This window comes from Oryctolagus cuniculus, chromosome 19 (assembly GCF_964237555.1).
Source record: "Oryctolagus cuniculus chromosome 19, mOryCun1.1, whole genome shotgun sequence".
NCBI classification, from domain to species: domain Eukaryota; kingdom Metazoa; phylum Chordata; class Mammalia; order Lagomorpha; family Leporidae; genus Oryctolagus; species Oryctolagus cuniculus.
The window spans coordinates 4,247,895-4,319,983 of record NC_091450.1 but is presented as its reverse complement, the minus strand read 5'-3'; the positions used below and the strand labels follow the sequence as shown (position 1 = coordinate 4,319,983).

At 42.9% G+C, this 72,089-nt stretch overlaps 1 protein-coding gene across 6 annotated transcripts; it reads left to right on the top strand.

Moving 5' to 3' along the window:
- The first annotated feature begins 16,074 nt into the window (after nt 1-16,074).
- On the top strand, nt 16,075-57,646 carry AKR1E2 (aldo-keto reductase family 1 member E2). 6 transcript variants are annotated; one of them, XM_051834956.2, is made up of 13 exons: nt 16,082-16,334; nt 22,616-22,689; nt 27,030-27,197; nt 29,878-29,994; nt 32,119-32,196; nt 34,357-34,479; nt 37,555-37,652; nt 39,922-39,994; nt 40,895-40,978; nt 45,036-45,118; nt 46,017-46,123; nt 50,775-50,815; nt 57,397-57,646. In XM_051834956.2, exons 1-11 carry the CDS (start codon nt 16,286-16,288, stop codon nt 46,057-46,059), a joined length of 990 nt encoding a protein of 329 aa, XP_051690916.1. In that variant the 5' UTR covers nt 16,082-16,285; the 3' UTR covers nt 46,060-46,123; nt 50,775-50,815; nt 57,397-57,646. The 6 variants fall into 6 exon arrangements, with proteins under 6 accessions (XP_051690923.2, XP_051690920.2, XP_051690916.1 ...); XM_051834955.2 differs by having other exon boundaries at nt 16,083-16,334; nt 50,646-50,815; XM_051834960.2 differs by lacking the exon at nt 29,878-29,994 and having other exon boundaries at nt 16,076-16,334; nt 50,646-50,815.
- Nucleotides 57,647-72,089: the final 14,443 nt, after the last annotated feature.

The window sequence follows — 72,089 nt, the reverse complement described above, 5'->3', positions numbered from 1 at the left end:
TCACAGGTAATGGCAGCCATTTGGGAGTGAACCAGCAAAATGAAGACATCTCGCCAACTCTCCCACTCTCTGTCTGTAACTCTTTTTCAAATAAACAAAAATAAATGTTTCAAAATAAAGAAATAGCAGGTATGAAATGCATTATTTCATAAAGAAGCTTTTTTTTCCCCATTCACTCTTCATTGCAGAAGGTCAGAGTTCATGCATTGTGATGGTGCAGCCTGTAAGAACTGAAAAAACTGAGAAAGCTCTCCAGGCATAAAATTCTCCCTGCAGCAAATGAGATTTTTCTGGAATTAACTTTACAAGGAGAAAGGTGTGGGTGGCCACATGGCCCAACCACCAGTGTCAAGCTCCACCCCCTTCCTAATGGGATTCCTGTTCCTACTTCCCTGCCTGCCCCTGGGCAAAGTTTTAAAAGGACCTGTTCCTGAACATGTCTCTCTCATTTCTGGCCAGGGTTTTAACCAGCTGAGCCACTGCACCAAGCCTGCACCCAATATGTGTTTTTTTTTTTTTTTTTTTTTACAGGTAGAGTTAGACAGTGAGAGAGAGACAGAGAAAAAGGTCTTCCTTTAACATTGGTTCACCCCCCAAATGGCCGCTATGACCAGCACGATGGGGCCGGCGTGCTACGCTGATCTGTAGCCAGGAGCCTGGTTCTTCCTCCTGGTCTCCCATGCAGGTGCAGAGCCCAAGCCTTTGGGCCATCCTCCACTGCCTTACCAGACCACAGAGGAGAGCTGGACTGGAAGAGGCGCAATGTGAAGGACCTGGAGCCCCAACTGGTACTAGAACCCGGGCTGCCAGCCCTGCAGGCGGAGGATTAGCCAAGTGAGCTAAGGCGCCTGCCCTGATGGATTTAAACAACTGTAACCATATCTTGAGGGGAATAAATATCCTTTAGAGAACACAAGATTAGAGAGCAGTGGCCTTACAAACAAAAACAAACAAACAACAACAAAAAAACACAGAAGCGTTTTTACATTTTACAGACTTAAATGTAGTCTCCATCAAAACTCATCATTATTCCCACTCTGGCCATAAGCTGGCTAGACATACATGAAACTGTGAAGTAATTTTACTAAACACTCAGAGAGCTGAGAAATGTATCTCAGTACAAATATATTAAACCACGTAACTGTTAAGGTGTAATAGCTGCCAGACTTAAGGACTGACAAAATTGAAAAGCAAAAATTTCCCTATTTGGCATCAGTAAAGTGCCCTCACATGTGTTTTTCCTGATAAGACTTATGAATGTCTAACGGGTATCTGAAAAGGGATTAACATCACTCATCTTCTGGGAGAGGCAAATTAGAACTATAGACAGTGTTTGTCACACTTCTTAAAATGGATGCCTCTTTGTTTATTTTTAAAAAGACAGATTAGTTTATTGAAGAGTCGGAGAGAGAGAGAGAGCGAGAGCGAGAGCGAGAGAGAGAGAGAGAGAAACAGAGCAGGCAGAATGAGCAAGTTAGAAAGAGACAGATGGAAGTCTTCCACATAATCACTCATTCCGCCAAGTTCCTGCCCCAGCTGTGGCTGGGTTGAGCAGAAGTGGGAGCCAGGGATTCTTCAGGGATGCATGCATGGCAGGGATCCAGGATTTGACCAGCGTCAGCTGCCTTGCAGATGCATTCCCAGGAAGCTTGATTGGAAGGGGAGTGTCCGGGACTCCAACAGGCCCACTCAGTGGATTGGGGCATCACAAGCCACAGCCTCACCTGCTGCATCATGAATCCCACCGGAGGTGTTATTTTAAAATGCCAAAGACTGCTATAAATCGCCATCTTTGCATTGTTGTGGGGTCCAGCTCCCCACTCATCCACTGCCTCAGCTGCCGTGGAATCCCGCAGCTTTGGCCCCAGTCTCTGCACTCTCGCCATGTCAAACCAGACCAGCCTGCCCTAAATCCGCTCCCAGATCACCACCAATGACTTACAGAGAATAAGGACGTCCTGGACGAGGCTGGCGACTGAAGAGACGGCCCTGCCAAATGGGAGCGCTCATGAGGACAAGGGGGAGTAGGAGGCACACAAGGAGGTAGAGGAAGAAGGTGGAGAGGAGGAGGATGTGGAGGAAGAGGGCCATGGAGAGGAAGAGGATGGAGACGAAGAGGAGGAGGCCGAGGCAGCCCCAGGAAACGGGCACCTGAAGATGATGAAGATGACTCGACAGCAGAAAAGGAAAAATAAAACATAAAAAAATAAGTAAATAAAAGGCAGCAGTGACGTAGTCCTCTTCCACTTCTGGTCTAAGAATCTCAAGGTGATCACTTTGGCACAGAGGCCGCCGCCCGCGGCAGCGCCCCCTGCCGACGACGCGCTCTCTGCACCTCCCAACCAAGATCAAGTGTGTTTGCAACAGGGTAGGGAAAAAAAAATCAGCTCTGCTTTTATCTGAAAAGTACTTCAGGAGGAAAGTTCCTTTGTATTTTTCCCTTTTTCACGATTTGTATTTGTGTACATATTGGTAGAGAGCATGCATTTTTAATGATCTTGGGATAAAAAACCAGCCTGCAGGGTGTTCTCTGTATGCTTCTGACTGTACTTGTGTGGTGACCTTGTTCATTTACATCTCAGAGGAGAAAAAAACTGTAAAAGAGCAAAATCAACAACAACAGAAAATCTTGCATCAAGCGTTCCTCTAACTTTTTTTTTTTGTTTGTACTTAGCTGTACCGTAAGTTTTTGGTTTGTTTGGTAGAGTGGGCTAAGCATCTGCTTGTGGTGCCAGAATCCCATCTGCACGCTAGGTTCGAGTCCCACATACCCCTCTTCTAAGCCAGCTCTCTGCTACGGCCTGGGAAAGCATTAGAAAGGGGCCCCAAAGCTCAGACCCTTGCACCTGCATGGGAGAGATGGGAGAAACTCCTGGCTCTCAGCTACAGCTCTTTAGGCCATTTCCAGAAGAACCAGCAGAATGAAGACCTTTCTCTCTGTCTCTCCCTCTGTCTGTAACTCTCTCTCTCTCAAATAAAAAAAAAATTCCCCCACTATAAGGCAAAGGATTTTTCTTTTTTTGTCTATGAAGTTTCTGTTTACTTTTTGCTTTTGGTCTTTGATGTACTTGTGAAACATGTTATCCAACAAGAAACCAGAATTTTATTTTCTTGTGTTGTTCTAAAAAGAAAACATAATCTCCAAAATGGAATACAGGTGTCCCAAGCAGTGGCGTACCCTGCTTTGCCAGAATGCCCACCCTCATTCTGTAGGTTTTTGAAGTGTATTTTGCAGTTCTGAATTTAGGTGTATACACAAATTTGCTAGGTTTTAAAGCAATGGCTGCCTAATCATTAAGTAATCTTCCTGTTTGTCTCTGATAATTTTCCTTGTTCTGAATTCCATTTATCTGAAATTAGTGTAGTACCTCCAGCTTTCTTTCTATTAGTTTTAACATATCTTTTGCTATTGCTTTATTTGAACTTGTCTGAATCAGTATATTTAGTGAATGTCCAAAAGACAAGAGGTAGCCGAATATTGTTATTATACTCACTTTGTCAATCTTTATCATTTAATGAATATATTTAAACTATTCACATTTAAGCCTTTAAATAAGAAGATGGTTTTCATCCTATTTCACAATGGTTACTGTTCCTCTTCCCTGTCATAGCTAATAAATGATGTTTCTAAAGCAAAAAAAAAAAAAAAAGAAAACATAAGACATGTAGACAAGGATGTGGGTAGAAGAGGACACTTATCCAGTGTTGCTGGAATATATGTTACTACATCCATTATGGAAAACAATGGAGAGGTTTTATCAAAAATAAAAATTTAGCTTTCCTCAGAATAGTATAACAAATAACTATCAAAGGAATAAAGCCATTTTAAATTAAAACTGCTATAGATCTGCAATCCCTATCCTGGGTATAAATCCAAATGAATGAAATCTCTGTGTAGAGAGAGAAGGTGCCCCATGAATAATTGTACAGCAATGCTGACTCATAGTGCCAATGTATGGAAACAGTGTAAGTACCCATAGGCAGACAGATGAGTGAGTATGTGCTATCCATATGAAATATTATATTTCTAGGTTGCTATGTGGCCATGAGACTTCCTCATATGTTTATGGAAAAAGAAGATTTACACAAATTAATTTCATATATAGAATTTCATTTATCTATTTATTTTTTGACACATAGTGATGAGAAGAAAGGAAGAGAGAGAGAGAGAGGGAGAGAGAGAAAATCTTTCATCTGCTGGTTCCCTTCCAAGTGGCTGAATGGCTGGGGCTTGTCAAGGCAGAAGTCAGGAGCCTGGAATTCCATGGAGGGCGATTACATGATTAATACGGGCACATGAACTTGGATCATCATCTGATGCTTTGGCAGGCATAGTAGAAGGGAGCTGAATCAGAAGCAGAGCAGCCAGAACTTGAATGCACATCCCTTTATTCAATGATGCTGTTCCAAAATGGGGCTTAAATCACAGTGCTGCCACGTGGCCTGCCCAGTTACAATTTTTGAATCTATGCAGATATTTTCCACAATTCATGTGTTCCACAGTCTCGTTTTAACCCTCACTAATTAACTAATTTAGAGACCAAGGGAGAGAGAGCGTTGTGAGAAAGCAAGGGATTCACACAGAGACAGAGGGACAGAGAGGTCATATCTGCTGGTTCATTTTCTTAAGCCTCTTCAGTTAGAGTTGGGACATTGACTCCAGGAGCTGAAATCTCAATCTAGGTTTCTCTTGAGCGTGGCAGGGTTTCCACTACCTGAGTGTTCATTTCTTTGAAGAATTATTTATTTTATTTGAAAGGCAGAGTTGCAGAGAGACAAAGGCAGAATTAGAGAGAGACAAGAGAGAGAGACAGAGAGAGAGAGAGAGATGGAGGGAGATCAACCATCAGCTGGCTCACTCCGCATCTGGCTATAATGACCATAGCTTGACTGATCTGAAGCCAGGAGACAGGAGCTTCTTCTGCGTCTCCCATGAGGGTTCAGAGGCCCAAGTCCTTGGGCCATCCTCTGCTACTTTCCCAGGTGAACAAGCAGGGAGCTGGTTCAGAAGTGGAGCAGCTGGGACTCAGGCAGTGGCTATACCTGCTGTGCCTCAGCACTGAAATGGAGTTGACACTTTTGTATGCCAGGACATGCATCAGCAGGAAGTTATATTCAGGGGTCTGATTGGACTAGAAACCAGGCACCCTGAAATGAGCTGTACGTTTCTAATCTCCTGGTTCAACTTCTAGGTGAGATATCAGCCCCATAAAGGCGTTGAAGTTCCTTGAGTTTACAGATACACACACACAGGAAAACACAGGAGGAAGTCACAGAGCAATAAGGTGAGATCATGGCCCAGGTTTCCTCCTCAGCCAGACTGTGGGTGCTGAGCCCCACTGCAGAGCATCGGGGGCTCCCAGGGTGAATGGGGAGAGTAAGTCTGGGGTTAGATACCCTTCCCATACAGCTGGACATTCTGCTGCCCAGGTGCCCAGGAATTAATGGCCAACAAGATATTTTTTTCCCTTTAGGGATTTCTTTAATATTTGCAACTCAGAGTTACACAGAGAGAGGAGAGGCAGAGAGAGAGAGAGACAGAAGAGAGAGAGAGGTCTTCTATCCAATGGTTTACTCCCCAATTGGCCACATGGCCCATATATGGGACTATCTGAAGCCAGGAGCCAGGAGTTTCTTCTGGGTCTCCCACATAGGTATAGGGGTGTAAGGACTTTGGGCATCTTCTGTTGCTTTCCCAAGTCACAGCAGAGAGCTGGATAAGAATTGGAGCAGCCAGGTATTGAAACAGTGCCCAAATGGGATGCTGGCGTTTCTGGCCAGGGTTTTAACCAGCTGAGCCACTGCACCAAGCCTGCACCCAATAGGTGTTTTTTTTTTTTTTTACAGGTAGAGTTAGACAGTGAGAGAGAGACAGAGAAAAAGGTCTTCCTTTAACATTGGTTCACCCCCCAAATGGCCGCTGTGACCAGCACAATGGGGCCGGCGTGCTACGCTGATCTGAAGCCAGGAGCCTGGTTCTTCCTCCTGGTCTCCCATGCAGGTGCAGAGCCCAAGTCTTTGGGCCATCCTCCACTGCCTTACCTGACCACAGAGGAGAGCTGGACTGGAAGAGGTGCAATGGGAAGGACCTGGAGCCCCAACTGGTACTAGAACCCGGGCTGCCAGCCCTGCAGGCGGAGGATTAGCCAAGTGAGCTAAGGCGCCTGCCCTGATGGATTTAAACAACTGTAACCATATCTTGAGGGGAATAAATATCCTTTAGAGAACACAAGATTAGAGAGCAGTGGCCTTACAAACAAAAACAAACAAACAACAACAAAAAAACACAGAAGCGTTTTTACATTTTACAGACTTAAATGTAGTCTCCATCAAAACTCATCAAAATAAGCTGGCTAGACATACATGAAACTGTGAAGTAATTTTACTAAACACTCAGGGAGCTGAGAAATGTATCTCAGTACAAATATATTAAACCACGTAACTGTTAAGGAGTAATAGCTGCCAGACTTAAGGACTGACAAAATTCAAAAGCAAAAATTTCCCTATTTGGCATCAGTAAAGTGCCCTCACATGTGTTTTTCCCGATAAGACTTATGAATGTCTAACCGGTATCTGCTATCCATATGAAATATTACATTTCTAGGTTGCTATGTGACCATGAGGCTTCCTCATAAGTTTATGGAAAAACAAGTTACACAAATTAATTTCATATATGGAATTTCATTTATTTATTTAATTTATGGACACATATCTTGGGAGAAAGAGAGAGACAGAGAGGGAGAGAGAGAGAGAGAAACAGAGAGAGACAGACTTTTCCATATGCTGGTTTCCCTCCCAAATGGCTGAATGGCAGGAGCTTGTCAAAACAAAAGTCAGGAGCCTGGAATTCCATGGAGGGCGATTACATGATTAATACGGGCACATGAACTTGGATCATCATCTGATGCTTGGCAGGCATAGTAGAAGGGAGCTGAATCAGAAGCAGAGCAGCCAGAACTTGAATGCACATCCCTGTATTCAATGATGCTGTTCCAAAAGGGGCTTTAATCACAATGCCGCAATGTGGCCTGCCCAGTTACAATTTTTGAATCTATGCAGATATTTTCCAGAATCCATGTGTTCCACAGACTCATTTTAACTCAAATTTATTAACTAATATAGAGATGGGGGAGAGAGAGAAAAGGAGAGGGAGATCAAAAGATACACACAGAGGCAGAGGGATGGATAGGTCACATCTGCTGGTTCATTGTCTTAAGCCTCTTCAGTTAGAGTTGGGACATTGACTCCAGGAGCTGAAATCTCAATCTAGGTTTCTCTTGAGCGTGGCAGGGTTTCAACTACCTGAGTGTTCATTTCTTTGAAGAATTATTTATTTTATTTGAATGGCAGAGCTACAGAGAGACAAAGGCAGAAACAGAGAGAGAGAGAGAGAGAGAGAGAGATCAACCATCAGCTGGCTCACTCCCCAAATGGCCATAATTGCCACAGCTTGGCTGCTCCAAAGCTGGGAGACAGGAGCTTCTTCTGCATCTCCCATGAGGGTTCAGAGGCCCAAGTCCTTGGGCCATCCTCTGGTACTTTCCCAAGTGAACAAGCAGGGAGCTTGTTCAGAAGTGGAGCAGGTGGGACTCAAGCAGTGGCTATACATGCTGTACCTCAGTGCTGAAATAGAGTTGATACTTTTGTAACCCAGGACATGCATTAGCAGGAAGTTATAATCAGGGTTCTGATTGGACTAGAAACCAGGCACCCTGAAATGAGCTGCAGGTTTCTAATCTCCTGGTTCAACTTCTAGGTGAGATATCAGCCCCATAAAGGCGTTGAAGTTCCATTGATTTAACAGATACACACACTGGAAGGACACAGTAGGAAGTCACAGAGCAATAAGGTGAGATCATGGCCCAGGTTTCCTCCTCAGCCAGACTGTGGGTGCTGAGCCCCACTGCAGAGCATCATGGGCTCCCAGGGTGACTGGGGAGAGCAAGTGTGTGGTTATCTACCCATCTTATCCATGTGGATATTCTGCTGCCCAGGTGCCCAGGAATTAATGGTCAACAAGGCATTTTTTTCCCTTTAGGGATTTCTTTAATATTTGCAAGTCAGAGTTACACAGAGAGAGGAGAGGCAGAGAGTTAGAGAGGCCTTCCATCCAATAGTTTATGCCTCAATTGGCCTTAAGGGCTGGAGCTGGGCCTGTTGGAATCCAGAGGTCGGGAGATTCTTCTGGGTCTCCCACGAGGGTACAGGGGACCAAGGACTTGTGCCATCTTCTGCTGCATTCCCAGGTCACAGCAGAGAGCTGGATAAGAATTGGAGCATCCAGGTCTCAAACCAGCACCCAAATGGGATGCTGGACCTTCAGGTCAGGGTTTTAACCGCTGAGCCACAGTGCCAGGCCTGCAATGATTAGGGTTTTTTTTTTTTTTTTTTGACAGGCAGAGTTAGACAGTGAGAGACAGAGAGCCAGAGCGAAAGGTCTTCCTTTTCCATTGGTTCACCCCCTAAATGGCCGCTATGCCAGCGTGCTGGGGTCAGACCCTGAGCTGATCCAGAGCAAAGAGATTCCTCCTGCTCTCCCATGAAGGTGCAGAGCCCCAGGACTTGGGTCATCCTCCACTGCCTTCCCAGTCCACAGCAGTTAGCTGGACTGGAAGAGGGGCAACCAGGTCAAAATCCAGTGCCCCAACTGGGACTAGAACTCAGGATGTTGGTGCCACAGGCTAAGGATTAGCCAAGTGAGCCAGGGCTCCAGCCCTAATTAGCTTTTAAAAAACACCTTCAGGTCTGGTGCTATGGCTCACTAGGCTAATCCTCTGCCTTGAGGCACAGGCACACAGGGTTCTAGTCCTGGTCCAGGCGCCAGATTCTGTCCTGGTTGCCACTCTTCCAGGCCAGCTCTCTGCTGTGGTCAGGGAGTGCAGTGGAGGATGGCCCAAGTCCTTGGGCCATGCACCCCATGGGAGACCAGGATAAGTACCTGGCCCCTGCCATTGGATCAGCGCGGTGCGCAGGCCGAAATGCGCTGGCCACGGCGGCCATTGTAGAGTGAACCAATGGCAAAAGGAAGACTTTTCTCTCTGTCTCTCTCTCTCACTGTCCACTCTGCCTACCAAAAAAAAATCTTCCTGTGGTGACTGATGAGATTGTAACTAGACATTGTAACTAATGAGTGAATGTGCTATACATAAGAAATATTATATTTCCAGGAGTAAGGAGATTCTTCCAGGTCTCCCACATGGGTGCAGGGCACAAGACTTGGGATATTTTCTAGCTTTCCCAGGTAACAGCAGAGAGCTGGAAAAGTATTGGAGCAGCCAAGTTTCAACCAGCACGCATATGGGATGCTGGTGCTTCAGGCCAGGGTGTTAACATGCTGAGCCACAGTGCCAGGCCTAGACTGATAAGGTGTGAAACAAACACCTTCAGGCAGTGACTGATGAGATTGTAACAGACACTCTCAGGTGATCTCACTTAATCTAATTTGGCACAATGGAATGCCTTTTTTCACTTTTCACATACCTTTGAATATTAACATTTATGTTGTGAACCTGACACAATTGATTATTTTGATATTGTCATTGCTGAACAGCTAGGATGTCTTAACACGTGTCTATAAAATTTAATCCTATTGATTATTCTCTTCATATGGAAAACATTTCCTTTTATCTCTTTCTTACTTTTACTGATTTCTTTACTCATTTGAAAGGCAAACTTACGTGGAGGCGGAGGCAGATGCAGAGAAAGTTCTTGCATCTGATGGTGCACTCCCCATATGGCTACAATGGCAGGAGCTGAGCCAATCCGAAGCCAGGAGCCAGGAGCCTCCTCCTGGTCTCACACTTGGGTGCAGGGGCCCAAGAATCTCGGACATCCTCCACTTCTCTGCCAGACCACAGCAGAGAGCTGGATAGGAAGTGGAGTAGCTGGGACAGGAACCGGCATCCATATGGCATGCCAGCACTTCAGGTGGCAGCTTTACTGGCTATGCCACAGCACCGGATCCAAGTGGGAAACTGTTCTAGAAATGTCAACATGCAGCTTGTTTGATTCTGCAGCTGGAAATCTAGGCAGGGTCTTATTGACACATTTGGGTGGTAATTGGGCTGGAAGAGATGGGGTCCAGTCCCCTGACTTTTGTCCCAGTGTCCTCTCACACTGTATTTCTGCATTGGACACTAAAACGGACCTTACATCCGTGTCACACCACCACCACCACCACAGGTGAAAACTGATGCTTGCACTGGTGATTGACAGGAGAAAGGAATTCCTCCCTCCAATAGGCATGAGCCCCGCCCTCCGGAGGGGCTTTAAAAGGCAGATGGAGCAGGGCTATCCTCCCTCTCTGCACACTTGAGCCTGGAACCTTGAACTTCAGGATGGCACAGGAAAGTGCAGACCAGGGAGCTCTTGGGCTCTCAGTTGAGCTGCCCTCTTCCCCACAAAGGTCTTTTAAAGATGGGGGCACAGATGAAGAGGAGCAACCACCACAAGGACAAGGTGAGACACTGTTTTCTGATTTCCCTGAGAGCTGCCTGCAAAGGCAAGGTAGGTCCTTGGGATGTCAGGGTGAGTGCGGAAGGTGGTTTGGAACCTGGCAACTGGTCTGTGTGTGTGATGCAGGGTTTCATTTCAAAGTGTGAAATGGGAAATAGCTGGTAGCTCCAGGGGCCTATTGAGAAATGTGGCAGCAATGAACCTATGGAACTCTAATGCGCTCATTTTCCTTTGATCCTGGCTTAACTGGCTCAGCCAACAGGATGACAGAAACTTGAAATCTGAGACAAAACGGGGGCCCGGGGGATCAAATGCATACATGGTATTAGTTTTTCATTCTCACGACAAATATCTGAGACATGTAACTAAAGAAGGAATATTTCTTTCAAATCACATTTTGGAAATTCACAAGAAAAGTCTTCATGCCCCTAATAGTTCATGACCCGAATGCTCTGACATTTTATGAGGGTAGGGGAGGATTCAGAAGGAGTATGGAGCAAAACTCACATGACAATCCAATCTGTCAGGGAGCTTGCTGTGCAAGTGTTCTCTCCTTATTCACATACCATATTCCAACAGCCGGGCTCCTCCTTCCCAACATCACCCAGTCTAAACATTGTCCACGTCTCAGGTTATTCCCCACCCTTGATCCATTTCTATTTTCATTAGTTTCCACCTTAATGCTTGTTCTTAAAGAGATTTATTCATTTATCTGAAAGAGGTACACAGAAGAAGAAGGAGAAGCAGAGTTTGAGAGAGATCTTCCACCTGCTGGTTCACTCCCACTTGGCAACAACAGCCAAAGCTGCATTGGTCTGTAACCAAGAGCCAGGAGCTTATTCAACATCTCCTTCAAGGGTGCAGGAGCTTAAGAACTCGAGCTATCTTCCACTGCTTTCCCAGGCCATAGCAGAGAGCTGGATTGGAAGTGGAGCAGCTGGGACTCGAACCAGTTCTGTAATGGGTTTTCCTTCTATGCCACAGAGCTGGCCCCTTCCCCTTAACACTTGAAGTATTAAGTTCGATTTTGTAGACAAAGAGATTCACAAACAACCTTTGGAGGACACAAATTTTATACACGTGGGGAATTTTTATTTTATTTCGTGGGGAAACTCAGTCATACGTACTCTCTTTTGATGTAGGATCCAAGCCCAGTCCACATGAGGAGAAGTCCCAGAAAGGAAGCTCAGAGGCAGAAGCAGCGTTGCCAGAGCAGGTCAGTTCAGACTCACCCGGAGCGAGAAGGTCATAGGGTGCTGTGGCACAGTCTTCTCTGGGAGACAGGGGCCCTGAGACCAGATGAGTCAGCAGCACCTCAGAGATGCTGGGGTACGGGGACCAGAGGGGAAGGGAGCACTGGTGGGAGGCGCTGCTCCCTGTGTCCTGGATAGACCTGGGCTGTGGCTGTGCCTTTGGAGGCAGGCACTCCAACTCCCTGTGTTTTGCAGAATCAGAGTCCAGCTGTGACGGGGTGAGCTCCAGGAAGAGGACAATCAGTTCTGAGGACAGCAGCCACACGGGGACAGGTAGCATCGTGCTTTCTCTCCCTAGAGGGTCAGGACCAGGGAGCTTATCCAAGGTTGGGAAGGGAGGGGTTGTCAGAGATTGAGAGCAGTTTAGAGATCCCAAGAGCGTGTGAGGAGGAGGATGGGTGCTGCCTGGGTTCCTGCTGGAGTCCATTGTGGGGAAGGAAGTGCAGGATTCGGTGGGGTTCCCGTGAAGGGGGCAGGACTTAGGTTTTAGGGCCCAAGGAGCTGTGCTGAGTGTCTCCCGTGTGTCTCTGCAGGCAGCTGTGTGCATGAGCTCAGCGCGACTTTGCAAAAGAAACCAAAACCTTCGGATGATGGAAATGACAGAGGAATTCAGGAGGCGCATGCGGAACCTCGCAGGGGATCCTCCAGGGCCCGCCCTGGGCACAAGAGGATGCGCAGTTCCAGGTCCCCAGCAGACCATCCACCGCCCCTTCGGAAGAGCCTGGTGACCTCCCTGCGCTCTCTGTCTGAGGTCATTTATGAAGATTTAGCCCGGGTGCAGGCGCAGCAGGCGCAGTTCCCGCTGACCCAGGAGCAGCTGTTTGCTCTGGCACAGCTCCACAGGCATATATGCAGTGTCATGCAGAGCTGCTATGGGCTGGCCTCGCAGGCGGCCTGGGCCTTCCCTGCCCAGGGCTGGCTCCTCCGGGTCCAAGCCCCGGCCTCGGCCTCGGCCCCAGCCCCGGCCCCGGAGCGCATGCCTGCTGTCCAGTCGAGGGCACCTGCTCAGAGCTCCTCCCAGGAGGGGGAAGGCCAGCCCTCTGCTGAGCAGGAAGAACCTGAGGCACACAGGGCATCAGACTAATCTTGTGCTGGGGAGCCCGCATGGTGGACACTAGAGGGCGCATCTCTGACACACAGAAAGCCTTGCAGCTGCTACTTCTCCGCAAGCCCAGCAGAGACCCTGTAGTCGGGATGAGCTGATGCCTGAGGGAATCTGGGTGGCCATAGGAAAGGAACTGGAGCAACTTCCTTGGAATCAGGAACCTGTTGTGTCCTTGAGGACGCCATGACAGAAGAATGTCGGTTTTCACATTACCAATCTGAATCCTTGTAACTGACTTGAATTTTTAAATGAAGCACATATTAAGAGGTCATCATTGACACTTGTGCATTTTTGTCAATGTAAAGTTTTCTACCTGGAGAAGTTCTGGGGAGGTGGGAGGAACAGTGCTCAGGAGGACTCTGAGGGGAGATGACAGGGTGGGTCTGTGTGAGACAGGCCTCAGAAGCAGTGGGTGTCTGAGGGTGGGCAGTGACGGTACCCAGACGTCTGAAACCAGTGTTGATCAAGCGTGGACAGTTTCTTGCCCCACCGGAATTTGACGCTGTGACTGTGTGATTTTATTCTGCTTAAACCACTTTCAATTTATAACATAAGTTTCAGATGTTCGAGATGAATAAGATGTGTTATCTTCATAAAATTATTTTCGTGTATTTATATGAACATGGGTACATGAATGTTCTTCCAAATCTTAATAAAAAAGAATTGCAGACAAATTTAATTTAATAGAAGTTTTATTGATTTAAACGAATGAATTCTTTATTTATTGTGACTTAGTAATGGTGACAGAGGGAGAGGCAAAAAGAGAGTGAGAAATTTCATCTGCTGGTTCTCTCGGCAAATGGCTGAGTGGCTGGGGCTGTTCAAGGCAAAAACTAGGAGCCTAGAACTCCAACAGATTTCTGACGCGTGTGTCAGTGTACCGGGTACTTGGATCTTTACCCATGGCTTTGGCAGGCACATTAGCAGGGATCTAGATCAGAAGCAGAGCAGCCAGGATGTGAACCCACACCTCTATAGACTATGCTGCCATGCCAAATAGTGGCTTAACCTACATAGCTACAATTTGGCTAGTTCTGTGTCAATTTTTGAACCCATGCTGAGATCAGTAAATAGCACAGAGTATTTATTATTTACAGAGAGAAGTCGAGACAGATAGAGAGAGGTCTTCCATCCACTGGTTCACTCCCCAGTTGGCCTCAATGGCCTGAGCTGCACCTGTCAGAGGCTAGGTGTGAGGAGCTTCTTCCAGGTCTCCCACATGGAAGCAGGGGCCCAAGGACCTGGGCCATCTTCTGCTGTTTTCCCAGACCATAGCAGAGACGTGGATCAGGAGAAGAGCACCCAGAGGTAGAACCAGTGCCCTTATGGGATGCTGTTACTTCAGGCCAGGGCTTTAACCCACTGCACCACAGTGCCAGCCCCCAACCTTGTGTTTTGATTGTTGGCCTGAGTCCATGGGCAGGGTCCAAAGCTCTGTGTTACAATCATGGCCCTGTTCTCCTCCTCAGCTATACCTTTGGTGCTGAGCACCCTCTACAATGCTTCCTGGCCTCCCAGGATGACTAGGGAGTATGAGGCAAATGGCCAGTTACCATTTCCAGCTGGGTTTTCTGCTATCCCAGGCATCAGTTGTTAATTAGGTTTTAACCAAAAGCTCTGATAATCTCACTTGATCTAATCATGGCCATCACTTTCAAGATAAATGAACTTTTTTTGTTTTGTTTTTTATTTTCCTCTACTTTTTTTATTATCAACTATGTGTGTTTGTATAACATTGCCTCTGTTTTTCCCTCAGAAACATTTTATTTAAATTACACAAATTTCATACATTTCATAATTACAACTTTAGAAATACAGTGATTTTTCCCATCATATGCACCACCATCCCTCTTTCTCCTCCCTTTCCTATGCCCATTCTTATTTTTTACTAAGATCTATTTTGAATTATCTTTATAAACATATGATTAATTCTTTGTTAAGAAAAGAGTTCAACAAATAGTATAAAAAAAAACTTCCTCAGCTGTCAAGACAAAGAGCTGTTCAAAGTCATTGCTTCTCAAGGTGTCAATTTCACTTCTATAGATTGGTTTTAAGTGATCTATTAGTTATCACAGGTCAGGCAGAACATTTGGTATTTGTCCTTTGGTGATTGGCTTATTTCACTAAGTACATTGACTAATTTGAAATTTGTCATTTCTGAACATTTGGGAATTTAAACACATCTGTTCAAAATTTAACAGTATTTATTATTCTATCATGTGCCAAACATTTGTAAAAATCCCAACATCCTCATTGATCCTGCTACTTGAAATTAGGGCAGGGTCAGAAAAATGCTTCAGCATGGTAATCGGGCTGGAATTCAGATCAGGACCAGTTCTGTCCCTGTGCCCTCTAGTTCTATTATCCTGATTTTTAGCACAAAGATTGGACATTACATCTGGGTCCCCACTCCAGCCACAGACCAAAGATTTTTATTGAGACACTGGTCATCAACAGTAGAAAGGAATGTCTTCCACCCATAGAAGAGAGCCATGACCAGAGCAGAGGCTTTAAAAGGTAGATGGAGAAGGGCCATCCTCACCTTTGGACACTTGAGTTCAGGATGGGACTGGGAATTGAGAGCATGCCCCTGAGCAACCTCCTTCCCCGCAGATGTCTCTTAAAGATGAGAGCACAGATGAGGAAGGGCAATTACTGGAAGGAAAAGGTGAGACACTTGCTTCTGATTTCTCTGAGCTATGTGCAGAGTCAAGGTAGAGATGTGAGATGTCTGCAAGGAATGTGGAAGGTGATGTGGAATCAGGAAACTGAGTTGTGTATCTTTGGGTGGGTGTAATTTTGAAATGGGGAATGGGAAATGGCTTGAAGCTCCAAGATATATTGAGAAATGTGGCAATGAACCTGTGACCCCTAATCTTTTTGTTTGCCTTTGACACTGGTATAACAGGGCTAAGGTAACAAAATGACTCGGAAACATGAATCAGGGACAAATCTGGAGAACTCCATGTGTCTGGAAGTTATTAGATTTTCATTCCTATAACAAATATGGGGGAGAAGGTACTAAGGAAGGAAGGTTCACTTTAATCCACATTTTGAAACTTCACAGTAAAAGGCTGGGTGACCCATGAGTTTGATGATCCCTTTATTCTGGCCTCTGATGAAGGTGGCTGGAAGTGCCAAGGAAAATCACATGATAATCCAGGAAGCAAATGTGATTTCCCCTTGTACAGACACCTTGATTCCAACAGGGGGTTCCATTGTGACAACATAATCCAATCCCAGCATTTCCAGTCACCCTCAGCACGAGAATTAGATCAACACTCCACCCTTGCTCAATTTCCATTATCATTACCATTAATCATTTAAGCATTAACAGAAGACTTTTGGGACAAAGAGAATAATATACTGGATGTGAGTGGACAGGAAAACTTAGATCCGAGTTATATTATGGGGAAAGTCAGTCACTTGAACTCCTTTTGATCTAGGATCAGAGCCCAATGCCAGTGAGGAGATGTCCCAGACTACTAAGCTCAAAGCCAGAAACAGCATTTCTGGATCAGGTAAGATGTGATGGTCCTGAAGTGAGGAGGGACAAAATATGGTATGACACAGTTTCCTGTGTCAGGGAACAGGGATCTGGTTGGCAGCCCTGACTTCTAAATACTGCAGTGTGGGGAACAGAGGTGAAGGCAGAATTGGTGGCAAATTGTGCTCCTTGCGTGTTCTGGATGGAAGAGGGTTGTGGCAGTCCATCTGGAGGCCACCACTCAAACTCTCTATCTCAGAATCTGAATCTAGCTGTGATAGGGTGAACTCTAAGAATAGGAAAATCAGTTCAAAGGACAGTCGTCATGTCAGCATAGAGTGGATCTTGCTTTCCCCACCTCGGGGCAGCGTTGGGCTGGAAGGTGATTGTTAGGGTCTGAGTGGTTGAGAAGAGGATGGTGCAGCCTTCTGGAGTCCAGGGGGTGGGGGAGAAGGGAAGAGTTAGGTGGGGTTCACTTGAAGGCATCTGAATTCAGACTTTAGAGCCCAAGGAACCAATACTGGTCTCTTGGGTGTGTTTTACGCAGGCAACTGTGTGTATATGCTCAGTGTGACTTTGCAAAGGAGGCAGAAACCTTTGGACTCTGGAAACCACACAGAAATTCAGCAAGCTCCTGATGACCATCACAGGGGATCCTGGACGGTCCACCCTGGGCACAAGGCGAAGCACAGATCCTGGTCCCAAGCAGACCAACCGCCACCCTTTGGGGAGAATCTGATAACCTCTCTGCACTCTCTGCCGGAGGCGGTTTATGAAGATGTTGCATGAGCACAGGTGCAGCAGGAGCAGTTCCTGTGGATCCAGGAGCAGCTGTGCACACTGGAGCAGCTTCCTGGGTCTCTACGTGCAGCTCTGCACTGGCCTCACAGGCATCCTGGGCTGTGCTGCTCAGTGCTTGCTCCTTCTGGCCCCTCAGCCTGAGCTCTGCAGTCATTCACTCGCTTGTGTTCATAGCTTCACCAGGGATGAGAAAGGCCAGTCACACACTGTGCAGGTGGCAACTGAGGCAGGCAGAGGATTCGATTAGTTGTGCTGCCAGCTTGGGTCATGTTCAGTAGTGGATGTATCTCTGGTGGAGACAAAGACTTGCTTTTGCTCCTTCTCAGGATGACCCGCGGAGACCCAATATTCAGGAATTGTTGATTGGTGACAGAATGGGGGCAGTACTGGGAAAGCAACTTGATCAACATCCTCAGAATTATAAACCTGTTTAACCTAGGTGTATGATGGCGAGAATGTTAAATTTCATGTTAATCGTTGGTTGTCTTGCAACAGTCATACTTAAAAAAAAAAAAAAAGATTTATGGGAGCTGGCACCATGGTGCAATAGTTTAATCCTCTGCCTGTGGCACCGGCATCCGATACAGACACCGGTTCTAGTCCCGGCTGCTCTCTTCCAATCCAGCTCTCTGTTATAACCTGGGAAAGCAGTAGAAGACAGCGTGAGTGCTTGTGCCCCGCACCCACATGGGAGGCTGGGAAGATGCAGCTGGCTCCTTGCTTTGGATTGGTGCAGCTTCAGCCATTGCAGCCATCTGGGGAGTGAACCAGCAGAAGGAAGACCATTCTCTGACTCTCCCTCTGTCTGTAACTCTACCTCTCAAATAAATAAATAAAAGATCTTTTAAAATATTTATTTATTTGAAAGAGTTACAGAGAGAGGTAGAGAGAGAGAGAGTGTGAGAAGAGAGAACAGAGAACAGAAAAGAGAGAGAAGAGAGAGAGCTTTTTCATTCTTCTGGTTCACTTCCCAAATGACTGCAATGGCCAGAGCTGAGCTGATCTGAAGCCAGGAGACAGGAGCTTCCACCAGGTCTCCTATGAGGGTGCAGGGGCCCAAGGACTTGTGCCATCTTCCACTGCTTTTCCAGGCCATAACAGAGAGCTGGATTGGAAGAGGAACAGCCAGGATTTGAGCCAGTGCCCATATGGGGTGCCAGCACTGCAGGCTGGGGCTTTAGTCCACTGTGCTATAGCGCCGACCCAAAAAGTCATGCATTTTTAAAAATAATCAGATAAATGTTAAAGAGGAATCATTTACACTTCTGTGGGTTTTTTCTTTTTCTTTTTCTTTTTTCTTTTTGGTCTTAAAGCTTTTAGGCTTGGAGAAGTCCTTGTGAAGTGGGACGAGTAGTCACCAGGAGAACTTTGACCTCCTCTAGTCTGCTCTGAGGGAGATGACAAGGTGGGTCCACCTGGTACAGGGATTCAGAAGTGGGTGGTTATCCCACAGTGGGCATTGGTGGGTCTTAAGCTTCTTTTTTATTTTTTTGACAGGCAGAGTGGACAGTGAGAGAGAGAGAGAGAGACAGAGAGAGAGGTCTTCCTTTTTCTGTTGGTTCACCCCACAATGGCTGCTGCGGCTGGTGCGCTGTGGCCGGCACACTGTGCTGATCCAAAGCCCGGAGCCAGGTGCTTCTCTTGGTCTGCCATGTGGGTGCAGAGATCAAGGACTTGGGCCATCCTCCACTGCACTCCCGGGCCAGAGCAGAGAGCTGGACAGGAAGAGGAGCAACCAGGACAGAATCTAGCACCCAGACCGGGACTAGAACCCGGGGTCCTGGTGCTGCAGGTGGAGGATTAGCCTATTGAGCCGTGGTGCCAGCCTCTCAGGCTACTGAGACCTTTGCTGGTCAAGTATGGTCTGTCTGTGTTGCCCAAAAAGAAGCTGACACTGAGATTCTTTGGGATTTTATTGTGTTGCAGCCACTCTTTTTTTCCATTTTATGATATAATGTGACAAGCAATTTAACCTAAATCCCTAGAATCTTCTGGAACAATTATATTAGCTATTAAGCAGTTAATTCATAACAATACAAAAGCAACAAAATCATAACTTTAGAGACAGGCATTTGATGTAGTGGTTGGGATGCTGACTGGGACACCTCCATCCTATATTGAAATACTGGGACCGCTGCCCAGTCCAACTCCTGACTACCAGATTCTTGCTAGTGCACACCCTAGAGGCAGCAGTGACAGCCCAAGTGTTTGAATCCCTTCCATAGAGCTGGATTGGTGATTCATGATTCTGGATTCTCTTCCCTCCCCAAAGGTTGCTATGCGTATTTGGGGAGTGAAACAGCAGATGGTACTTCTCGTCTATCTCTGTCTCTTAAGTCAATCATAAAAATAAAACAGTAATACTTCCATTAGTGCGTGGGCCTTCAGAGAGCCTAACAAGAATCTGATGGAAACTGACAAAACTGAATCTAAACTCTCTTAAAAACCTCCCTTCACTGGTACTGAGCCCACAATGCTGAGTCTCTTGTGACTATGTGTTATTTTGTGGGTGATTTCTTTTGTTTACCATAATAACTTCAATATCCAGCTATGCTGATACAAATATCAGCTGTTCACTGTTCCCATGCTGAATAGTATTTCTTTGCATCTATTTACCTCTTTAAAAACTGGTCATGGACATCGGGTGGATTCTACTTTTTGTATTTGGAGTAATACTTTTGGAAACTATGATGTACAGCATTTTTTTCACCTATGGTATATCACTCATCTGAGTTCTGAGTCACTTAAAAAGTCTACATGATCTAGAGGAAAGAGATTATCCCACTTCCTCATTGTTTGGGTGAAATACTACCTTTTCTTCTGGTGATATTTTGTTCATTTCATAGCTTTATTGAGATAGTGTCCACTCATTGAACTATATATTACAGCGCACAACTTGATGTTTTGATAGATGTGTATATGGTGACATGTTCAAAATGTACCTAAGTAACACATCTATCAACTCTTCTTTTTTCATTTAATTTTAATTAATTTTTAACAGATTCTCTAATATGATTTGTACATACACATCTAAGAAAATAGTGATATTCCCTTTCTTCCACCCTGCCTCCCACTCTTATTTCTTCTACCATTTGTTTTGTTTTTCAGTTTTTGAGAGTAAATATTTTAAATGTACATTTCAAGAAAAGGCTTAATAATTCACTAAATAAGAATTTTAACAAGTAAAAATCAAATAAAAACCTCTAGTTTAGTGATAATTATACATTACATATTTTGTACTCTATTGGTTACCACAGATCAGGAAAAAAATACAGTATTTTTTTTTTTTTGAGATTGGTTTCTTTCACTAAGTATGATTATTTCCAGTTGTATCAGCTTGCTGCAAAAGACAGGATGTTACTATTTTTTGTTGTTGTTTTGTTTTGTTTTGTTTTTACAGCTAAATAATATTCCATAGTGTATATAGCCCACATTTTCTATATCCAGTCATTGGTTGCTGGACATCTGGCTTGATTCTATATCTTAGCTATTGTGCAGTGAGCTCTAGTAAACATGGGGGTACACATAACTCTTTCATATGCTGATTTCATTTTGTTTGGGTAAATTCTTAGGAGTGGGATGCCTCGGTTAAATGGTAGATCTATTTTCAGCTTTTTGAGAAATCTCCATACTGTCTTCCACAATGGTTGTACTAGGTTACATTCCCACCAACAATTAGGTTGGGTACTTTAGGATACCTTTTCCCCCATATCTTCCCCAGCATTTATTATTTTTTGATTTCTGTATTAGAGTCATTGTAACTGGGGTGAGGTGAAACCTCATTGTGATGTTTACTTGCATTTCTCTGATGGCTAGTGAACCTGAGGTTTTTTCATGTGTCTGTTGGCCATTTGGATTTCATCTTTTGATAAAATGTCTGTTCAAATCCTTTGCCAACTTCTTAATTGGATTGCTTGTTTTGTTGTTGTTGAGAATCCCATTTGCCTATTTTTACTTTGATTGCCCATGCTTCTGGGGGCCTTTTCCAAGAAGTCTTTGCCTATGCCAATGTCTTGCAGATTTTCTCCCATGTTCTCTAGTAATTTGATGTTATCAGGTTATAGATTAAGATCCCTTATCCATTTTGAATTGATTTTTGTAGAATGTGTAAGGTATGGGTCTTGTTTCATACTTTTACACATGCAGATCCAATTTTTCCAATACCACTTGTTGAGGAGACATTCCTTTCTTCAGGGATTGGTTTTACCTCTTTTATCAAAGGTTAGTTGATTGCAGAGGTGTGGATTGATTTCTGGAGACTCTATTATGTTGCAGTTATCTACACATCTATTTTGGTGCAAGTACCAGGTTGTTTTGATTATAATTGCCTTTATAGTATATCTTGAAGTCAGGTATTGTGATACCTCTAGCTTTGTTTTTGTTGTCTAAATTGCTTTAGCTATTCATAGTCTCTTCTGTTTCCATATGAATTATAGCATCATTTTTGTAGATATGAGAAGGATTTGGTATTTTGATTGGGATCACATTGAATCTGAAAATTGCTTTGGTAGTATGGACATTTGGTTTATGTTAACTCTTGCAATCCACAGGCATGGAAAATTTTTCCAGTTTTTACATTTTCTTCTATTTCTTTCTTTCATGTTTTGTAATTTTCATTGTAGAGATCTTTCGCATTATTGGTTAAATTAATTACAAGGTAAGCCATTCAACCTCCTCCTGGGTTGTACTCTGTTTAGTCTTCAATCCCACATAGCTGTCTGTATCTCGAGAAATGGCCACTAGAGGACAGAAAGAACTGCTTCTCTTGAAAGTTCTTCCAGGCTTGGGCAAGCCTAATTTCTGTTAGGCAATGCCGTTATCCATTGTATACATGTAGCTATCTTTATCTTGCAACTATTTTTCTTCAGTTTTATTTCCTAAACAAACTCTCATCTCTACATAGTGTTACCAAAGCACCTTCTAAATAGTAATCACCTTGATTTTCAACTCTTGCATATTTTCAGACTCTATAAATAATCAATAAAAACATTTATGAACAAAGTTTATGAGAATACTTTTTATACCAATATTTTGGCTTTTTCAAGGAAACATAAGAATTCCCTTCCTCACATCACTTCAATTAATGTACTTAGATAATTATAAAATGAAAGCACATACTTTATTAAAATAGTGTTACATTATACAAAATATATAAAATTGTCTTATAACTCACTGCCCCCATGAGAATTCATGGTTAAGTTTTTTGTACTTCAAAATTCTCTATGAATGTTTCTCACAGAGTTGGAGGGGAAGAAAGAAGTGTGTGTATGTATGTGTGTAATATGTATGTGTAAAAGTGGAAGTAAAAGATAAATTTATGTTGGTGGAAAAAATTTCTTAACCGATGCAGAGTTTTCCTTTTAGTAAATGTGCTGCTGTAGTGAGCGTTATGCAGAACTTTCAAAAAATACTTATTTATTTATTTGAAAGAGTTTAGAGATAGAGAAGGAGAGAAAGAGAAAGAGATCTTTCTGCTGGTTCACTCCTCAAATGACCTCTTCCTGAATTTCACAGAGAAGGAATTGCAAATCCCATGCCCAGAAGGAAATGAAGAGGGAGGAGGAGAGGAAGAGAGAGAAGGCACGGAGGTCAGTATCTGTGGACACAGCCTGTCCCGTAACAGGTGGTCCATTCCCACCCTTCTCTAATTCACACAGTGCTGCTGTGAAGAGAAACAGATTGCATCATTTAAAAATTATTGCCATCCAAATTATGGACCTTACTGCCTTCTCATGTTCTCAGGTGTATGTAGTTGATAATTCAACTATATTAATGTTAAACCACCATACTCTAGTCTAAGGGGGACCAAATATGGTCATGCCTGGATCCTTTTTTTTTTACGAGTTCTGTAGCCCTGAGAAAGTCCTTGTTTCTTTCATAGTCTTCCCAGTCCCCCCTCTGCTCAACTGGAATAATTCTAGCATCTACATTCTTGGCTTCTCATGGGGCATATGGCATATAATACCTATAAAACCCATGAGATAATACCAATGCAGCTAATGCACAGACTTAGAGATGGATGAACTGAATTATGAAATGAGCTGGGACACAACATGGGATACTACTAAATACAGGCCTGGCCAGCAGAACAGCATGATCTTGTGAAAGTCGCTTCATTCCTTCACTTCTTGGCTTCATTTCCTAGTCTGCATTAGATTTGAGTTAACCTGAGTTGCAATGCAGATATCATCTTCCTCTGGCATTAAATATTACAACGTCCACCCTTTGTATTTGGAATCAGACCCAAATTCCTCCCCCTTACCTAAGTACTGGGCAGTCGCCATGTGGTTTACTATGACTCCTACCTCCTGGTGTGCACAGCACCCCTGCAATCCCTCCCCTAGGAGTTACACAAAGTTCTTGACTTCTGTCTGTCTCTGTCCTACATTCCTCACCTCTCCGCCTGCCTTGGTACCTTCCTCTAGGGAAACAACCTGAGGTATAATGAGCTGTTCTGTGGAGGGGCCCCAATCACAAAGAACTGAGGGAGGGCCATGGAAGCAGAATGAAGAGATTCCAGCCAAGCTTGAATCTTTCCAATAACTTACTAATAAGCTTGGAAGTGAATCTTGCCTAAGCAGCCTCGGTTGAGATAGCAGTGCCAGCTTTCCGTGAGCCCTCCAGGCAGAGGCACCAGGCTTAGCTCTGCTTGGAACCTACTGCACAGTAACTGGGACATAATGTCTGCTGTTGTAAGTTGCTGAATTGGGGATAGGAGTGATGTCATCACATAACAATAGATGAGTAGCACTCTCTTCCAGGCCCCAGAGCCTGTCCCTCTCCGCATTCCTTGTTCCCCAGCTCACCTACAATTCTCTGCATCCACCCTGGCTGCCTTTGTAACCTCCTCTCTGGCTCAACTCATGCCTGCCTCTGCCTCTGTATCTCTGCATAGTTGTGCCTCCCCCTAACACATTGCTCCCAGACTTGTGCAAAGCTGGATCTCTGAGATGCAGGAAAAGTGTCCTCTCCCTGAGGCCTTCCAGATCCTCTCACCTACTCCCCTCTCGAGTTCCTCTCACAGTGTCCTCCTTCACTCCCCTATAGCACTTGCTCCTCTTTTTCACACCATTCTCCTTTTGTGCTTCTGTCCTCTCCCATCAGACTGTGAGCCCCTGGCAGGGTCCATTTCAGCTTTTTTTCAGAGCCTCACTCAGGTCCTAACATTGTCCCTCTATGAGGTTGCTGCTGAGAGTACAGGTGCTGAATAGACATGAGAGGAACTCATGGGCAGCTCATAGCGTGGGGGTGGACACTAGCAACAGGAGGTGCCAGGTGGATGTGAGTTAAGAGGACACCCGGAATGACCTTTGGAGGCTTTACCCTGGCAATAGCTGCTTCACTGAGCACAGTGGGCTCTGCCATCCTCGCCTGCTCAGCTCAAACACTATGGCCCCAGGTAGGAAATCAGAAACAAAATCTTCACATGGTGTTGAGTGTCCACATTAGGAGTCCAGGACTAAAGGGGATGAAGGAGCAGGACCTGCAAGCACTAGTAACAGTGAGAGGGACCTCAGAAGACTCCCTTGTCTCACTCTTTTTTCAGCCTCTGGAGGCATCCAGGTCACTCTCTGTAGCTGGGGTAATGACTCTTGTCCTGCACCCACTGAGGGACTTGAGGCTCCAACAAGGGCTGTGTTGGCCCTGGAGAAATGATCCTGAGCTCGACCACATCCTGCACCACCCAAATCCTCTTTGCCCCAAGCCCCACATCTTTCTGCTTGGGAGGACCCACCCTGGGGTTGAAGGCATTTCCAAAATCTCAAGGGACAGTAGAATCATTGATGGAGAATCAAGGCCAATAGAGATTTTTGAGAGCCTATGGAATTCTCCGGGTCACATACTCCCAGACCAGCACCCTAATTGTAGAAGGGAAAGCTGAGGCCACCTCTCATATTTTGTTGCCCCATATACAACGGATTGGCCCTGGAAATCTTACCCTAGACCCAACTATTCTGGCGACTGCCACAGAATCACAGATCTTGTCCGCTTGAAGTGCTCTGGAGATAGCTCCTGCCAGGGGAGAAACGGAACCTAGAGGAAGCCACTCACACACACACGCACACATACACACACGAACACATACACACACGCACACATACACATGCATGCATGATAGGCACCAGCTACGTTGCTAGGAGACGGCAAGCCTGGCGCCACTTTCCTAGCCAAAGAACCCGACCACTTGTTTGATTCTAGAAGGAAGAAACCCCCCACTCTCCACCCCACATGATGTCTCCAGCCAATCAGGATGAGTTCCATCAACCAATCAGGGGGCTTGCAGTGCACGTGGGGTCTCCAAGTAACCAACATGGCCGCTGCTATCCTCACCAACTGATCAGAGCCAGCCGTCACTAACACCGCAACACCAAGAATGACGAAGATCCCTGTTCTGGGGCTGGGCACCTGGAAGGTGAAATGGTCTGGCATGCCGGAAGTGGCCTCCTCTTCCGCCACTGCACACCTGACTTAAGTGAATTCTGGAGGGTGGAGGCTGGGCTCTGGACGGGTGAATCTTCGCCTTGGGGTCTCCGGCACCCAGAACTTCCCAGGCTTCTCGCCCTACTCCTCAGACCACGGCCCCTCCACCTGATACGGATCCAAACTGGGATCCGTAACGGGTCTGGGAAGTCGCTTGTGCCATGCTAGAGGTCCACTCCTGCCTGAGGAAGACACGGCTGTTAACCTAAAATGGCATCCCGCTATGACATGAGCAGGACTGAAACTTTTGTAAAACAAATTTTAGTAAATTATCTGAGAATCTGGTGGCAGCTATGGCATTTCATAGTTGCTTTTAATATTTTAAACCTCCTGTTTTTTAGCATTTTGTCTGTTTTTGAGTTGAGGGTTATGCTGAAGAGTTTAGGACACTTGCCCTCTTATTACTTTATTACACGGCTATTAAACCTTCATTTCTTCTTGAGTTTTTAATTTACTTCTAGAAACCTTTCCATTTTATGTTATTTTTCTAATAATACCTATGTATAGCTATAGGTAATATTTTCTTTTAAGTTTATTTGGTCTGCATATCCTTCCTTTTCATATCATTTTACAAAGTGGGCTTCTATTGATTAATCTTTCCCGAAGGTTGTGTATTTTATTATGGTGGTGTATTATTATTTATTATAGTCTTTCCCAATGGTTGTGTATTTATTATTATTTTCATAGAACAAATTTCTGGTTCTGTTGATTTCCATGTTTCAGCTTTGTTTCCTATTCCACTGATTTCCTTCTTTTCATGCTTTTGTTCTCTAGTCATGTGGCTTTTCCTTTTCTAACTTAAGATACTCACTTTTTTTTCATTGTCATTTGGCCACACTGACATCTATTGCTTGTTAAATGAAGACCACTGTACTGATACATCTCATAGATTATGGAGAAGTTCAAATGTAAAAATGGTTTGTGAAGTATCAAGCCCACTATGAATCTTCTCGTAAGCTTATGATCCTCCTCCATAGTCTTGCCCACATTCTAGTCTCTTCTCTCGCTTGAGCCCAGCTGATGGCGACTGTGTGTAGCATCTGTGGTATTCATTTGCGTTTAGCTCATGTTCCCTGTGTCTGTTACCTTCATACAGTATGGTCTTGAAAAATACTGGACAGGTCCTATCCCTCTTTGTCACAGTAATAATAATGATTATTATTAATAATTCTACATTTATTCTTTGATTATTCAAGAAGCATGGCATCTCTGCAGACATGAAAAAGACCTATGTTTTTTGCCCAAATAAAGGAACTAGAACTTAAATGATCTGTAAATTTGTTTCTGACTCTGATTCCCTAAGTTATGACTGATTGACAATAGTGCCGGTTCAGTGACTAAATTTGCTATGTATTATGTGACTCCACATTCTTAAGTGAAAGCAGGGGGATTTGGGTTGGATCACTTTGATTTTGGAAGGAACACTTTTGTTTTGCTGGTTCCACAGGCAGGCCCAGGAGAGGTGACTGAGGCAGTGAAGCTGGCCATTGACTTGGGGTATACGCACTTTGACTGTGCTTCCTTATACCACAATGAGAGTGAGGTTGGAACAGCCGTCTACTCCAAAATCGTGGAGGACATCGTGACGCGAGAGGATCTCTTCATTGTCAGCAAGGTAGGTCTTCTTGGTTGCGCAGGCAACAGAGTCTCAGCCATTCCAGTATTCACTAACAGAAAAGCTAGAATCGCATAGCATGGAGAAGTTTCTAATTTCCCGATAAAGTTTGATGGCTTTGCTCCACACACGAACCACTACTCACAGAGATTTCACATATTCATGAAAAATGTCACTGAGACCTATTGCATGTGGGTCGATTTCCCTCATGTTATTGATTTGGCCATTAAGGAGGGATTGCACAGATATCTTCCAATTAATGATATATTCTTAAAACAAACATCAAGAGTTGGGTGATGAGGTGCATTAGGTTAAGCTGCTATCAGGTTTGCCTGCATCCTATATCAGAGAGCCTGGAATAGATGCCCAGCTCTGCTTCCAGTCCTGCTAGTGCATACAGGGAGACAGCAGTTGATTTTTCCAATGCTTGGGTTTCTCCCATTCACACAGAGACATGAATGATATTCCTGGTGCAGCCCAAACCACTAGTGCATTTTCAGAGTGACCAGTGAATGGAAGATTTCTTCCTCTTTCTGCCTCTCCATCTCTCATCCTCATTCTCCCTTAAAAATTGAGTAACCTGCACTTGAACTTTGTCTACATAGCAATTCTCAAATTTAGAATCATTACAGATAGTGAAAATGGAGGTTCCAGTTTCTACCCCAGACTTCTGGTTAATAAACTGTGGGCATAGTGCAGGTGAAGAGGTGGGGGATAGCATTACAAAAGGAACAATTTCAGCCAGTGCCCTGGCTCAATAGGCTAATCCTCCGCCTGTGGCACTGGCACACCGGGTTCTAGTCCTGGTCGGGGTGCCGGATTCTGTCCTGGTTGCTCCTCTTCCAGGCCAGCTCTCTGCTGTGGCCAGGGAGTGCAGTGGAGGATGGCCCAAGTCCTTGGGCCCTGCACCTGCATGGAAGACCAGGAGAAGCACCTGCTCCTGGCTTCAGATCAGTGCGGTGCTCCGGCTGCAGCGCACTGGCCACAATGGCCATTGGGGAGTGAACCAATGGAAAAAGGAAGACCTTTCTCTCTGTCTCTCTCTCTCTCTCTCACTGTCCACTCTGCCTGTAAAAAAAATTAAAAAAAGAAACGATTTCAGTACAGTCATCAGGCCCAAAGGAGACAGCCAATGAAGGAATCTCTAAGAAGTTTGGTGCTATTGGATCACACAGCGAGAGGCTTTAGAGGGGAAAATGATGTGAAGTTGGAGATGTGGGCAGAGGACAGGTCAGGAGGGGCTTGGAAAGTTATCTCAGCAGCTTGTACTTTGTCCTTGAGATGCAGGTCAATTGTCAGGCTTTTAAGCAGCTAATATGTAAGAGGTGGGGGGGTTGTGTTGTATATGGGGTGTTGTAGCAGCGGAAAGGAGCAGGCATTTGATTAAGAGGCAGGAGACAAGTAAGGAGATATTAACAGTATAGGTGGGTGTTGATGAAGGTCACACTTGGAATAGTGGGGGGATGGGAAAGAGAAGTGGACATGAGTATGGTGAAAAGGCAAGCCTTCTAGAAAATGCAGGGAGTAGATCGAGGTAGTGGAAAATTAATGAATTCCTTTGCCTTTGACTTTGAAGCAGAATGTTAAGACCTTGATATCGAGAACCATGTGTTCAATTTCTAGCTCTCTGTAGCTGTCAGTCAGGAGTGTGGGTATCAGACAGCAGATGGCTTAGCACTACAGCTTCAACACCTATGAAACAAGGCTTTGAGAAATTTCTAGACTGAAAATTTTACAATTACAATAGTGCCTTTCTGTTTTACTCTAAGGCAATTAATTTTTGCCTTTCATTATTGTTGTCTAATAAAAGTGGTAAGGGTTAGGGCACAGTGTTTGCTTGTATAGAAATTTCTTCTGAATACTCCAAGTAGGGAGACAGACAATTGGGATTTCTAAGGTTCACCCCACTGTCTGGGGACAAGTTGCTTCTGAATAAGTCACAGCTGTTGCAGTATACTCATTATTTTGGAAATTTGGAAAAGTCATCAACATGTTCACAATATTTTGTTAAAATATTGTGTTTATTTTCATTTATTTTACATTCCTTTTCCTTTCATTCACCTTGTTTTTGTTTTCACTCGCTTCTATGGAGACTTCAGGTTAGCTTTTGTCACCAGAAGCAAAAACATAGTGGAGAAAAAATGAGGGGAAAAACAATTACATATTTTTTAGTTAATGGAGCAAATTGGAAGAAATACCTACATCAATATGACAATACATGTTAGCTTATGTAGTTTATTCAACAAGGCTCCATTAGCTTCAAATAGGGAACCATTCACATGAAATCTGTTAGTGAATATGACTTGGAAACACAATACATAAATATTTCTGATTTTTCTTCATATTCTTTCTGCCAGCAGGTATTATTGGCAGCCCCAGAGAATCCAAATAATAACCACCATAACTTCTACCAAGTTTTTCTTGGTGTCCTGAACTTCCCTTGAGTAGGAATTTGACAAAGGAGCCCTCTTTGGAGACCCTTTCCAGGGGGTCTAAGAAAGTTTTTGAGTATAATATCACTTCGTGTTCTCCTCAGAACTTGTTATGTTGTATTGGCCATTTTCTCATCTTAAATATTTTTGATCTTCCAGAGAGTAGCTTTTGTGGGACTGAAGACCCCAGTGTTTTGTTAGCTCTGGGATATGGCTGTGTGTCACAGTGGCCCCTCTGTCCTTTGTAGCTGTGGTGCACCTGCCACAAGAAGTCCTTGGTGAAAGCAGCATGCATCAAGACTCTGAAGACACTCAACCTGGAATACATCGACCTTTACCTCATGCACTGGCCTATGGGTTTCAAGGTACTGTTCATTAAGTGGTTAGATATCCAGCTTTCAGGGATTCCTCTCCACAGTCAAACCCCATTTCATGGTGGAAACAGCATGGGCCAGCATTCAGGATAGATTTCTGCTACTGCAGACAGCACATGCTGGCTGTGGTCTGGGAAGGCATCTTAAAATCTCTGGGTCTTAGCTCAGGAGAGGATTGAATTGGAGAACCTCTGATGATTTCATTTTTCTGTCTTTAAGTCTGGCACTTTTCTTTCAAGCTAAAAGGGAGTGAGTTTTTTGCATCTATGTATAGGTGAAAGAGGTATCTGATGAGGAAATACTACTACTCAAGACTTCTGATTGTGCCATTCCCAGCTTTCCAGTGATGTCCTTGGCCGTACTTCTTCTTGCAAGTTCCATTCTCTTTGGAGGGATTGTTTTTGTGCATGATATGCTTGTTCATCACTACAGGGTCTGGTTGATGATGAAAATAGATGATTCTTCTGCTTAGCTTTATGTTATTCCATTAATGGCTGATCTTACAATCACCCCTCCCACCCCCTGCTTTAACTCAGCAGCATTCCCTGCCTCAATCTCTTGTGAGTGCTGCCTAGGTTGTCCCTGCACATCAGCCCTAGGTGAAAATGGAAGCCTTCCTGGACAAGGACAGGTCACTTGGGTGGTGCCTGGGAAATTCAGAAGTCTTTGAAGCGTGGTGATTCTTACGTTGGAATGGGTGACAGCTGATCATAAACTTTCCTTGAGTGACTGCTGCTGCCCCACTATGCCTGCCTTGTTTGAAGGTCTTATAGTGTGCACCAAAATGTTGGTTATCACTTTGGATTAAAACAACATAGCCCACTCCATTTCCAGTGCAGCTTTGTATCTAGTTTCAATAAATAACACAGGTACATGAGTCACATTAACACAGAACAGAAGATGCATAGAGAGCAAAAGAGGCAGAAATAATTAAAAAATAATTCTGTTTTTGAATACCACCACAATAAAGCAGTGATAATAAGTATATTGCACTTACTTTTTTCCTCTCATTATTTTAATTAGGTGCCAGGTCTTGTTTAGGTACTTAACGTAAAGCATTCATTTCATCCTCACAGCATTACTGTAAAGTATGTGCTGTTAATTTTCCATTACATAGATGATGCCACTGAGGCAAGGAAGTTTAAAGAAGATTACTGGGACCCAGAAGCTTATGTTTAGGTCAGGTATTTATTGCTCTCTGCCAGGAGATTCCTGCTTTTGGATCTCTGAATGGTAGAAAACAAGGCAGCACCAGACCATTCAACAAACTACACAGTAGAATAATAGTGTAGCATCAATAGCATGTCTTCTGACCATGATGTCAGAGGCAGAGAAGAGCAGCGTCCAGCTGTGAAACCAGGACAAAATTTGTGTGGGGGACTTGAAGAATGTCAACATAGAGGAAGGCTTAGAAGCAAGATAGGTCCTTCATTTCATTATGGAAATTTCCTCTGAGACACAGACCACTTTGGGTCTTCTGTCACTTTGGTAGATTGCACGTGGCCAAATAAACGTAAGTCTTTCACCACTCATGCCATAATATGCTGGGTAGGTAGGGGGTGAGTGTGAGTGAGGCAGGAGAATTGCAAATCAACACCTGCAACTGTTCAGAAGGGACTTAGAAATTTTACCATTTAAGAGTGTTTTTCTTGGCCATGTACTTTCTTCGTACCTTTGAATTCTCAGTTAATTATTTCTTGTCCTGATGAGAATTCTAAGAAAAGAGGAATAAATACTAAGAATGGAGTTGAGAGAAGGTTTTCTGTGCTCTTTGGACATGAAGAAAATTACTTTTGCCCTCTTCTTTACCTGAAGTTACTAGACTGTTCTCTGGCAATGGGTGATGATTCAATGCCTTTCCTTTCTCCCTTGTGAGAGGTAGGCAGTGAACTGGAAGGTTGGTGAGGACTTTGCTGTTTATCTGGTCTGCTTGACCCTTGGTTTTACAAAGGTAGGAAACCAAGGCCTATAAAAGGCACTGCCAGGCTGCAGCTTGGATGCTGATCTCGTGACACATAGAGATCTTTCCAAGTATCTTGATCCTCTCTCTACACAGGGTCTTCATCACTGGTGACTAGGGGCCATAATAAGCTCATTTTCTTCATATTCTCATAGCCAGGAAAGAAAGAGTTGCCTTTGGATCATCATGGAAATGTTATACCAAGTGATACCGACTACTTGGAAACATGGGAGGTAAGCTGAGCCATGTCAGGTGGCAACTTCATCCTTGCTGGTGGATCACCAAAAATAGGAAGTTGTGAGACACAGAGCTTCTTGTGTTCAAGGACACCAGGTTTGTCTAGTTGAGACACAGGGATTTCAGTATGAATTAGGGATGGATGCTTGAAGAACTCAGACAAATCAAATGACTTCCCTGTTAGCATTAGCTTATTGTTTTACTTCTCTCTAAAACTTTAAGAACCACTAAAGAAGCCTGGCTTTTTTTTTCTCAAATGCTTTTTGTTAAAAGATACAAAATACTTATTTCATAAAATGCAGAATAACATAAAAAAGAAAATTTTAAAATTTGTGTTTCCATTACCTATTGGCACCCACTATTAATACTTTATAGTTCTTACTATGTCTCTTTTAAATATTCTAAATGATAATGTTGACAGCATAGTGAAATGCATGTGAGGGAGACGGAAGGCAAATAGAAGGACAGTTGAAATTTTCACAAGTTTCTAGGGTCTGGGTGATAAATAGTGAGGCTTGAAATAAAGTAGAGAGCAGGGGAATAAAGGAGGTGGTAAGTTTAGGAATCTCATGAAGGTTAACAAATAGACTGTGGGCAGGAGTAGGGAGTGAGGATATCAAGGTTCCTTTAGGACATAGTCTCTAGCATGGCTGACTGAGTACATATTTTTTTTTATTTTTAATTTTTATTTAATGAATATAAATTTCCAAAGTACAGCTTATGGATTACAATGTACATATATTTTTCCAACCAGCGTGGAAGATAGAGAAAGGGAATGGTTACAGATCATGAATAAAGAGACTTCAAACTTGAACTGAGTTTAGTGGATAGCTTGAATTCAAGAGATGGAATCATGGAGCCACTACTTGAGAATGATGAGTGATGTCATTTAAGAGTCCACAACCATGCAACGGGGAGACAATGGGGAAACCACAGAGTGAAGACCTTGGACTAGCTGCCACCATCCTCATCACCTGTGAATCAGTGAGACACAGGCTGACTCCATGTCTGAGATATCAGGACCAGTGTCCAGGAATTCCAGCACTGTCACTCCTTTAAGATTTGGGTTAAACTTTCAGTGTAGTGACAGGGAGTTCCTGGTTATTGTTGCAGAGCAGAGGCAGTAATGGGTGCACACTGACTCGCTGCTCATGGCCCAGTGACCATTCAGGACTTACTGCTGACTAGGGGACTGGCACAGAGGTCATCTTCATTCTGACGCTGAGGGCTAGGCTGACTTGCTCATCAGTGAACAACTCAGATCTTTGTGTTGCTGTACCATTGAGTTCTTTATCATATTAAGTGGTAAAGGTGAGACAGGAAGTGATATATAATTGTGATAAGGAAATGTAAAGAAATAAAATCAGCAATAGACATATTTGTTTGACACCATACCAATGGATATTCAGATTACTAGCAATCATAGTAGTTGAATGTATGAAATGTTTATTAAATTCCAGGCTTAACTAAATTTTTTTTGCACATCATGTCATGGAACCCTTCAAAGTATCCTGCGGTTGCCTGTGAGGAAATTCAAGCTTCATAAAATCATATAATTTGCCCACCTAGCATGTACCAGATATAAAGAGATGAAACTGAGAGCAGACCTTGGGTGCAGAAATGCTTTTAGGGGCTGGTGTTGTGGTGCAGTGGGTAAATCCTGCACTTGCAGCACCAGCATCCCATATGAGTGCTGGTTCAAGTCTTGGCTGCTCCAGTTCTGATCTAGCTCCCTGCTAATACACATATGAAAGCTGAGGAGGATGGCCCAAGTCCTTGGGCTCCTGCACCCAGGTGGGAGAAACAGAAGAAACTGCTAGCTCATGGCTTTGACCTAGCCAAGCACTGGCCATTGCAGCCACTAGGGGAGTGAACCAGCAAATGGAAGAGCTCTCTCTCTCTCTCTCTCTCTCTCTCTCTCTCTCTTCCTCTCTCACACTTCCCCCCTCCATCCCTCTCTTTCTCTCTCTCCCTGCCTCTCCTTCTATGTAACTCTGTCTTTCAAATAAGTAAATAAATCTTAAAAAAGAAATGCTTTGAAATTTTAAGTAAGATACCCTAAAAATTCATTGTATGTAGAATACTATGCCAGGTTGCTAAGAGGCATGACTGTCAGGAGAGTAGACAGAGACCCTGAAATCTTTGCTCTTTTTCAGGCCATGGAGGAGCTGGTGAAGGCAGGGCTAGTCAAGGCCATTGGAGTGTGCAACTTCAACCATGAACAACTTGAGAGGCTTTTGAAAAAGCCTGGTTTGAGGATCAAACCAGTGACTAACCAGGTGAGTGGTAGAAGTGTCAGAGGGTTTCGGTGGTATTGTTAGTTTCCTAACTGTTAATGTAACTATGTCGGAAATGGGATGAGGTAAGCACACAAGAAGACATTGTCCTCCAGAGACTGTCGCTGTCATGACTTGCAGTAAAAGTTGAGCTCATGACAGGATGAGTAGGCATGTGGGTTTCTCTAAGGCTTATCTGTAAGGTAGTAGTGTTGTCAGTCTAGGTATGAGCTGGAGCTTGGTTCTCCTTATGCACTCATAGGCAGGTCATCAGGTGTGTTATGCAGGCTCAGGGTGCTGGCAGGCCCTGTGCCCTCATTAGATGAAAACAACCCTTTTCTCTTCCCTGCCAGCCAAGCAGACTGGCAGCAGGAATGGGGTAGTTGAGGAAATGCCTTCACCTCAGGTTCACAGGGGCTGGCCCTTCTTATTTTTAATGCAGAGAAAAGACTTGTGGAAACAGGACTATTACATTTTCTAGACAGACTGAATAGCTTAACATTTCCAAAGAACATTTTTGCAGTATCATATTTTACTTAAACATAATAATTAAAGTGAAATGCACATGTACAGGAAAGTGTACATGTGTAAAAGGAGTTTGATGTGTCCTCATAAAGATAGCACAGCTTCCTAACCAGGATTCAGGTCAGGAAAGAGAGCAGGATCAGTACTCCAGAAGCTCTCAATCATGCTCATTTCTATTAAGCACCCATATCCTGCAAAGGTAACCATTGTTCTGATTTCTAGAAATACAGATTGGATTTTCATCTCTTTACAGATAGAATAAAAATGGTTTACAGACAGATTTTGTCAGGTTTATTTCACACACATTATGTTTCTTATATGAATTCCAATGTGCTTGTGTGTGTATTCAACTCATTGTTCTATATGGGATTCCATTGTGTGAATACTCCATGATGTAGTTATTCCTTCTGTTGTTGATATGTACATGGATGGTTTTCAGTTTAGAACTATCAAGGAAAGAGCATCACTTTGTGCTTTTTAAAAATTCGGTTTTTAAAAATTCATTATGACAGTAGTGAGTGTGGAAGACTTAGGTTGAGTTCTAGGCTCTTGGATTAGGCCTGGCCCAGACCTAGCTGTTGTGGACCCTTGGAGAGTGACTCTGCAGTGGGAGACTTCTCTATCTCTCTTTCTCACTTTCAAATGAAGTGAATATAAGTAAATCGCTGTCCAGTGTGACACCCATACAGAGAAGTCCATGAGTCATTAAGGGTATAACTGAATTTTTTCAGTTGACCACACTTAAATGTTCAGCACCCAGAGCAAGAATGAACATCCTCAGCTTTCCAGAAGGTCTTTCTGTCTCCCGTACAAGTCACCATCTCAAAGAGCAATCTCTAATTCAATGTCTAATATAGTTCAATTTTGCTTCTTCCAAACATTACACACATGGAATTTGTTTAAATGAACAATAGCTTCTTTGTTGTGTGTATTTTTTTGTTGTTGTTGATGATGAAATATATTTTAAATACCTAGTAATAATTGCTGGAAATGGAGAGATAGGGCAACTTGGAGAGTCTATTTTCGTAGAGTTGTGGACTCAAAAATGCAGGTTTTGGAATATTCTAGAAGGCCTAGATTTTCTGTTGGAGGATTCCTGGTAGCCAATCTTGCTGGGCTGGTCATATCCCTGAGAGTAAAGACTCTATTCATCGATCACTTTAATTCACTCTAAATGTACATTTAAGTCCACTTATAACCTGGCATTGTACATGAGAATATAGAGAAAATAGAAGAGTTAGCAATCCTGCTCTCAAGCTTCTTAAAATATTAATGGAAGTCACCTGTTCTATACATTTATCACATGTAACTCCTCAATTTAATTTGTTCATTTCTGCATGCCTAGGTTTGTCTAGGTGTTGAGGTACATTATATCTACAAATCACATTGAATCTGTTAAAAATTAATTAAAATTAAAAATAAAACAAACAAATGCGCATAAAAACTCCTTGTTTCTGGGACCAGCATTGTGGTGTAGTGGGTTATGCTGGTGCCTGCTACGTTGGCATCGCATATGAGTGCCAGTCCATGTCCTGGTCATTCTATTTCTGATCCAGACCCCTGCTAATTGTCTGGGAAAAGCGGTAGAAAATGGTCTAAGTGTTTGGGCCCCTGCCACCCATATGGGAGACCCAGGTAGAGCTCCCAGCTCCTGGCTTGGTCCTGGACCAGCACTGGCCATGATGGTCATCTAAGAAGTGAAGCAGCAAATGGAAGATCTCTCTCTCTCTCTCTCTCTCTCTCTCTCTCTCTCTTTCTCTTTCAAATAAATAATATAAATAAATCTTTAACACAATCCTTGTCCTTATAAAGCTTAAGTCCTAGTGAAAACAGATATAAGAAATAAATATGTATGTTGTCAGATGATGATAACTGCTATAGGGGAAGATAAAGGACAGAAAGGAGATGGGAGATACGGAGTGTTGTAGTTTTCTTTTCCTTTCTTTTTTTTTTTTTTTGACAGGCAGAGTGGACAGTGAGAGAGAGAAAGACAGAGAAAAAGGTCTTCCTTTTCCGTTGGTTCACCCCCAATGGCCCCTGCGGCCAGCACACCGCACTGATCCGAAGCCAGGAGCAGGTGCATCCTCCTGGTCTCCCATGCGGGTGCAGGGTCCAAGTACTTGGGCCATCCTCCATTGCCCTCCCGGGTCACAGCAGAGAGCTGGACAGGAAGAGGAGCAACTGGAACAGAATCTGGCACTCCGACCGGTACTACAACCTGGAGTGCTGGCACCGCAGGCAGAGGATTAGCCTATTGAGCCACAGCGCGGGCCAAAGGTGTAGTTTTCATTTAGTACTTTGTGAAGGCCTCACTGAGCAGGAGATATTGGAGCCTTCATATGACACAGATATCCCTAAGCCTGTGGATTCAGCCCTTCACCGCGAGTGGACCTGGCTTAGTCCATCCTTATTACTTAAAAAGACACCCAGGCCTCAACATGGACACTATAGATGAATAGTGAGACCAAGACATTGATACTGGTCTTTATTATATAGTTTTCATAGGATATATTTTGCCTGAGTTTTTGTGGTCATCTGTGCTTTTGTTTGTAGATTGAGTGCCACCCATATCTTACTCAGAAGAATCTGATTGGTTTCTGTCAAGAGAGAGATGTGTCCGTGACTGCTTACTATCCTTTTGGTAGCTCATGGTAAGGATGCATCCGTGACTATGCTAGTTGGGGCCTTAGTGGTATGGATACTGCCTTTCCATTTCATTTGGACATTTAAAGGAGATTCATTAAAAGATGTGGGCACTGTGTGGAGGGACCACAAGAGCCCTCCAAACTTCCAAGGCCCTGGGTGGAGGCCAAGAGTTTTTGCTAGAAGCTAGAGAGTCACATTTTATGGATTGCTTGAAAAGTCATTTCAAGGTCCATAACCAGCTCAAAGAGATCCTTTCATGGAGCCTTCTTTTAGTACATCCATCAGCTACTGACATCTACCAGGATGTCTCATAGAATTTTCAGTCTTTAGATAACAGAAATCCTGGATTTTTTTCTTTTCCAAGAACCCAGTATTTATATACACTGTGTTCATAATATCAGCCAGGACACTGCCACCCAACTTAGCAAATCACCAAGACAGTTGCAAATTGAATTACCCCCCTAATTTAATCCAACACCAAGAACTACTAATGTTTTTGTCAGAACTTGAAATTTGTCTTTGGAACTCCATTGTAACCATCACTGCCTTAATTAAGGAACAATTCCCTAATGTTCTTAGAGGAACCCCTTAATTATTTCCCAAGCATACCTCATCCCAATCCATCATTCACATAGTAACAGAAAGGACCTGTTTTATAATGATCATGTCACTTTCTTGCTTAAAAACACATCAAATATTAGAATGGCCTATGAGTAGCAGTTGATATGGCCTCTTCCTGCCTCTGTCTTCATTTTTTCCTCTTGTTGCAAAAATTCAATGCATCCACCACATGGAGCTACTTGAGTTCCACTATTAGAACATGTTCTTTCAAGTCTCAGGGCCTTAGCATATACCATTCTATTTACCTGGAAATCTGATCTTTTTATTGGATTCAGCCAATCCATTTTTTTTGACAGGCAGAGTGGACAGTGAGAGAGAGACAGAGAGAAAGGTCTTCCTTTGCCGTTGGTTCACCCTCCAATGGCCGCCACGGCCGGTATGCTGTGACCTGGCACACCGCACTGATCTGAAGGCAGGAGCCAGGTGCTTCTCCTGGTCTCCCATGCGGGTGCAGGGCCCAAGCACTTGGGCCATCCTCCACTGCACTCCCGGGCCACAGCAGAGAGCTGGCCTGGAAGAGGGGCAACCGGGACTAGAACCTGGTGTGTCCGCGCCGCAAGGCGGAGGATTAGCCTAGTGAGCCACGGTGCCGGCCTCCAATCCATTTTTTTAAAAATATAACGTTCAATGAAGCATTCTCATCTCCATGAATCCTTCAGGAATTCTGTATTCGTCACATTATCACATTATCATTTTTTTCTCATCCTCTTTCACTAATTAAAGCTTCCTAAGTGCAAAGACTCTTTTACTCATTCTTTTATTCTTTATCCTCAGGACATGATAGACATCCTCTAATAGGCTGAAATGATTTACATTTTGTCACCTTTGTGTTTTCCATTTGACATGCAGCCTATGTGTTTGAACTTGGTAGGAGCTGGGGAGCTCTTAGAAGGCTGGGTTACATTCCACATTTGAGCTTTTTGGAAGAAGAGCCCATGATAGGGTAGGTGGTGCAGGCTTCAAAGGAAGGGACGTGACTGTAGTCCTGGGCTTGTGGCAAGAGGCATATTCCTTCAGGGGACTGTGAGGACTATAACCAGCCCAATATTTGAAATCCAGCAACAATTTCATAAATGTTGGTGGAAAAAGTGGCTCTATAATTATTAGTTCCCATCACTTGCCTGACCTGAATGGATGTTGAAGGATGGAGTCTTCAAAATGTCTTAGTCTTCAAAATGCCATGCAGTAAAGTTTCCACGTTTAAAATCTCAACTGTTTATGTATTTGGAGTGAACGTTTCAGAGGTTATCAGCAGCAGCATAATGTACTGATCAATGGTGCTGCAGGCCATCTACCAGGTCCTATGGAAGAAGTCTAAGTAGCCAGAGAATGCATACATGTTAGTGGGACCCCCCAAATCACAGAGACCCCATTGCTTTCTGTACTTTGATGGTGCCACCTGATTCTTGAAACAAAGCACAAAATAAGTCCATATGCAAAGTGATGATGTGACGATTAACCAAAATGTTAACAATGGTCATCTCCGGATGTTGACCTTGGGGTGATGTGATTTTGTGCATCTTTTAAATTTCCTATGGTGATTATGTATCACTATCAGGGAAAAATCTATCACAGGGAGGAGAGTTTTTATTTTTAAAGAAAAAATCCATGTAGGATCTTCTAGTTCACCTCCCTGTGCTTGTGTCTTTCTAGGAAGGGGGTTGACTTGATGGATGACCCTGTGCTTCAGAGAATTGCACAGAATCATGGCAAGACTCCTGCTCAGGTACTCAAAGGGCTGTTCTGTGCTGGAAGTACCCTTACTTTTTAAAAAAGATTTATTTTATTTATTTTAAAGACAAAGTTACAGAGAGGTATAAACATTGAGAGAGGTCTTCCACCATTGGTTCACTCTCCATTGGCTGCAACAGCCAGAGCTGCACCGTTTCTAAGCTAGGATCCAGGAACTTCCTTCAGGCTTCCCATGTCGGTGTGGGGGCCCTCTACTGCCTTCCCAGGCACATCAGCAGGGAGCTGGATCGGAAGTGGAGCAGCTGAGACTTGAACTGTTGCCCATATGGGATGTTAGCACTGCAGATTGGGACTTTAACCCACTGCACCACAGCACCAGCCCCCTGGGAATGCCCTTCTTAATGTCCTCTAGGATTCCTAGGACTTGGTGCTTTTAAGGAATACATTATCTGACCTGGATGAGCTGTCAGAACTCTCTATATTGCTTTCATCCATGTTCCCATTCATCCAAACAGTCTTCTTGCCTGCTAGACTTTCAGGACTCAGAGGCCAAGCTCCCAGGCTCACTTTCTCTGTCTCCTCAGGGGCATGAACATGCTAGAGTAATTGGAACATAAAATTCATTTATTACAGTCTTCTTCATTCTAACATTGTTTGTTTGGAGGATTTGACACATTATGGAGTTCTAATTAAGGTTTGGTGGGTCCCTTGACATTCTCCTAAGGCAATTACATATGTACTGATAGAACTCTTCAGAAAATGCTAGTGTTATTTCTAAAGGAATTTGATCTGAAAGAATTTGTCATAAATCCCTGGCTGTTTCTGACATTTGAACTTTCACTTCTTAATAAAAATCAGACCTTGAGGAAAATGGCTAAGATATGAATTCTTATGATTTCCCTTTGTGTGATATAGTCTTTTTTTCTCCCTACAGATTTTGCTTCGATTTCAGATACAGAGGAATGTGACAGTGATTCCCATAGCCCTCAACCCACACCATATTAATGAGAATATTCAAGTAGGTGTTTTTCTTCTTTTATGTTAGAGGATTAGGATCCAATAGTCTAATAAAAACTATCTACTGTAACAAACAGCTCCAGGATCTCTGTGCCTTTGACACAACAAAGATCTATTCCCCTGCACTGTAGATGTTTGCAATGGTCCTTTTCCTTGGTGATAAAAGGGACCAAGGCTTCATGTCAGTGGGCCTTGCATCCCCACTGTCCCTTGCCCAGGGTTTTGACTTTTCTCCAGTAAGCCCAAATTGAGGAAGAGGAAAGAGTCTCTTATAAAAGATATTTTGACAGACCAGGCTTGCAGATGTCTACCTCACTTCCACTGACACTGGTTGGTCCCGATAATCATGTGGCTGCAACAAATGGCAAGGGAGACTGGATGTTGTCCACCCATTGTCTCAGGAACAAACTGAAGCAATGACAGCAGTCCAGTCTCTGCTACATGTGAGGGTGCTCACTGGTCACTTGAAAGTTGCTGTTTGAGTGTAAAATTGAAAGGTTCCTGTCCTAACTCCTGTCTGATGACTTTTGAAAGGTAGGAGTGAAGGCCAGTCAGGTATCTCCTTTTGGAAATATGTGTATGAAACACTGAAAGGTCAGGATCCTTTTGAGGAAAACATTTTCAATCTCTGGCAAGAACAGTTGAAGTATGTGAGATTTATTTTTGGAACTTTGTGTGGCTTCAACTCTGAAGATACAGTCTATAGCATAGTGGTTAAGACACAGATTTGGGATTTCAAAAGGCCCACCCGCCATCTAACAGCTATGTCACTTCTCTAAACCTTAATTTCTTCATCAGAATGCCATCTCACAGATTGCTGAAAGTATTAAATATAATAACACATGTGAAATTATTAGTGTAAGTGACTATTCCAAAGAAGCACCTAATGCCATTAGCTGCCAGTCATGGGAATTTCCTCAAGGGCATCAGTAGGCATTGCTAGTGACCAAACTCCATTAGTCATGTCAGTGCAGTTTGACATGTGTGACACATGACATGTGTGAGCCTGGGACTGTTTAGTCACTTATATCTTCAGTAGATCTGTTGCACTGATATCCAGAATTCTGCTGCTGTGTTTATCATTAAGTCCAGCTTCTCATTAACTCCTTGAGTCACTGTTGTACCCTTAAATTTTACTACAACAGCCAGAAAAAATAAAATGTATCCAGAGATGTAGTTAGCCCTCTGTATCTGCAGGGAATTCATTCTGGGGGCGCCTGTGGATACTAGAACCTGGGGATGCTCAAGTTCCCTGTATGTATTTACTTATACACATATTCTGTTGTATTTAAATCATTAATAGATTGTTTATCAAACATAATAAATAATAAATAATAAATGCAATGTAAATAGTTATCATACAGTACCACTTAGGGAATAAAGACAAAAGCAAATAGTTCAATAAAGAAACATTTTCCCTGAAATTTTTCAATACACAGTTGGTGGTATCTACATATATGGAACCCACAGATATGGAGGGCTGGCTGTATTGGTGGATCTGCATTTAACAGTGCAGTGTCCTCAGACCTAATGGCTCCTCAGGTAGTGTGAGGTGGAACACAGTGTCATTACCAGTCAGTGTGGCAGTTGAGGCAGTCTACTCCTCACAGAAAGACCTTGGGAATAAGAGCATGACAGAGTGCTCATAGTGCTCACTGTAATGGGCTAATGCCTTTTGGGAGTAGAATCCTCCTCCCACCTGTCACCTGTACACATCCCTTCAAACTTCCTGAGATGTCTTGGTCTTAAATGGTCAAGGTCAGAGGCAGTTGACCAGAAAAGTTATACTTTGAGACAACACATTCAGCTAAGTTATTGGAGGCTCAGTTATCTGGGGTGGTTACTGATAGGCCTCTTGGAGTTATGTCTCAAATCTTGGGCCGGAAGTCAATATTTGGAAGTGGGTGAATGACTGGCATCTGCCCCATGTAGTGCAGCCAAGATTCTTCCTAGAAGGAGATAGCCTTGTCAAATGCCCAAAACAGCACTCCTGCCTCAGAATCAACCCTTGGGACATTTGGATCTGGCTAAAAGGTCCATGAGAGTTTCACAGGCATGGGAAGCCATGACACGGTGGCAAAAAACAATCTAAATGAAAGATCCTGGTGAACAATACCCCAGCAGAAGGAACAGGCCAACAAAGAGGGAGGCACCTTTCTCTGAAGGGAGGAAGGAACCTCCACTGTGATATGGCCTTGACTAAACAAGTTCAGAGTTGGTGAACTCAAGGGGCTTCCATAGCCTAGACAGCTCATAGCAAGAGTCTCGGGTGATTGCTGACGTCATAAATAAGAGTGTCAATTGTTAAATCAACAACGGGAGTCACTGAGTACAGGCTCCCCATGTAGGATCTCTGTCCTTAATGTGTTTTACTATGAAACTTAAAAACAACACTACTAGTCGAACAATGCCCTATACCTTGTGTGGTTTTGTGAGTGCAGCCTGTTGAAATCCTTGCTTAGTATATACTAAGTTGATCTTCTGTATATGAAGGTGATTGAAAATGAAACTCAATGAAGGGCGGGATGGGAGAAGGAGTGGGAGAGGGGAGGGCCGTGGGAGGGAGGGAGGTTGGGGGGGGAGCCACAACAATACAAAAGTTGCACTTTGTAAATTCACATTTATTAAATAAAAAAGAAGGAGATAGCCTTGAGAAACTTACCTGACACTCTCAGCATTTGCAGCTTAATAGCTTTGAAAGTTCATAACCTCATGTGAAAGCTCAGCAAGCGGAAGTCAGAGCCACAGCTGCCTCTCCACCCCTCTGCCAAAGATCGTGGTGCCTTGGGGTCTCCATTACATTATGGCAGTTGGTGTGCTTTTGAGCTCCTTAGGGCAAAGACAAGACATCCTGATGCTTTGCATTAGGTCTGCTGCATGCAATTGGGCAAAGCTATCCCTGGGCCTGATGGACAGCATTACGCAGCAGATGTGCGACCCTAATGGAGCAAAAGCAGATCTTATCTGATGGCCGAGGACAGAGAGCCTGGATGGTTTCAGAAAAACAAGATTAAGTTCCAGTCATGTCAGCAGGAATCAGAATCTGGGGCCACAAGATAAGCTTCAGAGAAGGAGCTGAAAGATGTGGAGCAAGACAGGAGTTTGGGGGAATTGTCCTCAGAGACAACTAGAGGTTCAGAATACAGAGTCCTGGGCCAGTTGCCTTCTCTTCTGTTTGTAGAACACTCATTCATTAATGCTGCACAAATCCTGCCCTGAGCCTTGATTTGTAGAAACTCTTCTAAACATGTTCATCCCCCCAATCCAAAAATACTCCCTTGCAAATCCAAACACAATTCCAAACACTTAACCTAATCACCCTTGTCAGAATTCCTGTATATACTGAATAAGTCCTGGCTCTTGTTTGCGGGATAATAAGCTTCCTGTGGGTAGAGGTTTGGGTACCACCTGTCTCTCACCATACAGGGACATCTTGGAGTCACTTGATTCAACTTTGTCTCCTCCTCCTCTAACACAGCCCTCAGCTAGGGGTGAGATTGACACCCTTGTGAAAAGCTGTTGCTGCGGAAGCAGGTCATGGTCTTCTACTGTGTTAGTGAAAAACAAGTGTGTGAGCATTAGAATGCAATGCTAGAAGGAAAAAGAAATGATTACTCAGAAAAATTATACTGGCATATGCATGCTGTTAGTGTGGGTCATCCCAGGGGCCATGTGGCTCCCTAGATGGTGGGATGGCCCCGTGGAACAAATGGTTTTGTTGGGTTGATCTTGAGGGAATGTTTAGTGGTAAAAATTCCTTGCAGTAACTTTTAGCTATTTGAAGGTATATTTTACTCCTTAAATGAATGAAATAAATATTCAGTCTTTCCAAGGTTTCCTAAATAAGACTGAGGCTAAGTCAATGCCAGTTAAATGAAAGGGTTCAAGATGTGTTTGGGAAACTTAGCCTGTAATTCAGGGGGTAAGGGGGGTTCCAGGTGTCTACTGAAGTGCTGTTTTTATTTGGGCTTGCCCTCACAGTCCTAGATTATAGGTAATGTTTGCTCAATTAAATGTGACACAAACTATTTTCTATGAACAATATATTTTGATTCCAGGTGTTTGATTTCGAGTTAAAAGAAGAAGATATGGATGCCATCCTTGGTCTAGACAAAAATCTCCGATGGGTCACATTCCCCACGTAAATATAGATCCTTTACTTCCCTTTAAAGTAGAGGGAGCAATATACAGATTGATGGCTGGTTCCTGAATAGGTGTCATAATCAGTTTAGGGTAATTTAGCCTTCTTACCTTAATTAATTCTTGTGCAAAGATGTTCTATTGAATGAAGCCAAAGACCAATTTTATATACTTTGGAGTTAAAAATATATATCATTTAAAATGTTTATCTGGGGGCCGGCACCATGGCTCACTTGGTTAATCTTCCGCCTGCAGCGCCGGCATCCCTTATGGGCACCAGGTTCTAGTCCCGGTTGCTCCTCTTCCAGTCCAGCTCTCTGCTGTGGCCTGGGAAGGCAGTGAAGGATGGCCCAGGTGCTTGGGCCCTGCACTCGCATGGGAGACCAGGAGGAAGCACCTGGCTCCTGGCTTCGGATCAAAGCAGCGTGCTGGCTGCAATGCACTGGCCATAGCGGCCACTTGGGGGGTGAACCAATGGAAGGAAGACCTTTGTCTCTCTCTCTCTCTCTCTTTCACTGTCTAACTCTGCCTGTCAAAAAAAAAGTGGAGCAGTTTTGGGAGCCAGCCTGTGGCCCAGTGCTGCATGCAATGTCAGCATCCCATATGGGCACAATTTATAGTCCTGGATATTCCATTTCTGACCCAGCTCCCTGCCAGTGAACCTGGAAAAGGAGTGGGAAATGGCCCAAGTGTTTGAGACCCTAAACCCATAGAAGAGAACTGGATGAAATTCCAGGCTCCTGGCTTTAGCCTGCCCCAGCCTTGGTAATTGTAGCCATTTGGGAAGTGAACTAGTGGATGGGAGACTCTTTCTCTCTCTCTCTCTAACTTGCCTTTCAATAGATATTATTTAAAACATTAATCTTTGTTTCTATTCTTGATTTGTTTCTGTTTTTCAGAACTGAAAATCATAAAGACTATCCTTTCCGTGCAGAGTACTGAGGACAGCTTCCTTCTTCCTCACTTCCAGACCAATGGATGCCAACGATCGCATCATCAAAAAAGGGTATGGAAGACACATAAATTAATCTGCATACTTTAAGAAAACACTGTCTTGGCTGGCGCCGCGGCTCAATAGGCTAATCCTCCACCTAGCGGCGCCAGCACACCAGGTTCTAGTCCTGATCGGGGAGCCAGATTCTTTCCCGGTTGCCCCTCTTCCAGGCCAGCTCTCTGCTGTGGCCCGGGAAGGCAGTGGAGGATGGCCCAAGTGCTTGGGCCCCTGCACCCTCATGGGAGACCAGGAGAAGCACCTGGCTCCTGCCTTCGGATTAGCGCGGTGTGCCAGCCACAGCGCGCCAGCCATGGCGGCCATTGGAGAGTGAACCAATGGCAAAAGGAAGACCTTTCTCTCTCTCACTATCCACTCTGCCTGTCAAAAAAAAAAAAAGAGAGAAAAGAAAACACTGCCTTATGTAAATTTTTAAACAGTATACAAGGGTTTTGAAAATAGTGTAATGAAGCTCTAGCTCATTACTCAGCTTCTACCACCATCAACTCATGTGCAATCTTATATTTCCCTTACTCTTCTCTAAAAATCTCTACTGTCAACACATTGAAAGGAAAACAATTAAATGTGGGGTGTGGTCTCCATTCAAAACAAAGCCTTCTTTTAAATCCAGTCTTATTTTTAAAAGATTTTAAATTTTTTTCCTGGTAAGTCAGATTACACCCAAGGAAACGTCACATCAGAAATGAAACATGGTTCACTTTCCCCTCATACACTCACTGTTTAGCCTGCTCACACTCACTGCATCAGGAAGAGGTGCTGAGCCTTGCTCTCTAATTGAAGCACAGAGGCATATTTTTCTTTTCTTCTTCAGTTTATGAGCAATTATGTGGCCCACTCATCACTCATGTTGGGTATTCTTCTTTTGGAGGTAGCTCACACTTACATGTGAATATATGTGTATTCCTTCACTGCCAAATAAACTCTGTTCCTATTTGCGTACTACACCGGTCTCCACCTACCATTTCTGTCCCTGGGCTTTGCAGGAAAGCAGATTGATGAGAGGCAGGAAAGGGGTAGGAGATAGGACTTTGGGTGGCCAGGAAGGGGGTGCTCACTGCAGGGTAGGCAAGAGAAGGTGATGAGAGGGTGAGTTGGCACCAAGGGTGGGAGACAGTGGCTTTTGTTCATTTTTGCTTATTTGAAGTGTAGAGTCTCTCCCTCACACCTCTCTCTCTTTCTCTTTCTCTCTCTCTCTGTACACACACACACACACACGAGAGAGAGAGAGAGAGAGAGAGAGAGAGAGAGAGAGAAAGAGAGGAGAGAGAGAGAGGCCATTTCACATAATGGCTTAAGCTCCCATAGCACACCTGCCCTGGGTATATTCTTGATGCTTTCTTAAAACACTAATTTTTGAGAAGATGCATACTTTTCTGGTTCAAACTCCTAATAATCCATAGCAATGTATGGTAAGTAGCATGCCCTCACAGGGCAGACTGGATTATTGTTATTTTGCTCTCCAAAATATCCTTCCACGGATATTTTAAAGAGACAAATATTACAAATGTGAGTTCTTTTATCACCAGACCTACATTAAACGCTGTTCTGCATCTTGCTTCCCCCCTTTGACCTATATTAACTTATGGAGCGTCATCCATGGCAGCACAGTATAATACCACAATTTAGCCAGTTCCTGGGATAAGTCGCTTGACTGCTTCAAGTTTTCTAGTATTAAAAATAATGTTTCAGTGAGTAACTCATTCTCCCAATGTGGTCGCCTATCTGTGGGTTAAGTTCATACAGGAGAATGCCTGGGTTTATGCCCATTTGTTATCTGAACGGACACTGGCAGTCTCACCAACACAGAGCAGTGTAAACCAGGGGCAGTTTTTCTCTGCAGCGAGATGTTGGTGACAACTTTGTATGCCCCATTTAAAGGAGAAGGGTATATGCTCCTGCTGCATATGCATTTGATTTCTGTGAACTCTTTTTTTTAAAAAAAAAGCTTATTTATTTTCTTGTTTCTTTATGCTAAACACATTTCATATATTTCATATATACAGATTTAAGGACTTAGTGATAATTCGCATCCTATTCTCCATGTTGCCCATTCTCCCACTCTCCTTCCTTTCTTATATTTTCTTTTAATTTTTACAATTGCATGTTTTGTTTATTTTGCAATCATAAGCTTACCTGCAACCACACTAAGTAAAGAATTCTATAAATAGAAGAGAAAAAAGACTGTTCTTTAACAGTATACACAAGTGCTGCAAGCAATAATTCTCAAAAATGTCAATTTTGCTCATATACATTGCATTTTTGCCCTCTATTAGTTATCACTTATTAACGAAAACATATAATCTTTGTCTTTTGGGGACTGGCTTATTTCACTAGTATAATGATTTCCAGTTGCATCCATTTAGTTGTGAAAACAGGATTTTAGTTTTTTATGGTCTAGTAGCATTCTTTTTTTTTTTTTTTTTTTTTTTTTGGACAGGCAGAGTGGATAGTGAGAGAGAGAGACAGAGAGAAAGGTCTTCCTTTTTGCCGTTGGTTCACTCTCCAATGGCCTCCACGGCTGGCGCGCTGTGGCCGGCGCACCGCGCTGATCCAAAGGCAGGAGCCAGGTGCTTCTCCTGGTCTCCAATGGGGTGCAGGGCCCAAGCACTTGGGCCATCCTCCACTGCCTTCCCAACCTAGTAGCATTCTATAGTGTTTATATACAACAATTTCTTTTTTTGTTTGTTAAAGATTAATTTATTTGAAAGGCAGAGCTACAGAGAAAGAGGAGAGACAGAGAAATACCTTCTACCTTCTGGTTCACTCCCCAAATGGCTGAAACAACAAGGTCTAGGTCAGGTCAAAGCCACGAGCCGTAGCTTCTTCTGGGTAACCTACGTGGGTGCAAGGGTCCAAGGAATTGGGCCAAACTCCACTGTTTTCCCAGGCACATTAGCACAGAGCTGGAACTGACACCCATATGGGATGCTGGCTCTTCAGGAAGTGGCTTAACCTGTACCAAAATGCCAGCTCCTGTTTATTCAAAAGTCATTTACAGAAAGAGAGGAGGAGGAGAAATCTGTCATCAACTGATTCACTCCCCCTAGATGGGTGCGAAGACCTGGTCTGGGCCAGGCCAGGTCTTCATCCAGGTCTCCCACATTGGTGGCAGTGGTCCGAGTACTTGGGCCATCTTCCATTGCTTTTCCCAGGCCATTGGCAGGATGATGGATCAGAAATGGAGTAGCTGAGACACAAATTAGTGCCCATATGTGATGCTGGCATTGCAGGTGGTGGCTTTACCAGCTATGCCACAATGCTGGACCCATGATTTCTGTGAACTCTTCAGGTCCTTTGTTCATTTTTTCAAATTTCAAATAATTTGTCAATTCATCTATTTGTCTTCTGATTTCTGCCTGGGAAAGACACTGGACAGCTTTGAAAGCATACTGTATGTAATGCAAATCTTTGAGTTTTGATTGGAAACGCCTTCCCTAGCCATCAGTTATTTAAGGGTTTTTCCATTTTGTGCATTTTGTTCATTGATGCATTTGGAATTTATCTTGGCATCAGGTATTAAGTATGAATACTACTCTCCCCACCCCATCGCTATTTAATCAGGCTAACATCATCTACTCATAGTTCTTTTTCCACAGATTTAAAATCATATTATCAAATATTAGAATCTCTTTTTTTTTTAAACTTTTATTTAATGCATATAATTTTCCAAAGTACGACTTATGGATTACAATGGCTTCCCCCCCATACCGTCCCTCCCACCCACAAATATATATTTGATTCCAAAACATTTTTAATGTCTGATAGAATGGGAATGTTAAGTCTCACCTTATTAATTTTTGTTGATTTTTCTGTGCACTTTATAATTAACTTTATGGTTATGCAGATTAAGTAGAGTTTAAATGTTGATATCTTTTATTGCTTTGATCTCTGGGAATGTAGATGTGCATTTTAGGAATGTTTCCAGGATTTCTTTATAAAAATCATGTGTTCTTGGATATTTCTGTGTTTTAATTCTATTTTTGCTTACATTTGTAAATGGGATCATTTTTCCATTTACATTTTCTACCTGGTTATGGTCTTTTAAAGCTATTTTGCATTTGCTAATTTATATATAATCACCACTTCAAGTTTTATTGTTTTTATTAATTTTCAGTTTATTTTCCCAATGCAAGCATTATTTATAAAGAGTAATAATTTTTATCTTGACCTACTCAAATGATTATGACTTTAATTTTTTCTATATTTGCATTTGTTAGTAATTCTAGAACAATACTATATACAATAATGATTAAAAACATTGTGATAGAATGAACATCCTGGACATTTCTTATATTGTAAAAGAAACACTTCCTTAATTTTTCTTTAAATTTGAGGTTAAGTTTTGGTAGATGAGGATAAATAATTTTATCACATTGGAAACATTCAAATATTATTTTATTTATTTAGTTTTATATAGTAATAACATATATGTATAAACAGCAGTGGATATTAAATTTGCTAAATGTTAGCATTCATTTATATAACTATGATTTTTTCTTCTACATTTTTCTGCTAGAATGAATTGTTTGAGAATATCTCATCTTTAATCACCCTTGTGTTGTTGGAATAAGGCCTTCATTGTCAAGAACTCATTCTTTGATAATAACTGCTGTTTGTGATATGTGTTTCATATTCATTCTGACAGATATGAGAAACAAAACCAGCACTACCAAGGAAGCTATAAAGGTGATAATAATTAAAAGTGCTTTTAATATGGGATAGTTAATAATTATAAAATTATTTGATTATTTTCCTTTGAAATGATGATTCAATTAAAAATCAATAAAATTTTCTTATGAATGGAATTTAGATTCACTAAATTGGATTAGTCATAATCTCTGGTTCATAAGGACCCAAACTCTGAGGCTGTGGATGTTTGTGTTTTACATTTTTATCCATTAATATGCTTTTAAATAATAACCTCAGAAACAACCATATAACTAAATAATGGAACTAGAGCTTGACTTTAAGTCATTCTTTAAATAAAGATTTAAATCACAGTATATTAAAACTGCCAATTACATAAGAAGCTTGCAAATATGTGTTGTGGCACAGCAGATTAAGCCACACCCTGCAACACCAGCATCCCATACAAGGCCGGTTTCAGACCCGGTTGCTCCACTTCTGATCCGGCTCCCTGCTAACATGCCTGGAAAAGCAGCGGAAGGTGGCCCAAGTATGTGGGCCCCTGCCCCCATTGGGAGACCACAATGGAGTTCCAGGCTCCTGACTTTGGCCTGGCCCAGCCTGGGCCATTGTGTCCATTCAGGGAATGAAACAGCAGATGGTATTTCCCTCTCTCCGTCTCTCCCTCTCTTTCTCTGTAACTCTGCCTTACTAATACATGAATAAATCAATCTTAGAAAAAGTGAAGGGCTTGGGGTGGGTTTTAAAAAACATGTCTTGTAGCTTTAAAGCGCTTTTATTGAAATTCCCCATGTATATTAAAGCTGTGTATTCTAAGCTTCTATAGTGAATAATAGAGTGATGTTAAACAGGTATAAAGTAAATGTTAGCACAAGGGTATATGTTTCTACATATTTGTAGCTGAGATGTTACAAAAACAGTGATTACCATAATGAGCTAAAATCAATTCTTGGAGAAAGGACAGTCTCTTCAACGAATGGTGTTGGACAAACTGGATCTCTGTATGTAGAAGTATGAAACAAGACACCTACCTTATAGCTTATACAAAAATAAACTCAAAATAGATCAAGGATCTAAGTCTATGACCTTATATCAAATTATTTAAGCAAAACATCAGGGAAATCCTGCAATACATTGACATAGGTAAAGACTTTTTGGAACAGACCTCAGAAGCACAGCAAATAAAAGCCAAAATAGATAAATGGGACAACAAGCTAAGAAGCTTCTGCCTGGCAAAGGAAACAGTCAACAAACAGAAGAGAAACAGACAGAATGGGATAAAATATTTTTGAATTATGCAACTGATAAAGGAGTAATATCTAGATTCTATAAAGAGTTTAAGAAACTCAACAACAACAAAACAAATAATCCAGTCAAGAAATGGGCAAAGGACTTGAAGAGGTGTTTTTCAAGACAGGAAATTCAAATTCCCAACAGATACTTGAAAGAATGCTGAGAATCACTAGCCATCAGGGAAATGCAAATCAAAACCACAATGAGGTTTCACCTCACTCCAGTTTGAATGGCTCTCATAAAGATACTAACAAACAACAAATTCTGATGAGGCTGTGGGGAAAAAGGTACCCTAACCCACTTCTGGTATGAATATATACTGGTGCAGCCACTGTGGAAGACAGTACAGAGATAGCCTCAGAAATTTGAATATAGACCTACCATATGATGTAGCCATCCCATTTCTGGGAACTTACTGAAACCAAAAGATATCCATATCTGAGTTATCTGTACCCCCATGTTCATTGCAGCACAATTCACAATAGCTAAGATACGGAATCAACCCAGATGTCCATCAGCTGTTGACTGGATAAAGAAATCATGGTAGGCTGGAGCTGCGGCTCAATAGGCTAATCCTCTGCCTGCGGCGCCAGCACACCGGGTTCTAGTCCCAGTCGGGGCGCCGGATTCTGTCCCGGTTGTCCCTCTTCCAGGCCAGCTCTCTGCTGTGGCCAGGGAGTGCAGTGGAGGATGGCCTAAGTGCTTGGGTCCTGCACCTGCATGGGAGACCAGGAAAAGCACCTGGCTCTTGGCTTCAGATCAGCGCGATGAGCTGGCTGCAGCGCACCAGCCGCGGAGGCCATTGGAGGGTGAACTAACGGCAAAAGGAAGACTGTTCTTGCTGTCTCTCTCTCACTGTCCACTCTGCCTGTCAAAAAAATTTAAAAAAAATTATGGTATGTATACACTATGGAGTACTACTCAGCTGTAAAGAAAATGAAATCCTGTCTTTTGCAACAAGCTGGAGACAACCGAAACCATTATACTTAGTGAAATAAGCCAGCCACCAAAATACAGATATCAAACATTTTCCCTGATTCGAAATAACTAATAGAGTATCTAGAATGTCTAACAGTGAAATGGACATTTTGAGATTTAATGATTGTTTACAGCCCTTGTCTCTTCTGTTGAGGAGCTGAGTTTTTCTTTCCGAATACTATTTATTGAACTCTTACTTAGTGTAGGGTTAACTATACAATCATTAAGTAAACTTAAAATAGATCTTTGTAAAAATTAAGAATGAAGATGTGAAATGGAGGAGGAAGAAGGGTTGGAATTTGGGTGGGAGGGAGGGTAGGGGTGAAGTATCACTATGTTCTTAAAACTGCATATAAGAAATATATGAAACATATAATTTAAATTGAATTTTTTAAAAAAGCTGAAATCAATTTTGTCAGATATTCTAAGATTATTCATAATGTTTATAACAAACAAGGGGTAAAATCAAGACATAGACAATAAATTGTCCTCTAAATAGTGAATGCATTAGCTACAATATATTTTGGACTATTTTCTACTCATACTGATTTGTAAATACTTTTAATTCAAAAATGTCCTTGCTCTTTATATTTCTTCATCTGTTCAGATTTTGTGGTTTACTAAAAAGTACAAATAAACAAATAGCAACAAAAATAATAAAAAAAGAAATGGGCAAAAACATGAATAAAAATTTTTCTAAGGATGAAATACAGATGGCCAACAGGCATAAAAAATGCACTGGATCACTAGCCATTAGGGAGACACAAATAAAAACCACAGTGAGGTTTCATCTCAACCCAGTTAGAATTGCTATCATCCAAAAGTAAAAAAAAAATTTTAAATGCTGATGAGAATGTGGGGGGTTATACCAATACACTGTTGGTGGGAATGTAGACTAGTACATTTATTATGGAAGACATCTTGGCAATTCCTCAGAGATCTGAAAATAGATCTACCATATGACCCAGCCATCCTACTCATGGGAATTTACCCAAATGAAATGAAAGTTATTTGTTCCCCTACGTTTATTACAGCTCAATTCAAAATAGCTAAGATATGGAATCAACCCACATGTCCATCAACTTATGACTAGGTAAAGAAAATGTGCAAATTTTACCCGTGGACTACTACTCGTTAATACAGAATACAAAATATGTACAGGAATGAGATGCATATCTTATCATTTGATTATTGTTTTTAGCTCTTGTTTATACTCTTGTGGACTTGTGGTATTTCTACTATTTTACTTGTAGAACGTTATAGTTAGTGGTCCATTAAGCCTGTGATTATAGAGTGAAAACTAAAACAAAAAAGAAAGGAAAATGATTGAAGGAGGCAGAAAATGGGGCAGGGAAATGTCGTTATGTTCTTAGAATTGTACCTATGAAATCCATGAAATATGTCTTCTTTGTATTAATAAAAATTGAAAAAAAGTTTAGCTTCTATAGTCAGTTTGTCATGTCCACTGAACCTTGACATTGAGCCATACCTGTGCGATTATGTTATTAGAACACCTACCAAAATCTAGACATCACAGGTTTTTGTCCTTACTATTGCTATGCATGAAAGAACTGAAATTGGAAGAGGTTCTAGTAAATTATATTAAAGTCAGACCAGCATATCAATATATGTTTTTAGTGAAATTAATAATTGTTTGCATCTCTAAAGCAAATTTTCCCTTTAATGCTCATTTATAGATATATCTCAGGAAAAGATAATTGAGATGTATAGCAACAAAAATCATAAAAATAAAAGGCAATAAATATTATTACTGGGTTTATGAAAATTTATTTGCAATAATCAAAGTATTTAAAAATCCTTAATTCATAGGAAAATTAGAATTTTATGTACTACAATTTGTGAAAAGTATCCTAAACTGTAATAATAACTTTTTTCCAACTGCAGTTTCAAAAAAGTGAATTATTGGAGCTTTCTTTTATTTCTGTTTTAAAATATTTATTTATTTATTTATTTATTTATTTGACAGGCAGAGTTAGACAGTGAGAGAGAGAGAGAGAGAGAGAGAGAGAGAGAAAGGTCTTCCTTCCGTTGGTTCACCCCCCAAATGGCTGCTACGGCCAGCACACTGTGCCGATCCGAAGGCAGGAGCCAGGTGCTTCCTCCTGGTCTCCCATGTGAGTGCAGGGCCCAAGCACTTGGGCCATCCTTCACTGCCTTCTTGGGCCACAGCAGAGAGCTGGACTGGAAGAGGAGCAACCGGGACAGAACCGGTTCCCCAACCAGGACTAGAACCTGGGGTGCAGGTGCCACAGGTGGAGGATTAGCCTAATGAGCCATGGCGCCAGCCCAAGATTTATTTATTTAAGAAGCAGAGTTACAGACAGAGAGAGGGAGAGGCAGAAATATCATCCATCCACTAGTTCACTCCCCAAATGGGCTGATCTGAAGCCAGGAGCTAGGAGCTTCCTCCAGGTCTACTCTATGGGTGCAGGGACCCAAGCACTTCCACTGCTTTCTAAGGACATCAGGGATTTGGATCAGAAGAGGAGCAGCTGAGACTTGAAACAGCACCCATATGGGATACTGGTGCTACAGGCAGAGGCTTAACCCACTACACCACAGCGCCAGCCTGGGTATTCTATTTTAAATAAATTTTAAGATGTGTCTTTTATTTTAAAATTCATATTTATTTCCCTATTTAGCTAAGCAGTCTTATAAAGTTAAGTGGCTAAAAATAGTGTTGCTCTGAATTCTTTTCAGCATTGAAGGACATCCACTCCTATGTTATTAAAAAGAATATGTGTAAATTAGTGTACCATAAGGTGTAGCGCATAATTATGCTTCTATTTCTCAAGACAGCTTTACGTCAAATTCAATATAAGTCTCAACTTTATATGGAGAGGGGATGATGCTGTTTGTCTGGGAAAAATATATTTGTAAGCAGTAGCTTTCACACCCACCACATTAAAAATAAGTAGCTATTTGTCACTAAAACATTGAAATTAGCTTTGCAAATATTTTTGTTGTTAATGTAGTTGTTACTTGCATTTGGACTCACAACTAAGATGTCTTCATGGTTAACCATTTTCATATTTCTAAAACATGCTTTGGATTTTGCAATTGTTAAGACTTTTTCTCTGCCTTTCCCCATACAACTACAAATTAAACTTAAAAAATCTAAGCACCTTTTACTGTGGGGTGTATTTTTATGTTTCTTATCTTCCCAACCATCTCTGAGGCTGCTGTGCAATTATTCAGATCAAAAATATATCAAGATAATTTAAAAATTCAAATTGATACAGTAATATTTTCATTTCGAGTGAGTGCACTAGGGCCGCTGCTGTGGAGCAATGGTTAACACTCTGGCCTGAAGCGCCGGCATCCCATGTGGGTGCTGGTTCAAGACCCGGCTGCTCCTGGCTTCGGATCGGCACAGCTCCGGCTGTTGCAGCCAACTGGGGAGTGAACCATCGAAGGGAAGACCTGTCTCTCTCTCTCTCTCTCTCTATATATATATATATATATATATATCCTCTCTCTGTGTACCTCTGACTTTCAAATAAAAAATAAATCTTAAAAAAAGAATGAGTGCATTTTACATAGGGACTTGAAGTTTTTCCTACTGCTGAAATGGTTAATGGCTGTAATTCTTCTGTGGGAACGAATTTCAAGTCATAATAGTCAGAAATTTTTGTTGTCTCTTACAGAATGGACTTACGTTGTTATTTGGATAAATGTTAAGGTCAGATGATAAATACTGTTTTTTCACAAGATAAGATTTTTCTTTGGTTCATAATGGTGCCAGCATGTACACAATGAATTTATTTATCTTTTAAAAGATTTTATTTATTTATTTGAGAGGTAGAATTAAGATAGTGAGAGGGAGAGACAGAGAGAGAGGTCTTCCACCAGCTGGTTCACCCCCAAGATGGCCACATTGGCCAGAGCTGCGCTCGCTGATCCAAAGCCAGGAGCCAGGAGCTTCTTCTGGATCTCCCATTTGAGTGCAAGGGCACAATGAATTTACTAAACTTAAGTATTAAATTTTTTACACATATTAAGTCAATAAAGTCTGAATCAACTGTTCATGATTTTTAACATTTCTATCTGGAAGACACTTTTGTAAATTCAGTGTATTACCTTTATTAGATCATGCATCATGTTTTGTTTGAATAAAACAAGATGTCCTTTTTTAATGGCAAATGCTCTAAACTAAATGTCTTTTTAACTTTTTTCCAGAGAAAGGATTAACATTTGATTTTTTTACATTTTTTAATCACTGATATCCAGTGCCCTTTTTATTTAGTAAGTAAATAGCATGTAACAGAGTAAGTGCCTGCTTAGGTAATATACATTTGAATTTTTACTGTGTATTTCCTGTCTTTTAGGATTATGCTGCAGTTTACAAGAGTGGGGATAAGTGATCACTGTTCACCAAGTGTATTTCAGCATGCAGACAATTAGGAAACAAATGACATAAGGATACCATTTGAGTTAGTAGGTTTATCATAGTTCTCTGCCCTTAGGAAACATAGGGGTGATTTTAATGTATTTCTTATGAAATGGACTTACATAAAAGAACTTCAAAAATTGTGAGTATGAATAAAACATTTCCCAACAAAATTTAAATTGTATGATGATTTTATAATATTTCTTGAATTGATATTTTATCTATTTTTTTGACATGCAGAGTGGACAGTGAGAGAGACAGAGAGAAAGGTCTTCCTTTTTCCGTTGGTTCACCCCCCAATGGCCGCTGCGGCCAGCACACTGCGGCCGGCGCACCGTGCTGATCCAAAGCCAGGAGCCAGGTGCTTCTTCTGGTCTCCCATGAGGGTGCAGGGCCCAAGCACTTGGGCCATCCTCCACTGCCTTCCCGGGCCACAGCAGAGAGTTGGACTGGAAGAGGGGCAACCGGGACAGAATCTAATCCCGACCAGGACTAGAACCCAGTGTGCCAGTGCCACAGGCGGAGGATTAGCCTATTGAGCCACGGCACTAGCTGATATTTTATCTATTTTCAAGATGATTTATTTGAAAGTCAAAACTACACAGAAAGAAGTAGAGATAGAGAGATCAGATATTTACCTCCCCAGATGGCTTCTTCTGAGTCTCCCAAATGGGTGGCAGGAACCCAGGTACTTGGACTACCTTCTGCTGCTTTCCTCAGGCCATTACCATGGAGCTGGATGAAAAATGGAACAGCTAGGACATATTGGATGCCAGCATCACAGGCAGCAGCTTTATCCACTATTCCATAACACTAGCTCCAAACTAATAGTTTAATATGTGTATAAATGTCATAAATCATAATCACAAAATCATTTTTTCTAATCAGCTGGTAAGAAACATTGATAAAAATGTTCTGTGTCTAAAGTGGAGCCTGTGGTGTTCAATTCAGTATGTCTTTGTTTTAGGTGTATGGAGATATGTCATTTATTATTCCTCTCTACATGGCGATTTGCTCTTGTGGGGCTCCAGATTGTTCAACTGAAGAATAAATATGTATTAATATTGATTGAGTATAATGTAATTTTTTATTTCTAAAATATTGCTCTTCATACCATATCTGTAAGCACCATGTAAGAGAGAGGAATTGTAGCACCATGTAAGAGAGGAATTTCCATTGATATTCAGTTGCAATTCTCTGTTTCATTCAATTGAAAATGTTTGCTTTTATATTTAGAATATTATATAAGATGCAGACTGCAGAAAATTGTAGAACCCTAAAAAAATTATCTTTGAAATTACAGAAATTGTGTGCACTATTTTAAATCATTGTCATCATTTTAGTACCATTTACTCCTAGCATTTTGATATTTTATATTTTAAATCTTCATTTGCTTTAAAAATTATTTACAGTGCATTGCAGTTATATTATCTAATGCCTTTAACACTGATTTCATGTATTTTCAGGCTCAGTTATCCTTCATATTACATTCTATGTTTTTGTATCCTAGAAAACATGAATTTATTTAAAATATTGTCAATGTAGTTATCTACAGAGGTAGCAGTTACTGATTAGTGACTTGAGAAATATGTAGCCTTTCCTTTGGAGGGCAGCCTACTCAGTTCATTAAAAAATATTGGCTCTACACCACATGCCAAGCATTTTTATTCTGTCAGTATACAGCTATGAGTCAATCAGATAAAGCTCTAATCCTTTCCAGCATTTAGTCTAGATTTGACATGGTTGGAGATTTAATTAAATAGAGAGAAGGCAGCCATTGTGTCATAGTGGATAGAGCTGCCACCTGCAAGGCCAGCATCCCATATGGGTGCTGGTTTGAATGCCAGTTGCTCCACTTCCCCTCCAACACCCTGTTGATGTCCTGGGAAAGCAGCAGAAGATGCGTCATGTCCTTTGGCCCCTGAAACCATGTGGGAGACCTTGAAGAAGCTCCTGGCTCCAGGCTTCCTTCTGGACCAGCCGTGGCTGTTGTGGCCATTTGGGGAGAACCAGTCGATGGAAGAATACTCTCTCTCAGTGTCTCTCCCTGCCCCACCATAATTATTTCAAATAAATAAATTTTCAGAGACATCAGGCAAGAAAAAGAAATCAAAGGGATACAAATTGGGAAGTAGGAAGTCAAACTATCCCTATTTGCAGATGGCATGATTCTATATATAGAGGATCCAAAGAACACCATTAATCGACTATTGGAACTTATAAAAGAGTTTGGTAAAAGTGCCAGAATATAAAATTAATACACAAAAATCAATAGCTTTTGTATGCATAGACAATGCCATGGCTGAGAAGGAACTCCTAAGATCAATCCCATTCACAATAGCTACAAAAAATTAAAAATCTTGGAATAAGGATTTCAAAGATCTCTATGATAATTACAAAATAATTTTTTTGACAGGCAGAGTGGACAGTGAGAGAGAGAGAGACAGAGAGAAAGGTCTTCCTTTGCCATTGGTTCACCCTCCAATGGCCGCCGCGGCCGGCGCGCGGTGGCCGGCGCACCGTGCTGATCCGATGGCAGGAGCCAGGTACTTATCCTGGTCTCCCATGGGGTGCAAGGCCCAAGCACTTGGGCCATCCTCCACTGCACTCGCGGGCCACAGCAGAGAGCTGGCCTGGAAGAGGGGCAACCGGGACAGAATCCAAAGCCCCGACCAGGACTAGAACCTGGTGTGCCGGTGCCGCAAGGTGGAGGATTAGCCTAGTGAGCCATGGCGCCAGCCTACAAAATAATTTTAAAAAGGAATAGAAGAAGACAAAAAATGGAAAAAATTGTCCATGTTGGAGTGGAAGAATCAATATCATCAAAATGTCCATACTACCAAAACAATTTACAGATCCAATGCAATACCAATCAAAATACCACAAAAATTCTTCTCAGATATAAAAAAAATTACACTGAAAGTCATACAGAAACAGGAGACCCAAATAGCTAAAGCACTCATAGAGCACAAAGCGGGAGGCATCAAATACCTGATTTCAAGACACACTACAGGGAAGTTGTAATCAAAACAGCCTGATATTGGCACAAAAATGGATGGATAGAAAATGGAACAGAATAGACACTCCAGAAATCAACCCACACATCTAAAACCAACTTATATTTGATCAAGGAGCTAAAACCAATTCCTATAGCAAGGATAGTCTACTCAACGAATGGTGCTGGGAAAACTGATTTCCACATGTGGAAGTATGTAGCGAGATCCCTACCTTACACCCTACATAAAAATCCACTCAACATGAATTAAAGATCTAAATCTACAACCTGACACCATCGAATTATTAGAGAACATTGAAGAAACCTTGCAAGATATTGAGATAGGCAAAGACTTCTTGGAAAAGACCCCAGAGGCACAGGCAGCCAAAGCCAATATTAACAACTGAGATTAATAGTCCTAAATAGCACTAACTATTCTGATTGCAGTTAATTACCTGAGAGAGGTTGAAGGCCAGCAATACTGATTTCAGTTCATCCAAGTCTGTTGGAACAGCCTATGGTTCGACCTTCAGCAGGTGTGAGTTTGATTCTCCTAGCATTTCCAAAGTCCACTTTGTTCATGCTTACCATTAGTTACTTTTTCTTTTTTTTATTTGACAGGTAGAGGTATAGACAGAGAGAGAGAGACAGAGAGAAAGGTCTTCCTTCCGTTGGTTCACCCCCCCCCCCCCCAAATGGCCACTACAGCCGGCGCTGCACTGATCTGAAGCCAGGAGCCAGGTGCTTCCTCCTGGTCTCCCATGCAGGTGCAGGGCCCAAGCACCTGGGCCATCCTCCTCTGCCTTCCTAAGCCACAGCAGAGAGCTGGACTGCAAGAGGAGCAGCCGGGACTAGAACCTGGTGCCCATATGGGATGCTGGCGCCGTAGGCGGAGGATTCACCAAGTGAGCCACGGCGCTGGTCCCCATTAGTTACTTTTTCTTGTACAAGACAGGCACAGGGAAATGATGAAAATAGAAGCACCCTGTGTACGTTTGTTAGTCTTTGGAAGGATAATTAGAATCACCTACATTTTGAAGATTATAAAGTTAAGGTAAACATTCAATTTATAGTGCAGGAGCTTGGATCCAGTTCAAAGACAGCCTTGTATTTGTAAATCTGTAAGGAAACCACAATGCCCGAAAATGTTCTCATTAGTGTTGCCATTTTCTAATTCTTATACTGATTGTTCCTAACTCATCCAGGTTATGCCAGAGGCAGTGATTACAACCCAGTAACAGACCATTTCCTACATGGCACCTCAAAATATGAGTGGCTAAAAGTCTTCTTTTAAAAAAGATTTATTCAAAAGAGTGACAGTGAGGGAGAGACACAGATCTTCCATCCACTGATGCATTCCCCAATGCCCACAAAAGCCTCATGTGCTCTGCCTATGGTCACCCAGTGCTTGGTTTGCTTAAGAATGAGGGCTGAGAGGGGCCACTTTTCTCTCCTTGGTCCATAAGTGTCACTGGCCTCTCATCTGGGTCCCCCTATTAACTTCATTGTCTCCAAGGAGGGGCATAAGTGAAGTCTGGAGACAAAGAGGGTAACAACTGAGATAGTGCCCTGGAGATGCAGGCAGTGCCCCAGGTCTCCAGGGGCAGCAGTTCCTGTGGAACCTGATGGATTGTTAACCAAAACCACGTGTCCTAAACTGACCTGCAGCTCATGGTCCCTGTCCATTATCCAGCAGGGCACAGTCATGGCTCAAGTCTGTCTGGTCTTAGGATGGGCTGTACTGTGGTCACTGATGCTCATGTAGTCAGAAGTCTGGGGCTCTGTGGTGTGTGCCTTTTCTCAGTGCTTCCACAAAAGTTAAATCAGGGTTCCTACATTGTATCCAAAGGCAGTGCCACGAAGGCCAGCATCTGGGCCCATCCCATCCTTTCTCCTTTTCCAAGAACAAGCTTCAGGAGATTTGAAGACTCCATAAGTGGGTGAAGATGTTAAAGAACTGGAGCAATATCAGAGAAGTAGCAAAGTGAAGTGGAGGTTGAAGGTCTTTTTGTGGCCACTTTCTACAGTTATGGTGGAAAGCACCCATTTCTTTGGCAAGGCTGATTCTCAGAGAGCTGGAGGCACTGACCTGAGCCTGAAGGATATACATCTAGTCTCTGGTTTCTTGTCCACCCCCGCATGGTCACCTTGCTGGGAGAGATGCTCGTGCCACCTCTGGATCCAGGGTAGAGGTGCCTACTGGGACTAAGAAGGAGAATTCACTGGTAGTGAAGCCTGTGCTCCTGAGTTCACATTCACTTCGAAAATGTGGGAGATGAGGTCAGTGTCTAGGCAGATCCAAACCCTCTCAGGACACAAGATGCAAGGCTTCCATTTTTAAAACTGCAGCCTGCATCTTTTCACCAGGGTGTCCCTGGGGATGTCTCCTCATAGCCTCTTCTTTCCTGTAGTTGCAATTCAGAGTATAAAAGCATCTTTATTATGGTCAGGATATGGTAGGGATATGCTGCTGGAAGTGGAAAAGGTGAAGGCTGAGCATCCAGGGGTAGCCCTCGTATGTTCACACAGTTGTCTAGCACAGGCTAGACCTCATCAGTAACCAAAGTCTCCAAAGTTGGAGAAAGCAGAGGCCAGGCTGTAGCTAATCCTTCCTCAGGGCTTCTGGGGAATCCTTACCCATGCTACCTTCCTTTCCTCTGGAATCTCATTAAACTCTTCCTAACATCTCTCAGACTTGGCTGGACCCTGGATACACACTCTCTTTGGCAGAGAATATGCTGCTCTCCCTGCTGCACTTTTCCATGCAGCTTGATCTATGGAAGTTCCAGTGCACACACTGGGTCCAATAATGTACAGAAGCCACTTGTCTTGAGATCACAATCGTGTGTGAGAGAGGCCATTACCTAGGTCTGCCTTTACCTGGCCTGTACTTAACCTGGGACCACATATAAGTGGCTCAGCTTCACTTGGCCTGGCCCTAAACTGTTCTGTCCACATCTACCCCTGCCTTCTTCTGGACTGGATGATCCATCTTTAGTTGCCAGGTGCTCTTGAATTGAGAAAGCTCAGCACATGAGCCATCAGATGGGTGACAGCAGCTCCTATTTTTTACTTTCCATGACTGGCATCAGGGAGAAAAACCCAGACCAGAACTATCCTCCCTTTCCTTTCTGAGATTGGCAAGGCTCCCCTTGGGAGCAGGTCTTGGGTAGAAATACTACAAAAAGACAACTCAAGAACAAGTAGCCACCCCATTGTCTCCAGTAGGAGCAGGCACCTCCTGCTGGAGTTGACAGTGAAGACTGGTTAGGAATGTTGTTATCTCATTTCATTTTCAGGTCTCCGCCCCAGGGAATATCAGGTAACTTGAACAGACGTGGCATTGAGCTGCTTCCTGAAGGGTACAGTTGGAAGTTGAGAATGAGAAAATGTGGGAACTTGAAAGACTATCTGGACCTAACCATTAGCAGTGTCCATTTTTGTGGTTCCTTTCCCAAAAGTTACTAATCACAAGTGATGATGTAGCCATTAAAGTAGGCTGGCCATGGGTGACCTTTCCTGCATTCAGGAACAACAGTGAGCTTTCTATAGAGAAACGTACCTTCAGCCAGTAGTGCTGATAGGGATGTGGGATTGCTTATTTGGCAAGGAGTATTTTATCCAACCCAAGGCTTGTTACTATTCCCTGGTCCTGCTTTATAGCAAATAAATGAGCAGGGCAAGCTTTTTCTCAGAGCATGTCCAGTAGACTAAATGCCACTGTGAGAAGAAACCAGGAGTCACACAATATTCTAAGGGTGCTTTGTAATCAAGTGAAGACTGTGAGTCAGAGAAGCTGCCTGGGGATGTAGAGTATGATATGGGGAATGTTAGGCATTTGGGGAAGATGGAGAGGTGGTCTTGGAAGAAACTATGGGTCCTAGAAGTGTTTTTCATCCTATAAAATGTTGGGAGTTGGGAAATGGGGGTGATTCCAGGTGCTGAGAGTTATACCAGCACAGATAGAACGCAACATCCTGTCATGAGCTATAACTGAGCATGAAGCTCTGGGAAAAGACTGGGTCATGTACAGGTACAGAACACAGGGGACTCCTTTGCAACCCAAATAATTCTGCCAGGTGCAAAGTATTTGGGATGATCTGTGTGGACCTGGGGCAGGGAATTTCTGTAAGGTATTAGGACAATGTACTAATATGAAAGGTAAGACCTAAAGGAAGAGGGTATGGATGGAGTGAGGTGCATGAAGTAAAGATTATATATTAGCTGAGTAAGAAGGAGCACCTGATCTGCAGCCTGGGTGATAGAGTCTTGAGGTGGGTCTGGTACACTGCCCCAGAAAAGCTGGACTACCCTATGCCTTTAATAGGCCCCCTAAGGATCAGACCCTGCAGTGTGGGGGCATGATAACCAGCAGAGGACAGGGAACTGGCCAGTGGCAAAGACTGGTCAAGTAGAGAATCAGGTTGGACCAGGATATACATAGAAAGAATGAGGGTTGAGGGTCATCAAAATGGTGCCATCTGGCCAGCGCCGCAGCTCACTAGGCTAATCCTCCGCCTAGCGGCGCCGGCACACCGGGTTCTAGTCCCGGTCGGGGCGCCGGATTCTGTCCCGGTGGCCCCTCTTCCAGGCCAGCCCTCTGCTGTGGCCAGGGAATGCAGTGGAGGATGGCCCAGGTGCTTGGGCCCTGCACCCCATGGGAGACCAGGAAAAGCACCTGGCTCCTGGCTCCTGCCATCGGATCAGCGCGGTGCGCCGGCCGCAGTGCGCCAGCCGCGGCGGCCATTGGAGGGTGAACCAACGGCAAAAGGAAGACCTTTCTCTCTGTCTCTCTCTCTCACTGTCCACTCTGCCTGTCAAAAAAAATGGTGCCATCTTTTACTATTCATAATGTGGTTTGTCTGCATGCTATAACTTTTAACAATGTCAGCCAGTCATTAAAAAATCAAGAATGGATATTCTGATGATCCATCAGTTTCCTTCTGACTTATCCAACTGTTAGTTTGGGAAGATTCTCCTCCTCGGTTCAACCACACAGTCCCCCAGCAGCAAATACTTTTAACCAAATCCAAGGCATCCACTTTCACTCTCTCTGAGGACATTTTGACGTGCATTTAGTGAAATAGCATTTATTTTATACATGACAATGATGTCATCCTTACATCTAAACTATTGCTATAACTCCTCCATTTTTGATCATCCTTCACACTTTCTGACTTTCTTACCATCTCTTAAATGTTAATTACTACAGAAGTGGGAATTTTTGTCAAGTAATTGGAGCTGGGGCAAAGTTAGTGACTCTTGTGGGCACTGGACAGGAGAGACCAACAGTCCCTGATCTGCTGTAACATATTTGAAGCAAATGTGGGTAACTGGCAGGAAACGTGTCTAAATGAAGAATACAGTAGCTCTTTCTGGGCTGGAGACACAGGTGGATATCCTTCAAAACCCTGATTCTAGGAGAGACCACCTCATAGAGGAAGCACATAGCCCAGATTAGCAGTAAAAAGGAGACAGGGCTGCCAAGGATTGTGTCTCCCAAGAGAGGAAGTTGATCCTCCATGAATGTCTTGCCCTCATTTGTTTTAAAAAAAGTCTTTTAATCTGAGGCCTGGCATTGTGGCACAATGGGTTAAATCATCACTTCCAATGCCAGCATCCCATATCAAATTGCAAGCAAGTTCTGGACCAGGAGGGCAGCTAAGGATGGCCTAAATACATAGGTCCCACCACCCACGTGTACTGCAAAACCAGGTCTGGGCCAGTCTAAATCCAGGATCCTAGAACTCCCACATGGGTGGGGCCAAAGTATTTGAGCCATTATCTGTTACCTCTCAGGCTGCACGTAAGCAGGAAGCTGGCTCAGAAACAAAGTAGCTAAAACTCAAACCACAATTCTGGTTTTTAGGTGTCCTAGACAATGACTTAACTGCCTCACCACACACTTGCCTTCTGCCTTCTGAGGGAAGAAGTCAATCCTCCTGTTTCAACAGCAGCTCTAGACCACATGAATTCCTTGGCCCATGGAGTGTGGGGGCTATGACACTACTGAATCATGAGACTTTGTGAAGAGCTAAATCAGATGCCTCCCTCTGCCTTCCCCTCACCCAGAGTCTGAAGCCACAGGGAAAAATGTGGAACCTTTGAAAGTTTTCCCTCCTTAGAATTCATGAGGAAAAGACCAGAAACCCAGGGTTTCCAGTGTGTCACACAAGTGTGATGAGCTATTATGGCATCCAAATCTGTTAGTCTCCTCTCTCTTTGCTAAGCTCTGCTTGGAATGCAGCCATATCAGAGAAATCAACGATGCTCTAAATTGAAGGCTGACCTGCATTTCCCATCAAGGGCCACTTTGTGCTGCCTCCATCTTAAGCCTCTAACGTGTTATCAAGATGAGGTGAGAGGCTATCTTCTCTTCTGTATTGGATGACTTGGTGCACAGAGCAGGGCAAGGCTATGAAAGCTCAACAAGAAAGGTAGACCCAAAGCTGTGAAAGCTGTGGGCTGGTTGAAGGACAGCAACATCCATTGGATTGAACAATATGGAAGTCACAGTGGACTTCACATGCTCTACAGCATTCTCTATGGTAGGGATACAGCTAAAGTACCAAATGGCATGAACAATAGGATTGTTTTTTTTTTTTTTAAATCTCATAACAGAATTTATGACATAGGGTCAAAGTGAGAGAAGTCTTTGAGGAATTTAAGAGTAGTTCCTGGCCAGCGCCACAGCTCAATAGGCTAATCCTCCGCCTGCAGTGCCGGCACACTGAGTTCTAGTCCTGGTTGTGGCACTGGATTCTGTCCCAGTTGCCTCTCTTCCAGTCCAGCTCTCTGCTCTGGCCCAGGAGTGCAGTGGAGGATGGCCCAAGTCCTTTGGCCCTGCACCCACATGGGAGACCAGGAGAAGCACCTGGCTCCTGGCATTGGATCAGCACGATGTGCTGGACACAGCATGCCAACCATAGTGGCTATTGTGGGGTGAACCAACGGCAAAAGGAAGATCTTTCTCTTTGTCTCTCTCTCACTATCCACTCTGCCTTTCACAAAAAAAGAGTAGTTCCATATGCAAAACTCCACCCATGTAGTTCTCCTTTTCAGCAGAATACTTAAGAAAGACACTTTATCAGGAAATTCCCAATAAGCATCTGCCAAAACTAAGCATCTGCACCCACTCACGATAAACACTCCCATAAAACTAGGAATAGAAAGAAAATTGGAATCCGTAAACAAATGACAACAACCAGCTGCTGAGATTAAGTGCCTTCTTTCCAAAATCTGGAACAAAACAAGAATATTCACTCTCCCGACTTCTATTCAACATTGTACTGGAAGTCCTACAAGGTGAAATGAAGACAAAAGAAGAACTGAAAATCATATAGTTCAGAAAGGCAAGCTAACACATGACATGACATGATTGTGTGAAAAATTTCAAAGAACTTACAGAAAAAGTCAGTAGAATGTGATTTTAGCAATGTTTCAGGATACAAGAGTTTCAGGATACAAGATCAATATAGAAATTAAAAAATTGCATTTTAATGATAGCAGTGAACAAGTCAAGTTCAAAATTTAAAAATGTATATAAATGGTGTCATAGGTTGTACCAATTCCAGGGCCAGGCATTTGTGTAGTGGTAAGGATGTCAGTTAACATGCCTGCATCCCATTATCAGGTTCTTGGGTTTCAGTTTTGGATACCTTCCGAGTTACAACATCCTGCTAATATGGACCCTGGTAAAAGGTAATACCTCAAGTACTTGAGTCCTGTCACCCACATGGGAGATCTGGATAGAGTTATCAGCCTGTAGTTTCTGCTTGTACTAGCCCCAGCCAGGAAAGTTATTTGGGGTTGATTTGGCAAATGGGAGTGTTTCTTTCAAATGATAAAAATAATAATTTTCAAAAGAACACAAACATCACCTCTGCCAACCTGATGGATTCAACCTACTCCCAATCTAAATCTCAGCAAGCTTTTCAGTATCTGCTGATGAGCTGATTCTAAACTGTTATATGGAAAGAAAAAGAAGGACCTAGAATATCTGAGGCATTGCTGAAAGAGAAAATCAATGTTGGGGGTTTCACACTCTACATTGTAATTTTTTTTTTAATTTAAAAGGTTCAGTAAGGGAGACACTGGAGTGGTAGAAAAAAGACTCACATATTAAAGAATTAACTGGAAAAATAGGCCTCCTTAACTCTATTCAAATTATCTTTAACACAAGAATTCAATGCTTTTTTCAACAAATGATGCTGGGACAATTTAACATTAATATGCAAAACAAAAGGAAACATTCTCAGCAGCTATTTCATAAAAAAGTAATTCAAAATGGATATGCTGTAAGTATATCTCTGAAAGCACAAAGTTTCAGAACAATACACAGTTAAAAAAATCTACTTTGACTTGGTGATGAATTTTTAAATACATATCAGAAGCATATATCACAAATGACAAAAAATTGATGGAAATTTGTTTAAATCAAGCCCATTTACTCAACAGAAAAATAAAGAGAATGAATGGAAAGCTATGGAGAGAAATATATTAGTAAAACATACACATACACACATATATTTATATATATTATATATAATAAAGAGTATATATGCAGAACAAAAAATCATTAAAGCAATACTAAAACAGATAATCAAATCCTTCCCTTATGGGTCCAAGATATGAAAGGAACAGTTCAACAAATAAACACATGACAAGTTGCTAAATATTAAAATCACAATGACATATCATTGTACACCTAATAAAGTGGATACAATTGACAACAGTGTCAATATCAAGTACTGGTGAAGACGCTGACCAACAGAAACTTTCATTCATTGCTGACAGGAATGCAAAATGGTAGAAGAACTTTGCAAGAAAAATGTAAAGACTCATCATCTTACCCCAAACTGTGCATATCTATTTAGCCAACTGATTTGTAACTTCCTTACTAAATTGGCGTAAGATTGATTTTCAGGCTGGGCAAATGGCACAGTAGTTAAGCTGATGCTTAATATATTCTCATCTCATACTGGAGAGCCTGATTTGAGTCTTGGCTCCTCTTACTTCTGATACAGGTGTCTGATAATGTGCATCCTGGAAGGCAGCAGATGATGGCTCAAGTACTTGGGTCCCTGATACCTACATGGGAGACCCAGAGCTGGCAGTTGCAGTTGGGTACCCATCGTGCAAACCAGGCCCAGTCCTAAATGGGTATCCAGTGGAGGAGAATACCTTTGGGCTAGCATCACAGGGCGACCCAGCCATGGCCTATCCTTGGAAACCAAGGAGAGAGGGAGAGCAGGGGATTCATAGTCCCCTGGTATGGCTACATCAGCTCCAAGATGACTGATACTGCCTTTCTCCTACAGCAGAGGCTAGGCTCAGATCACTTTGTAGCTGGTGGCTTGTTCTTTCTGGGTTGACTATCACAACATACAGAGTACCCTCTGTGGTGCCTATGCAGTTGTGCTGGTCAGGTTTCATCATTCAATCTTTCTGGACTTTTAGTACCCTTGAATTTCCTAAGGTATCCCAAATTTCCTGCTGAGATGGTTCCACTCCAAGAGCTAGAGGACCTTGTTACACCCTGTGCTACAGGACAATGGCACTGCACAGACTCCAGTAGGCCCTGCTCAGGTCTGGACATGACAGATCCTCCCACATCTGCTTTCCCCACAGACTCCTTCTTCCTTAATTGGAGGATCTGGAATGTGTGTGTGCTTTAAAGTTAACCCTTGCTCACCAAACAATGAACAGCCTTCAAGGTCCATAGAATTTGTCTATGGGGGCATTCCAGAGTTGGGGCCACATCTTGGGTATAGAGTGGCAGGAGGGCTTTTTGCTCAGACCATGAGTAAGGTATTGAAGGAGGGAATGAGAGGCTAGACCAGATGTGACAAGTTGGGAATGGCACAGAGAGTTCTCCTGGACATTCCCATCCAACAAATGTGCCATGAATCATGGAAAGAAGTGACTCTTTGCTGGGCCTCCTCTTAGCCATCCCTCTTGTGTTTGATTTGATCATAAAAGTTGGCCATGGCAGCACCAAACAGCCACCCAATACTAAAGACAGTGGGTGCAGGAAGCTGTTGGTGCTGCTGATTTCCTGTGGCTCCTGAAAACATGATGCCTACCCTGAAGCCTAGAATACCTCCTGGAGATGATGTTGGAGGACTAACAATGAGCACCTGCAGGACACACTGAACCAAGCTTGAGCACTGGAAGAGGACACAATGCTGAGTCAGCTTCAGGCCTCTAAGCCCACACAGAGGCAGAACCCAGAGTTTAGCTACGTGTGGGAGTGGTTAAGTTCTAGTCTGCAGAGATCCTTGAGGACAGAATAGGGCACAAGTCTAAGGGCATCACTGCAGCAGTGGAGAGAGGCCCCTGTGTTAGCTCATCCTTGCTGTTAGAAAGTTCCTAAGAGACCGGAGCATTCATAAAGAACAGAAGTTGACCTCTCACCATTCTGCAGGCTGACAGTGAAGGGTCAAGGCTAGGCATATTTAGTGTCTAGTGAAGGCCTGACTATGCTTCCAGTTTGCCAACCTCCCATGTCTTCCTGTGGCAGAATGGGGAATGTTGTGTCTCAGGTGGTGGAAGGCAGAGGAACAAATGATACCAGGATACACCTATCTTGGATAGCACTGATCTGTCAGTGAGAGCCCTGACTCACAACCTCATATCTCCTCCAAAGTTCCACCTGTTAGTATCATCAACTTAGGATTTAAGTTCCAATGTGTTAATTTTAGATGCAGACATTTTCACTCTAGCAACCCCATTCTGGGTCACAGGGAGGATCAAGGAACAAGTGAACTATCAGATAGGGGTGTTAGGTGATAGGTAATACCACCTGAGTCCTGACAAGAGGCCAGGTAGCCCTAGAGCTTTATCTCACCACACAGGTTATTCATCTTCCAGAACCTTCCACTCTTGAACCCACTTTGAAGAAGAAGGAGCAAGGAAAGCAAGGGGCTCTTCAGGGCCCTGCTTCCCCATTAGACCACTCCTCAATGGGGAAAGATTGATAAGTGGGACCACTCAGGCTCCCTACACACAAATGAATGTTTCTCTAGGATCTACCCTCTCTGGAGACCACTTTGAGCAGGACAAACACAGAGATGAGAAATCCTGCTCGGAGCTCTCTGTAGAAGCCTTAAGGGACCCAGGTCCTTGGCGCCTCTCCCCAACTCATAATAGCTCATGGGAAGTGAGGAGGCCTATTATAATAAACTAACCATTCTAACTTTATGGTGTACCTTGAAGCTGTAGTCCACTGGCTCCAGAGTGCTAAATCCAGTATGAACATTTGAGAATTTCCACAAATGACCTGGTGCTCCTGGGAACTAAGGGACATGCTAAGCCCTAGGGGCCCACTGAGTCTCTCCACTCACAGAAGACTGGTTCTACAGGAGAATATCCTCTGGAGACTATCTTTGAGAAGGAATGGACTGATGAGTGGGTCTCCTGGGAGCTCTGGGTCCCAGGCCTCTTTGTAGGGGCCTCAGAGTCCCTGGGTCTCGCCTGGTTCCTCCTGACTCAGGACATCATGGGTGTCAAAGGCCTATTAAAACAGCTTCCCTCCCTTTCCTCATGGCACACTTCAAAGCTGCAGACTTCTGACCCTCAGGAGGTGGCATCAAGCATGGACTTTAGGACACTAGCCCATGAACCCCTTGGGACAG

Coding starts and splice junctions, on each gene's coding strand:
- AKR1E2 (XM_051834957.2), top strand. CDS start 16,286: ATGTCCCAGACTACTAAGCTCAAAGCCAGAAACAGCATTTCTGGATCA. Junction 29,995..32,118: donor ACTGGCCTATGGGTTTCAAG/GTACTGTTCATT, acceptor ATATTCTCATAG/CCAGGAAAGAAAGAGTTGCC. Junction 39,995..40,894: donor ATGGCAAGACTCCTGCTCAG/GTACTCAAAGGG, acceptor TTCTCCCTACAG/ATTTTGCTTCGATTTCAGAT.